This window comes from Mesoplodon bidens (assembly GCF_964165515.1).
Source record: "Mesoplodon bidens genome assembly, chromosome: 7".
Lineage (NCBI taxonomy): Eukaryota > Metazoa > Chordata > Mammalia > Artiodactyla > Ziphiidae > Mesoplodon > Mesoplodon bidens.
In genome coordinates, this window is record NC_138164.1 from 86,077,021 (window position 1) to 86,149,109 (window position 72,089).

General features: G+C 41.3%; 1 protein-coding gene and 1 long non-coding RNA gene across 3 annotated transcripts in view; both read right to left on the reverse strand.

Moving 5' to 3' along the window:
• Positions 1-7,138: 7,138 nt before the first annotated feature.
• LOC308621142 lies at positions 7,139-38,675 on the reverse strand. Its single transcript, XR_014016414.1, has 3 exons — positions 38,472-38,675; positions 33,999-34,136; positions 7,139-7,273 (listed from the first exon to the last, which is right to left on the reverse strand). It is a non-coding gene; the product is annotated as an uncharacterized lncRNA (long non-coding RNA).
• A 32,594-nt stretch (positions 38,676-71,269) lies between these two features.
• KIF18A (kinesin family member 18A) overlaps positions 71,270-72,089 on the reverse strand; it is a gene marked incomplete at its 3' end in the record, with an annotated part of 105,028 nt that continues 104,208 nt past the window's right edge. The window contains exon 18 of one of the 2 annotated variants that reach the window (XM_081241333.1): positions 71,270-71,476. The remainder of the gene's footprint in view (positions 71,477-72,089) is intronic. The other variant, XM_081241335.1, reaches the window with a different exon arrangement.

The following is a 72,089-nucleotide window of genomic DNA, read 5'->3' on the forward strand; positions in this document are numbered from 1 at the left end:
TGGATGGCTAGTGGGAAGTTGCTGCATAGTACGGGGAGGTCAGCTTGATGCTTTGTGACGACCCAGAGGGGTGGGATAGGGAGGGTGGGAGGGAGGCTCAAGAGGGAGGGGATATGGGGATATATGTATACTTATAGCTGGTTCAGTCTGCTGTACAAGAGAAACTAACACAACATTTTAAAGCAATTATACTCCAATAAAGATATTAAAAAAAAAGAGAGAGAGAGAGAGCTCTTTTCAGGATATGAATGAGGAAACCATTTATCTGAGGTTTTATTACCTGAGATAAGAACTGTGAGTTTCTTTGGGATTTTTCCTGGAACAAACCAAGTTAAATTCCAAGAATATTTGTCACTCCATCCATGATTTGGCCCTCCACGTACCCACCTCATCTCCTAAACTCTCTGCTGTGATCTGACAATATCTCATGGTTTTAGTGCCTCACTGACAGTGGACTATTTTCCTGTACCATGCTGTTCTCATGTCATGATCTCACCCTGGAATTCCATTCCTACCTCAATTCACCTACTCCCATCTTACTCATCTTTGGTGTACTTTGAGACTGGACATTCTCCTCTCAGTGAGGTGTCCCTGAATGCTCTGCATTCATCTATCTAAGCAGGTAACACACTTTATTGGAGTGGCCTGTTAATATGCCCAACTTCTCAAGGAGGATTAACCCTCTGGGTGATGGGACAGCCTCTATGTATGTATGTATGTATGTATGTATGTATGTATGTATGTATGTGTGTATGTATGTATCTATCATCTATCTATCTATCTATTTATCTATCTCTTATTTATTTACTTATTTATTTAATTGGGGGTCTTATTTCTTTTTGAATCCTCAGCATTAAGTCAGACACTGATCAAGAAATGTTTGATGAGGTAAAACCAAGGAGGGTCAATAAAAATAAATGGAAAGTTTTTAGAGAATTCTTTCCCTGTTAACCAGCCCTTCTCACCAACAATTACTCCTTCTACCAATAAGAATCACAATAACAGCAAAAGCAAACACTACAAAGCATTTACGATGTGCCAAGAACTCTTCTAAGTGCAGTTCGTATGTAATACATACAATCCTCACAGCCTTACAAGTTGGAGATTATTATCATTCCCATTTTAGAGATGAGAAAATCGAGTTACTCATCCCAGAACCCATGGTCTGTATGGGGCAGAGCTGGAATCTGGATCTACAGTCTGGTTCTAAAGTGTGGGCTCTTACTTACCACTCAGCACAGCCTTCCTGGAACTGATCATCATGACTTGACCTCCCTGGGAAGGCTCAGGGTTAAGCGCCCCAGCTCTGCTCTACAGTGCTCTGTCTGGGGCAAGTTGCTAGTAACTGCAGCATTCCCACAGGGAGACGAGGTTTACTGAAAGAGGAAGAAAGGCAGATAAATAATTTACTACCTGAGCATTGAGAAGAGATTTCTTGGATTAAGAGTCAGGAAATTCAAAAGACACAATTGAGACAATAAGGTAATAAATGACACAGTTATTATCCAATTGGCTACAGGCTCATTCCAGCTCCGGAGGCTGCATTTCCCCTGACATGGCTCCCTGTTTCTGCCCCTCCAATATAATCCCTCCACAAACACAGGCAGATTTCCTCCCACCCACTTCTACCAAAATAAATTTGCTTGTAAAGCCTAAATTCTTTTTTTTTTTTTTTTTTTTTAAAGAGTGAATCTCCCAAGTTATTAAGTGTGTGTGTTGAGCTATGGGACTGGGAAAGGAGTCAGAGAGAGAAAAAGAGATAAAAAGAGGGAGAAAGAACAGAAAGGCTTGAGGGGGTCAGCAGAAAGAGAGCGACAGAAAGAATCAGAGACAGAAAGAGACAGAGACACGGAGAGACATCACCCTGTTGTTTAATATAATCTCACACTGATCAGGGGACCCAGCTCAGTGGGGTTCCTTGGAAATGTGGTCAAGCCAGTAACAGATCCATTGAAGAAATCAGTCAACTGACCACCCAAATTCCAAAACAGAACAGAAACTTCATTTTTTTATCTGGGTGTTGTTCTTATTTTCTCTTTGCATGGGCTGTTGGGAGGCTGTATAGAGTAGTGAGTGAGAGGGTGGGTTCTGGGGCCAGATTGTCTGCCTTGGAATGCTGGCTGTACCACTCACTAGCTGTGGGAGCTGGGGCAGCTCTCTTTATCTCTTTGTGCTTCAGTTTTTTCATCTATAAGATGGGAGTCATAACAGCACCTACATTAGGATGGGAACAATGAATATGCATGAAAAACACTTAGAACAGTACCTGGCACACTGGAAGTACTGATACTTGATAAATATTAACTTTAACAGTCTTAGCAAAATATCTGAGACCCAAAGCTCATCCCTTCTCTGATGAGGGCTGTGGAGCCAACATTTTGCAGGTTACTTCTCTCTGTGGTCAGAGGGTAAAGGTCAGACAGAAGGGTCTCACTTGATGGGGTGGAGGTCAGGGGGAAAGAATTGTTAAGGCTGGAGAGTCTCACTTGGATCACTTCCCACCCATAGTTGTTCATTTATGAAACAAGTAGTTATTACATTCTTCTTCGGTCCTGTGCTAGAAGTTAAGGGTAGAGAAATGAGTAAGAAGGGCCTGTGCTCTTAAACATCACATTACAGGGAAGAAGACCGACAGGTGGAATTAACATGAATCCCATGGGTTCCCAAGAAGACCTGGGTTCAAATCCAATGATGGATGAGCTAAGTGACCTTAGGTTTATGTCTTCTCTGAACCTCAGATTCCTTTTCACTAAAATGCAAATAATAGAAACAATAACAACAACAATTATAATATCTAATTCAAAGGTTTTATGAAGTATAAATGAAAAAATTCACATAAGATATTTAGCACAGAGCTTAGCATATACTGCATATTCAATAATTATGGCTTTTTTAAAAAAGTGATATAATAGATAAAGGAAGAGTAATAGAAACATGATAGCTTTAAAAGAAACAGTGATATGATAAAGATCTCTGAGGAGCCAGAGGAGATTGGTATTAAACATGTTGTGCAGTGAGGGAAAGTGGGCCAAGTGGGAAAGGCTGTGGAGAGGGGGGGATATTGGAACTGTTTTTTTTAATGATTAGGAGTTTACTGGGGAGAAAGGAGGGGGCATTCCTGGCAGAGGAAATGACAGAAGCAAAGCACAGAGGAACGAAAGGAGATGGCACAGAAAACAGTATGACGGTTCCTGAAAAACCTAAAAATAGAGCTACCATATTATCCAGCAATTCCACTCTTGGGTATATATCTGGAAAAAACAAAAACTCTAATTCAAAAAGATACAGGCACCCCAGTGTTTATAGCAGCACTATTTATAATAGCCAAGACATGGAAGCAACCCAAGTACCCATCAATAGATGAATGGCTTAAGAAAATGTGGTGTGTGTGTATATATATATATATAATGGAATGTTACTCAGCCATAAAAAAGAATGAAATAATGCTATTTGCAGCAACATGGTTGAACCTAGAGAATATTATGCATAGTGAAATAAGGCAGACAGAGAAAGACACATACTATATGGTATCATTTATATGTGGGGTCTAAAAAATAATACATACAAAATAGAAACAGACTCACAGACATAGAAAACAAACTTATGGTTACCAAAGGGGAAAGGGAGACAGGGAGTAGGGGATTTAACAGATACAAGCTTCTATATATAAAATAGATAAGCAACAAGGATTTACTGTATAGCACAGGGAATTATACCCAATATCTTTTTTTTTTTTTTTTTTTTTTTGCGGTAGGCGGGCCTCTCACTGTTGTGGCCTCTCCCCTTGCAGAGCACAGGCTCCGGACACGCAGGCTCAGCAGCCATGGCTCACGGGCCTAGCCGCTCCGCGGCATGTGGGATCTTCCCAGACCGGGGCACGAACCCGTGTCCCCTGCATCGGCAGGCGGACTCTCAACCACTGCGCCACCAGGGAAGCCCAATACCCAATATCTTATAATAACCTATAATGGAATATAATCTGCAAAAAAATCTTGAATCACTATGCTGTACACCTGAAACTAACACTATCTGCACTAACACACACTGTCTGCACTCCGGTGAATTTGGGAAATGCTGGGTGAAACTAAGGTGAGCTCTTTGCTCTGAGGCTCCACAGCACCTCTTTTAAAATACATTTTTATTTTTTTACAAATTTTAAGGTTACACTCCATTTACAGTTATTAAAAATTATTGGCTATATTCCCTGTGTTGTACAATACGTCCCTGAGTCTGTCTTACACCCAGTAGTGTGTATCTCCCACTCCCCCACCCCTATACGAGGCCTCCCTCCCCAAGAAGAAGACACGCATACAGCATTTCCCAAAAAAGCTTGTCCCATATCCTGTAATGTTAGTTCTGAGAAATTTAATTAGGCAAATCCTACTCTAGGTATGACAGTAGAGGCTGCATCTTCAGATTGGCATTTAAGCAGGTTCATTAGACCATGGGAAGAATGGAAGTTTGTAGGATGGATTGAGGGTGAGGAGACGGAAGACAGGAGATCAGTACGGAGGCAGTGAATGGAGCGTGTGACAGATGGTGAGGGTCCAGGCAATGCCAGTGTGGAAAATGGGGGCCAGCTTAGAGTCGCAGTAAAGAGCATGGAGTCCCAGCTTTGGCTCTTAGTAGCTAGTGACCTTGGACCAACGATTTTGCCTCTCTATGCCTCAGTCTCCTCCTCTGTAAAATGAGAGTAATAATATCCTCATGGGGGTATTATGATTATTGAATGCGATAATATTTACAAAGCACTTAGAATAGTGCCTGGCATATATTAACACTGCAAGAGCATTTTGTTAATTAAATGGAGAAAACAGGATAGAATTCTCAAAGGAGTTTTGTCGGAGCAAATCAGAAAAGAGAGAGTGCGCTGTCCAAAGCACGTCTCTGTTTTCTTGTCCTGTGCTGGTTCCTTTGCTCTTTCTTACAGTTCCCGTGGTTCCCTTTCTCCCTTTCTTGTTTTGTTTTCAGACCAGATCTGCCATATTGCTTGACAAAGAACAAACTGGGAATTTATCTGAGCATTCGATGTCCATGAAGGCAAATAAAATGAAATAAAACAAAATTTAAAATAACAACATATTAAAATTGTATATTAATATAAAATATGTAATAAAAATGACACTCATACACAATTTAAGTGGTGCAGGCCATTCATCTTCTCATTCCACCCTCAGAGAGCTGTGACTGCTATTGGCCCAGGGGGTCTCCATCCCCGTGTGCTGCTCAGAGATGAAGTAACGTGCCAAGCTGGGGATGATTCCAGGATTTAAAGGTAGCTATTTTCTTATGACTTGTCTCTGAAATGCAAGCCATGTTGGTCTATTGCTCAACTGGAGAAACAGAGGTCTGTTTCTGGAAGAAATACTGGCTGTATTAGCCTTACTCGAGGCACCATTATAAAGACTTTGCAAGGTAATCCTGATGTTATTTTTGTCTAACACACTTTAGAGCATCCCTGAAACTCTCTTGAAATTTAAAACTGCGATTATGACCTGGGTCTTCCTGACTCCAAAGTCCTTGCTTTTTCCATCACATAGACCCTTGTAGACAAGTGCTAGTGAGTCATCTGCTTGTTAATTCAACACCTCTTTACTAGGTGTCTGCGACATGCCGGGAAGTGTGTCAGATGCTTGGGGGTGGAGTGCAGAACAAGTCAGACACAGTCCCTGTTCTCATGGGGCTTCCAGGCTCTGGAGAAGGTGCTGAGCAAGAAATGAACTGCTGCAAGGCAGAGGAGGAGAGGTGGGGGGGAGAGATTGACCTATTCACATGCGAGTACAGCACTAGCTTCACTCACTTGGTAAGCCTAACTTAAGTTAGGGTCATGATCAAATCCAATCAAAACCAGGGCTAACTTTTGGAATGTGGGGTCTCAGAGAGTGTGGCTTAGCCCAGTTATCTTTCACCTTGGCCACCCTTTAGAATCATCTGGGAAGTATATATGCTCAGGCCTTATCCCAGATAAATGTGATAAAAATCTCTGTTTAAGTTAAAGACTAAGACATGACCCAAAGCTTGAGAAGATGCTCTCTCCACACATTGGCCCATGTGTGGAGAAAATGCCCTCGATCTTAGAAATATTGATAGAAAGGTATATGGGATGGCCTTAAACACATCAGCTCTGGAGATAGACCATCAAAGTTGGAATTCTAGCTCCACAGCTTTCTAGCTATGTGGCTTATGTTATTTGACTTCATAGGGCTCCAGTTTTCAATTAAGAGGATTAAATGAGTTAGTAAGTTTAAACCTCTTAAAAGAGAAAATGCATAGCAAATACTTAGTAAATGTTGGCTTTCATTGTTTTTCTCATTATGAGAAAATCTCACAGACAAATGTGAAGCTCAGAGGAGTAGCCCTTAAGCTCTTTCCTTGGACTCTTGCTGTGTCCCTTCTTCTGTGTTCAGGTCTTCTCATATCGTATGGGTCTTCTATTGTCCTGAGTTTCTAAATAACCACATTCTGTACCCCAATGTCCATTTTAATTGATGCTTTACTTGTTCTTTGGCTTTGGGTATTGTGGTAAATTAAAAATGGCTTCAAACTCTTTGCTACTCATCTTATTGAGACAGAGAGTCTAATTTCTATTCCCTTGAATCTGGGCTGAGCTTAGTGTTTTGCTTGATCAATAGAATGCGGTGGCAATGATGTTCTGCAATTCTGAGACCAAGTGATAAGAAGACATGGAGCTTCAGCCTGGAAGTCTTGGAGCACTCACCCTGCGAAACAAATTGCCATGAAAGATGTCTAACAACTGTGAGCCTACCGGGCTAGAAAGAGCACAGGCAGAGGCCACACAGAGTGGCCCTGAGATGCAGGAGGAGGGAGATGTCCCCGCAGCCAGTCTCACCAGATGCCCCAGGCTTCACATGGAATAAGGTGAGTTGTCCCTGCTGAGCCTGGCCTCAGTTGTAGATTCATGACCACGAGAGATTAGTAAGGTTTAGGGTGGTTTGATTTGTAGTGATAGATAAGGGGAACAGAAATTTATAAACTCAGGGCAGCAGCTCCTTCTCTGGGAGAATGGAGCTATGCCTATAGCATGTCATGGATGTCCTGATTGAAGAAATAAAACACATTTTGTGAAGCTGGGTGACACTGGCCTCAGTAATTCTGAGGCCCACTTACATGTTGCTGATTTAACTAGAGTTGAATGGGAAGAGTCCTCCCATTGCTGGAAAGTTTGCTCTTATGCTCTCTACAGTTAAAAACATATTCCAGAAGAAGGGTGCTGAGGATAACTGAGAGGCAGAGCTGATTCACAAAGCTGAGGCTAAAAAAGGAAATGATTCATATGTTAACAGTGTGAAATTCCATTCAACAAAACTTTATTGTACATCCAGGATGTGCCAGCCTAGGTACTAGAGACATACAGATAAAATCCCCATGGGTGCCTGGCCCACCAAGCTGAGGTGTCAGCACAGCCATTTCTCACTAGGCACTCTAATCTGGAGTTCTGGGTGTAAGGCCTCGGCATGAAGCACCCTGTGAATAAGCATGAAGCACAAAGGAAAAGGAAAAAAAAAAAAAAGCAAGCTGCAAACCCTCTGAAAAAAGTGCCTCTGCACCTCTAGCTCTTGCTGAGGTTGGGATCTTCAGTGGAGTCTCCTATTGCAGGGGGACCTTCAAGATGGAGGAGGAGTAAGACGTGGAGATCACCTTCCTCCCCACAAATACATCAAAAATACATCTACATGTGGAACAACTCCTACAGAAACACCTACTGAATGCTGGCAGAAGACCTCAGAAAGGCAAGAAAATCCCCACGTACCTGGCCATATGGCTGACAGGGTCTTGGTACTCCAGTCTGGTGTCGGGCCTGAGCCTCCGAGGTGGGAGAGCCAAGTTCAGGACATTGGAACACCAGAGACCTCCCAGCCCCACATATCAATCAGTGAGAGCTCTCCCAGAGATCTCTGTCTCAACACTAAACCCCAGCTCCACCCAATGGCCAGCAGGCTCCAGTGCTGGATGGCCCATGACAAATAACTAGCAAGACAGGAACACAACCCTATCCATTAGCAGAGAGGCTGCCTAAAATCATACTAAGTTCACAGACACCCCAAAACACACTGCCTGATGCAGCCCTGCTGACAAGAAAGACAAGATCCAGCCCCACCCACTAGAACACAGACACCAGTCCCCTCCACCAGGAAGCCTACAAAAGCCACTAAACCAACCTCACCCACTGGGGGCAGACACCAAAAACAACGGGAACTACAAACCTGCAGCCTGCGAAAAGGAGACCCCAAACACAGTAAGTTAAACAAAATGAGAAGACAGGGAAATATGCAGCAGATGAAGGAGCAAGGTAAAGACCCACCAGACCAAACAAATGAAGAGGAACTAGGCAGTCTACCTGAAAAATAATTCAGAGTAATGATAGCAAAGATGATCCAAAATCTTAGAAACAGAATGGAGAAAATACAAGAAACCTTTAACAAGGACCTAGAAGAACTAAAGAGCAAAAAAACAATGATGAACAACACAATAAATGAAATTTAAAATTCTCTAGAAGTAATCAATAGCAGAATAACTGAGGCAGAAGAACAGATAAGTGACCTGGAATATAAAATAGTTGCAATAACAACTGCAGAGCAGAATAAAGAAAAAACGATGAAAAGAATTGAGGACAGTCTCAGAGATCTCTGGGACAACATTAAATGCACCAACATTCGAATTATAGGGGTCCCAGAAGAGGAAGAGAAAAAGAAAAGGTCTGAGAAAATATTTGAAGAGATTATCGTCGAAAACTTCCCTAACATGGGAAAGAAAATAGTCAATCAAGTCCAAGTAGCGCAGAGAGTCCCACAGAGGATAAATCCAAGGAGAAACACACCAAGACACATATTAATCAAACTATCAAAAATTAAATACAAAGAAAAAATATTAAAAGCAGCAAGGGAAAAGCAACAAATAACATACAAGGGAATCCCCATAAGGTTAAGAGCTGATCTTTCAGCAGAAACTCTGCAAGCCAGAAGGGACTGGCAGGACATATTTAAAGTGATGAAAGGCAAAAACCTACAACCGCGACTACTCTACCCAGCAAGGATCTCATTCAGATTTGATGGAGAAATTAAAACCTTTACAGACAAGCAAAAGCTAAGAGAATTCAACACCACCAAACCAGCTTTACAACAAATGCTAAAGGAACTTCTCTAGGCAGGAAACACAAGAGAAGGAAAAGACCTACAAAAACAAACCCAAAACAATTAAGAAAATGGTAATAGGAACATAAATATCGATAATTACCTTAAATGTAAATGGACTAAATGCTCCAACCAAAAGACATAGACTGGCTGACTGGATATGAAAACAAGACCCATATATATGCTGTCTACAAGAGACCCACTTCAGACATAGGGACACATACAGACTGAAAGTGAGGGGATGGAAAAAGATAGTACATGCAAATGGAAATCAAAAGAAATCTGGAGGAGCAATTCTCATATCAGATAAAATAGACTTTAAAATAAAGACTATTACAAGAGACAAAGAAGGACACTACATAATGATCAAGGGATCAATCCAAGAAGAAGATATAACAATTGTAAATATTTATGCACCCAACATAGGGGCACCTCAATGCATAAGGCAAGTGCTAACAGCCATAAAAGGGGTAACTGACAGTAACACAATAATCGTAGGAGACTTTAACACCTCACTTTCACCAATGGACAGATCAACCAAAATGAAAATAAATAAGGAAACACAAGCTTTAAATGACACATTAAATAAGATGGACTTAATTGATATTTGTAGGACATCCCATCCAAAAACAACAGACTACACTTTCTTCTCAAGTGCTCATGGAACATTCTTGAGGATAGATCATATCTTGGGTCACAAATCAAGCTTTGGTAAATTTAAGAGAATTGAAATCACATCATGTGTCTTTTCTGACCACAACACTATGAGACTAAACTGTAAAAAATACAAACAAATGGAGGCCAAAAAATATGCTACTAAATAACCAAGAGATCACTGAAGAAATCAAAGAGGAAATAAAAAAATACCTAAAAACAAATGACAATGAAAACACAATGACCCAAAACCTATGGGATGCAGCAAAAGCGCTTCTAAGACAGAAGTATATAGTGATAAAATCCAACCTCAAGAAACAAGAAAAATCTCAAATAAACAACCTAAACTTACACCTAAAGAAATTAGAGAAAGAAGAAGAACAAAAAAGGCCCCAAACTTAGCCGAAGGAAAGAAATCATAAAGATCAGATCAGGAATAAATGAAAAAGAAATGAAGGAAACAGTAGAAAAGATCAATAAAACTAAAAGCTGATTCTTTGAGAAAATAAACAGAACTGATAAACCATTAGCCAGACTCATCAAGAAAAAAAGGGAAAAGACTCAAAACAACAGAATTAGACATGAAAAAGGAGAAGTAACAACTGACACTGCAGAAATAAAAAGGATCATGAGACATTACTACAAACAACTATATGCCAATAAAACGGACAACCTGGAAGAAATGGACAAATTCTTAGAAAAGCACAAGCTTCCAAGACTGAACCAGGAAGAAATAGAAAATATAAACAGACGAATGACAAGCACTGAAATTCAAACTGTGATTAAAAATCTCCCAACAAACAAAAGCCCAGGACCAGATGGCTTCACAGGTGAATTCTATCAAACATTTAGAGAAGAGCTAACACCTATCCTTCTCAAACTCTTCCAAAATATAGCAGAGGGAGGAACACTCCCAAACTCATTCTATGAGGCCTCATCACCCTGACACCAAAAGCAAAGATGTCACAAAAAAAGAAAACTATAGGCCAGTATCACTGATGAACACAGATGCAAAACTCCTCAACAAAATACTAGCAAAGACACCAACAGTACATTAAAAGGATCATACACCATGATCAAGTGGGGTTTATCCCAGGAAAGTAACGATTCTTCAATATAAACAAATCAACCAACGTGATATACCATATTAATAAACTGAAGGATAAAAATCACACGATAATCTCAATAGATGCAGAAAAATCTTTTGACAAAATTTAACACTGACTTATGATAAAAACTCCCCCAAAGTAGGCATAGAGGGAACCTACCTCAACATAATAAAGGCCATATATGACAAACCCACAGCCAACATTGTTCTCAGTGGTGAAAAACTGAAAGCATTTCCTCTAACATCAGGAAAAAGACAAGGTTGCCCACTCTCACCACTCTCACACTATGTTGAATAATATAGTTTTGGGAAGTTTTAGCCACGGCAAACAGAGAAGAAAAAGAAATAAATGGAATCCAAATTGGAAAAGAAGAAGTAAAACTGTCACTGTTTGCAGATGACATGATACTATACAAGAAAATCCTAAAGATGTTACCAGAAAACTACTAGAGCTAATCAATGAATCTGGTAAAATAGCAGGATACAAAATTATTGCACAGAAATCTCTTGCATTCCTATACACTAATGATGAAAAATCTAAGAGAGAAATTAAGGAAACACTCCCACTTACCACTGCAACAAAAAGAATAAAATACCTAGGAGTAAACCTACCTAAGGGGACAAAAGACCTGTATGCAGAAAATTGTAAGATACTGATGAAAGAAATTAAAGATGATACAAACAGATGGAGAGATATATCATGTTCTTGGATTGGAAGAATCAACACTGAAAATGACTATACTACTGAAAGCAATCTACAGATTCAATGCAATCCCTATCAAATTACCAATGGCATTTTTCACAGAACTAGAACAAAAAATTTCACAATGTGTATGGAATCACAAAAGACCCCAAATAGCCAAAGCAATCTTGAGAAAGAAAAGGGGAGCTGGAGGAATCAGGATCCCTGTCTATACTACAAAGCTACAGTAATCAAGACAGCATGATACTAGTACAAAAACAGAAATATAGATCAATGGAACAAGATAGAAAACGCAGAGATAAACCCATGCACATATGGTCACCTTATCTTTGATAAAGGAGGCAATGGAGATAAAACAGCATCTTCAATAAGTGGTGCTGGGAAAACTGGACAGCTACATGTAAAAGAATGAAATTACAACAACTTCCTAACATCACACACAAAAATAAACTCAAAATGGATTAAAGACCTAAATGTAAGGCTAGACACTATCAAACTCTTAGAGGAAAACATAGGCAGAACACTATATGACATAAATCGCAGCAAGATCCTTTTTGACCCACCTCCTAGAGAAATGGAAATAAGAACAAAAATAAACAAACGGGACCTAATGATACTTAAAAGCTTTGCACAGCAAAGGAAACCATAAACAAGACGAAAAGACAACCCTCAGAACAGGAGAAAATATTTGCAAATGAAGCAGCTGACAAAAGATTAATCTCCAAAATACACAAGCATCTCATGCAGCTCAATATCAATAAAACAAACAACCTAATCCAAAAATGGGTAGAAGACCTAAATAGACATTTCTCCAAAGAAGATATACAGATTGCCAACAAACACATGAAAGAATGCTCAACATCACTAATCATTAGAGAAATGCAAATCAAAACTACAATGAGGTATCACCTCACACCTGTCAGAATGGCCATCATCAAGAAATCTAGAAACAATAAATGCTGGAGAGGGTGTGGAGAAAAGGGAACCCTCTTGCACTGCTGGTGGGAATGTGAATTGATACAGCCACTATGGAGAAGAGTATGGAGGTTCCTTAAAAAACTACAAATAGAACTACCATATGACCCAGCAATCCCACTACTGGGCATATACCCTGAGAAAACCATAATTCAAAAAGAGTCATGTACCAAAATGTTCATTGCAGCTCTATTTACAATAGCCAGGACATGGAAGCAACCTCAGTATCCATCATCAGATGAATGGATAAAGAAGATGTGGCACATATATACAATGGAATATTACTCAGCCATAAAAAGAAACAAAACTGAGTTATTTGTAGTGAGGTGGATGGACCTAAAGTCTGTCATACAGAGTGAAGTAAGTCAGAAAGAGAAAGACAAATACCATATGCTAACACATATACATGGAATCTAAAAAAAAAAAAAAAGATTCTGATGAGCCTAGTGGCAGGACAGGAATAAAGATGCGGAGGCAGAGAATGGTCTTGAGGACACGGGGAGGGGGAACGGTAAGCTGCGATGTAGTGAGAGAGTGGCATTGACATATATACACTACCTAATGTAAAATAGATAGCTAGTGGGAAGCAGCTGCATAGCAGAGGGAGATCAGCTCGGTGCTTTGTGTCCACCTAGAGGGGTGGGATAGGGAGAGTGGGAGGGAGACGCAAGAGGAAGGGGATATGAGGATATATGTATACATATAGCTGATTCACTTTGTTATACAGCAGAAACTAACACAATATTGTAAAGCAATTATACTCCAATAAAGATATTTAAAAAAAAATCCCCATGGGTGCATGGGTGGGGCATGGGACCAATCATTGTCTCCAATTATGTTGAGAGCTATCGCAGAGGTTATGTGCAGGGTTCAGTGGGGCACGAGAGGGTATGCTCAACTTTTCCTGAAGAGGTCGGGAGAGACATCAGGGAGTAGGTGGTGCATCAGTGGAGTACTGAAGACTGAGTAGGGGTTCACCAGGAAGCCATGGGAGAGACAGCTGTAGCTCAGGTGTTACATACATGCAGTCTGGAAGCAAAGTGCCTGTAGTCCATTCCTAGTTCTATCACCATGAGCTTTGTAGGCTAGGATAAGTTACCTAACCTCTCTGATCCTCAGTTTCATTTTCTATAATAGGAGCAGCAATTGTGGTGCTTGATAGGATTGTTCTGATGGCTAAAAGTGTTAAAACACGTAAATCTCTTAAAATAGTGTCTAGTACATTGCAAGCATGCAGTAAATGTTGGCTCCAACAGAGAAAATTGTCCCTGCAAAGGTATAAAGGGGAGAAACAGCACGGTAGAGTGGGTGAGCTGCTGGCAGTTCACAATGACTAGCACAGAGAGTTGATGGGGATGCAAGGGATGCAGTGAGCTGGCAAGCAGTGGGAGATGAAGCCACAGATGACAGCAGGAACCCGATCGTGAAAAAGCTTGTATGCAATGCATGGATTTTCTCTCCTAGGGTAGTTATTCTTCACCATGATGTGTCTCTGGAAGGAAATATCAGAATCACTGGGTAGGCAGTATATTTTGTTCAAAGCCTATTCAACATTATACATCCCCACTGTTTTGATAATGCACACTAGCAAACTCAAGGACAGGCAGACTCTTCTTGACACACAACGCACTCTGTCTTCAGAGTGTGGGGGATCTTCCACTTCAGAGAAAGGCGAGGCAATGGGGCAGATCCAAAGCTCAGCAAGAATGAGATTTTTTTAAACTCTGGGGATGTGAGGGGCTGAGAACATTCAAGTGGGAAATAGGGAGGCACTGAAGGGTTGCAATCAGGTGAGAGTCATGATGAGCCTTGCATTTTGGAAAGAGGACTTTGGTGTCAGTCTGAAGGATGCACTGGATGGTAGAAGAAGCTGGTGAGTGCTGGAAGCAGATGAATAGGAGAATTCTGCAATGGTCCAGGCTAGCGATTATTAGGGCTTTAATTAAGGGAGTGGTCATGGAGATGGAGAGGAGGGGGCACAGCCTTTATGGTGGAATAGATGGATGAGGGATGTCATAAAAGCACCCAAATAGCTGAGTGCTCTTGGATTCCTCTACCCATGACAGGGCCCTTGGCCCTCATTGTAAGCATCTCCCTGTCTTGTCTCTCAGATAAGACTGAACAGATCCATCCTTTGAACTCAAATTTGTGAGTTCCTACACTGTGGCAGGCCCTGTGCTAGGCAATAAAAGTGAAGATCGCAACTGTTCTCTCCTGGGATTATCTCATTGTATATAGTCAAAAGACCACAAATAATCTTGACCCAGTAACATGTGGGTTTTTTCAGCTGAGAGCCAGAACCACAGGAAGGTCATTTCTTAAAACCCATAATCACGCAGATTTCCTCCAGGCTGGTTTTAAAACCAGGTGCAGACCTCATTTCGGAATCCTGCCTGACTCAAGAACACTGCCTTTGCTGTAGAGACGTGAGGGGAGAAGAGGGCAGCCAAAATCATTCTGTTTTCACACCCAAATCCCTGGGGATTAGGCTCATCATCATACGGTGACTGGGAGGCTTCTGACAGGAAAAGCCAAGACATAAATCCTGTCCCTTGTAAAACCATGCGGGAAGTAGGCCAGCCCATGTTTGAGCGCCTCGTTCACAAAATCCCTCTGATTGCCAGGAGCATCACTCAGCATCCGAATGCCTGTGGTTCCCCACCTATAAAGCGATGGGGACAGCCTGCTGGCTGTTGCTGTCTTCTTCCCAGGGGAGGAGGGAGATACATGCCTGTGTGGATGCTTCCACAGTCTCTAGCTCTGAGCTTGTTAGCAGCGGTGCTTCTTGGAAATGTGATGTCTTCTCGTGCAAAAACAATGTTTCTTTTCAAACTTTATTTTTACAGTGATTAGCTGACCATGTAATTAAACCTGCACACAGGCCAAAGGATGTTGGGCAAAGAATGCAAAAAGCAAAACACAGCAAAGATGCTGAATCTCCCTTGGTGAAAAGGGGAGACTCAGGGTCTTGGCTCCTGGCAGGGTCTGGGAATCTGAGGCAAGGGGGTTGGAGTGAGAGGGGTGTTTCGGGGGCTGGTGGGGGACTTCATTTGCCTATTGCCTCCCTCCAGTTCATGGAACAGAGTGGCTATCTAAGGAGAGACATCTTGGGGTCAAACCAAAATCCATACAATGCCAGACTGACTTTCCAAGGTCTTTTGGAAAAGAGTAGAGAAAGAGAGAGACTCTATATGGTAAGCCCTGGGATGGAGACTAAGAAACTGGTTAGGAGTTTTAAAAAAATTGACAGAGAGGATAGGAAGCCTGGATAAGCTTTCTGACCTAAATAAAGAACAAGGGGATGAAGGCTTTCAGTACGTCCAGTAAAGCAGCTATAGAAGTACTGACCTGACTCGCCAAGATACCAGGATCTGATTCTGGATGCCCCACCCACCTGGGGAATCAAGGAACTGGAGAGCAGGATTTAGCTCCCCATTTTACAGATAAGGAAACTGAGGCTGAGGGAAGTGAAGCAAATCACCCAAGGTTATACATCTAGTGAATAACAGAGCCAGGATTAAATCCAGGACATGTGACTCTAAATATCATATCCTTTGCATTATACAAAATGTTTTACAAATGTCTGAAGAGGGGCGAGAATTCTGGGTTCCCAAATTACAAGACAGCTGTGAATCAACTGAACAAATAAGACTGATAGGGGGTGCCAATAACTGGAAATGAGCAGGGTGGGTACCGAGGATGCAGAACGGGAGTACAGAAAGGCAGGCACCTCCAAGGCATGCAGATGGCGTTGGGGACTGGATTCGGAGGTGGGGTCCACCGCAGAGAGATGTCACAGGACTATCAAGACAGACACACACTCGTCTGTCAGCCGAGGGATACAGGTTGTTCTCTGAAAGACATTTACTACCTCAGCTTCTTAAGGGGAACACACAGGGATGACTACATAATTAGAGGGTCTCAGTGCAAAAGGAAAATGTGGGCCACTTGTCCAAAAAGCAGAAAAAAGGTGTTAAAGGTATTAGAATAGAACACTTTTCCCCGCCTTTGGCTCTCTTTCTCAATCTGCCCTTGTTTTTTTTTTGTTGCAGTAGGCGGGCCTCTGACTGTTGTGGCCTCTCCCGCCGCGGAGCACAGGCTCTGGACGCACAGGCTCAGCGGTCATGGCTCACGGGCCCAGCCGCTCAACGGTATGTGGGATCTTCCCGGACTGGGGCACGAACCCGTGTCCCCTGCATCGGCAGGCGGACTCTCAACCACTGCGCCACCAGGGAAGCCCCTGTCCTTGTATTTTTATTTGCTATTTAATGTTGCACTCCCTCAGGCATGGGGATTCTCACCAGGTGAGTGCAGCCCTCACAGACATCTGAGGTTCCACTCTGGCTCTGCAATTTGTCACGTGTGCAAGCAGCCCACCAGCTGCAGGGCGCCCCCTCCTGCCACCAAGCACAGTGTCCAGGCTGGGGGGCGAGGAAGTCATCCTCCCCTTCCCACAGGCCCACGGTCCCAACTCACTCACAGTGCACGGCTGATGTCCAAGGAATGGCAACCTCTGTTGCAGGACGCGTGCGGTACTGGGATGGGGGCAGTCAAGGTAATGCCAGCCCCATCAGGAATGGCTGCCACCATGCTGCCATGCTCACCTCAGCTTCGATCCCGCTCTGTTTGCACCCGGGCCCCCGCCAGAGGCAGAGGGCAGGGGTGGGGAGGTCAAGCAGGCTGGTACTTGGGGGCAGGGGATTGGGCTACTGAGAACCCACCCTGGGGAGGCAGGAAGGCAGCAGGAGGAAGAACGAATGTGAGCTGAGCCTCCAAGTCCCTGGAACATACTCTATTTTCGTAAGTCGAAATATGACTTATGGGGCTTCCCTGGTGGCGCAGTGGTTGAGAGTCCGCCTGCCGATGCAGGGGACACGGGTTCGTGCCCCGGTCCGGGAAGATCCCACATGCCGCGAGGCGGCTGGGCCAGTGAGCCATGGCTGCTGAGCCTGCGCGTCCGGAGCCTGTGCTCCACAACGGGAGAGGCCACAACAGTGAGAGGCCCACATACCGCAAAAAAAAAAAAAAAAAAAAGAAAAAAAAGACTTATGAAATACAGTATCAAAGACAACATTATTAAGAATTTCAAGGTGGTGACCACAGAACATTAAACCCCCAAAGCAGGGTTCTTTTAAGGGCAGGGTCCTGGTTGCACACTCATGAAACCAGCCCTGAGAATATGCAAATCCCAGTAGCAATGGCTTTAAACAGATTACCACCCAGTAATCTGAGGAATGCTAAGGTCCCCATCCAACCCCCCACCAAGCCTTCTAACTTCCTACGGCTAATGTCCAGATGGCTTCGGTGATCTCCCTGGAAGTCAGGAGAATTTCCTCTGTGGTCCCTGGTGCTGTACTCCATTCTGCAGCCTCTAGTGCTGCTGCAACTACTGTTGCTGTCTCCCTGACCCAGACAGGTAAGAAGGGCTCTCTTCCTACAGGTGATTATGTATTACTTATTATGTTCTAGAAGGTGTGGCCTTTGCATTTCTCCTACACCCTGAATCGTAGAATTTGGGGAAAGTCTGTTAGCACTACTGTGACTATATAATTACCTTATCATCTGCACTGAACAGGAAAGGGGGGTTAAATTAATAATTACACTAGGACAATTGGAGTAAATGGAACAGTCTCAGACAAACCAGGACCCAAGGTCATCCCACTTGAGATTGAATAAGACATTTGGTTGGTCTTATGCAGTGTCATACACTTAAAACTTCTAATACTGCCACCTCAAACCAGTTCCTTAATATGAATCCCATGTATCTCCATTCTCTCCCTCCTTACGGTAGCTTCCCAGCACCTCCAAGAGAAAGGTCAGCCCTTCCCTGCTCTAGCTCTGTTTCCCAAATAATATTCCTAATCTCAGTGTCTGTGAACCCAAATAACAGTTGTGAAGTTCCTCATACTCTTTCTCTGCTATGAAGCCTAGGTGGTCATTATTCAAATTTGATTTTTAGTGAGCTGTCTTGGACTCCAAGGTTTGGAGTGGGAATGGGAACAGTGATGAAGGTGTCTCTGGTATCCTTGCTGTGTCTGTAAGTGGATTGATTTTTCTTCACTTTCCAACAGCTATGGGGAAGCACTGTACACCTACCCCCGCACTTCCATGTGTGCTAATGCTCTTTCAAAGGTGCCAGAGGATTGGTGTCACTAGCTGAGAAATCTTAATTGGCCTTAAATAACATATTTCAGAGTTCAGAAGGGATTTTATTAATGATTTCATTCTAAAGGTAGAGTTCACTATTGTTTAACCTTTGCTGTAAAGGTAATTGCTCAGCCCAAACTATTCTTCTAAGAGGGTGAAATCATTCTTACCTTTTTTGAAGAGACTATCAATAAAAGAGAGATTTCCTTTATCCTGCTATGAGCTACCCCACCCCCACCATTTTTTTTCCCCTCAGATGCTCTCCCTCTTCCCTCCATGGGAATGTGGTCACAGAAAATCAACTCACTGGGTTTCCCATTTGACATCTGAAATGATTTTTATCTTCCTATTATTTTTCTTGAACAAGAACCACCTTTTTGAAGAGTTCTATTTATGCCAGGAAACACAAGTATAACCTTTTTGGTTCCTTCTGAAAAAAAACAACTTCAAGGGGGTATAACTTCAGTAGTGTCAGCCCTAAGCACTTGGGAAATTTATGGCTCAGCAAGGGTGTCCTCCAAATCTTCCCTTACAATAGGACAATAGTGGGAAGCCTAATCTTAAGCTTTCAAAATTTTATCACTTAATAATTTTGTTTGAAAGTTAGCATTCAAGCAACTATCTTCCCACTCTTCTCTCCCTCTATACCAGTCTTCCTTACTTTATTTTTCTTTTTTTTTAATTGGGCTAGGATCCACAAAGTGGACACAAAGTTTTTTGATCAATCATTTTTTGAGAGTCCTGTAGCATTCCAATTCAGCATCACCAATATTATAATCACCATAAATTTATTACATAAAAATATATGTTTGGCCGAATAAATGTGATAGGCTGAATTGTGTCCCCTCAAAATTCATGTCTAAGTCCTAACCTCCAGTATCTCAGAATGTGACTACATTTGGAAATAGGGCCTTTGAAGAGGTGACTAAATTAAATGAGATCATTAAGGTGGGTTCTAATCCAATATGATTTAGTGTCCTGATGAGGAGAACAGATTAGGACACAGACACACACAGAAGGAACATACTGTGAAACATACTGGAAACAATCTCTTGCCTGATATATGTATTGAGATTTTTTATCACTCTATGGATTACCTTTTCATTTTCTTGATGGTATCTTTTGACAAGCAGAAGATTTTAACTTTAATGATGTCCATATTTACCCATTTTTCCTTTTAATAATTGTTGATTTTTGTGTTCAAATATATCCAAAAGTTACAAAAATATTTCTCCTATGTTTTCTTCTAAAAGCTTTGTAGTCTAGTTTTTACTTTTAAGTATATGATTAATTTTAAGATTTCCTTTTGTATGTATATGGTATAAGGTAAGGGTCAGTGTTGTTTTTATGTACTCATGTGGCTGTTCAATTGTCCTAGCACTGTTAGTTGTAAAGACTCTTCTTTTCCCATTGAATTACCTTGGCATCTTTGTCAACAGTATATTGACCATATTTCTGTGAGTCTATTTCTGGACTCGCTATTGTCCAATTGCTCTGTATGTCTGTTCTTATGTCAATACCACATCCTCTTAATTACTGTAGCTTTATAGTAAGACTTCAGGTCCAACTTTGTTCCTCTATTTCAAAATTGTTTTGGCTATTCTAAGTCCTTTACATTTCTGTATAAATTTTAGTATCAGTTTATCAATTTCTCCAGAATCTGCCAGGATTTTAATTGGGCTTGTGTTAAATCTATGGGTCAATTTCAGAAGAATGAGCATTTTAATAATGAATCTTCTTATGCATGAACATATGTTTTCTTTCCAATTTTTTAGGTCTTCAATGTCTCAGCAATGTATTTTGGTTTTCACTGTCCAGGTCTTGTATACATTTTGTTAAATTTATCCCTAAGTATTCAATATTTGTTGATGTTGGTAAATGAGATTTTAAAAATATTATTTCTTAATTGTTTGTTCCTAGTACATAGAATTACAATTGTTTTATATATTGACATTGTTTCCTGAGGCCTTGTTAAAACCCCTACTAGTTCCAATAGTTCTATTGTAGATTCTCACCCTGTGGCTTCCCCAACCAGGGATCGAACTTGGGCCATGGCAGTGAAAGCGCTGAGTCCTAACCACTGGACCACCAGGGAATTCCCCATATGATATATTTACGAATAAACCCAAAATACTTTTACTTGTATGGTTTCATGCTCTACATCATTCCTTAAAGGATTTGAGGCACTACATGATTATAATTTTTTTAATGCTGTTCTACAAATAGAAAAAAACTAGAACCAAAAGCGAAAAATAAAACTTGGAGGAAAAGGAAATGGTGTAGAACGGTCAGAGGGCAAAGTTTGTACATAGAAAAGTAGAAATGCAAACATGATGACCACATCTGGGTTAGTGAACTCTGAACTTCTTTGTGAAAAATATAAAAAGGGAAACCTGATTAGTTATAAGATACACACAAATGAGCAGATCAAACCATCACTATTTTTCAGAAGCTCAGCTTTTCCTGGTTCTGAGATAGGGTTCAGGATATATTTCATTCACTGTTTACATTCCAGAGCAGTGCCTGGTACTTAGTAAACACTCATTAAATATTTGTTGGGAAAATGGATGCATGAAATCAGTGTTTGCTTTCTCTAATAAGTTGAAAATTATTTAAAGGCCTGTCCTGTGCCTCATTCATCTTTATATTCCCCAAAATGCTTACTATGGTTCATTCTTTCATTCAGCAAGCAGTTATTGAGGGCTTACTATGCGCCAGGCATTATTCTAGGCTCTAGGAATGCGACAGTGAACAAAACATTCTAATGAAGAAACAAACAATAAATGAGATAATTTGTATATAGATGTATATATTTATATTTATATAGTATGTCAGATAGTGAGTGATCCTTTAATATAGTGAGCACATATTTGAATTCCGTATGAATTCCAAGAGGAGCCCCTCCCCCAGAAAACCCTGGAGGGTCTTCTAACCAAGGCCTCACAATTGTGATATGACAACAGGATCTGGGGAATGGCTTCACTGGAGGCCTTAGAATGGTCCCTGGATTTTGTGCCTTCTGATAGTGGCTGGGATGTCTTTTGAAAATCCTAAATCAGAAGACTGTGGGGTGGGAGACCCTGGAGCCCAGAAGCTGTCTTGGGAAAACCCGTCCTTCTCAAATTAAGCAGTGGGAGCCTGAACTGAGGCCATCTTTAGAAACAGAATTTCCTCAGGGCCCAGTTATAGCTCTGAGCCATTCTGCTTCCTACTAAGGGAACGCCCAGGATGGGGTTACCCCACTCAGCCAAATGCCCCCGGTCAAACACGGTCATTGGTCCCTGAAGAATGTTCCCCTGGCTTCTCCTTTGGCTCTCCTTCTGCATACAGGGACTGTTCCAGCACCCCTGTTATCTGTGGCGCCAAGAAGACTAAGAGTCCCGTGACAGCAAGGGCTGGTAGGCATGCTCTGGAGGCTGCCTGACGGCCAGGGACCATTAACCTCCTTTTCCAGCTCATTGTTTTACAAGTGGTCATCGCCACCTCACGCCCACTCAGAAGCTAGTAGCAGCTTTATAGCCTACTTACAGAAAATGGCTCAGCACTTAGGCATTTTCTGGTGTCCCAGGGTTCAAAGTGAAATTAATTTCCATTACCTCCCATAATAAATCACCTCACCCAACACATGTATGAAATTCCATTCAGGAGACTCAAGTCATTCTGGGGCGCCACAGAAAAGCATACAGCCTTCAGCTTCCACTTAATTTCTCTGCTTGGGGTACAGCTGATGGGACCCTACAAAACAATTAGGTTCCAAGAGAGCCAATGGAATGTGAAGCAGCCCTAAAACGCAGATGGGAAGCTGGCCTGATGATCCTGGGTTTATGTAGAGGAGAAGGGGGAATTCTTTCTCTCCTGGAATGCTTTTTGGTCCCTGTCTTCTCTCTCTCTGGCCTTTTTTTTTTTTAATCACAAGCACAGATGATGCATGGAAGCTAATAAAGTGATCAGGACAATTGAAGCCTCCTCTGTTTGACATCATAATCTGGATCTGGTTGGAAACACTTTGCGGCCTTTGGGGGGATGTGTGTGGCTAGTCATTCTAATTCTCAATCTTTTGATAAAAGAAACTGCTGAATGATCACAAGACCAACATACAGCTGGATAATGAAAAAAAGTAAATAGCAAGGTACGGCATCACTGAGACAAATCCATGGAGGCTGAAGGGATGGTGAGCATGACTCACACTCAGGGAATCATGTCTGAGGAATTTAAGGCAGAAAGGCAAAGGGAGAGGGAAGGAGAGAGGCCCAGAATCTATGAGCTGGAGGGGTTTTACAAAGCCCTGAGTCCAATCAATTGGACAGGACATTATAATAGTAACTAATGCTATTTGTTTGGGCCCCCACTGTGACTAAGGGACTAATCTGCAACGTTTGTACCAATTACACCCCACAGAAACCCTATTATCTTGGTGCTCTTTCCATCAGAATCACAGGTAGAAGAGAAGGAGATGCAGATCCCCAAAGCAAGGAGCTGGGGGTTGGACATGGTGACTAGAAGAAAGGGGAAGGGTACTGGTCAGAAAAAAATAGCCCATCTTCATGCCAGGCTCTCTCCACATAACACTTTGCATTGGTAGAACTGTCTGTAGTTCTACAAATTGAAAAATTTTGTTCTTAAAAATTAAAAGAGGGCTTCCCTGGTGGCGCAGTGGTTGAGAGTCCGCCTGCCGATGCAGGGGACACTGGTTCGTGCCCCGGTCTGGGAGGATCCCACATGCCGTGGAGCAGCTGGGCCCGTGAGCCATGGCCGCTGGGCCTGCGCGTCCGGAGCCGGTGCTCCGCAACGGGAGAGGCCGCAACAGTGAGAGGCCCGCGTATCGCAAAAAAAAAAAAAAAAAAAAAAAAAAATTAAAAGAAAAAAAAAAGAAAACCTTCCTCATAGGGTTTCTATTTTTATCCTCGTTTGCAAAGGAGAAAACAAAGACTCAGTTGAATAAGGAAAATTACCCTAAATCATGTCACCAAGAAGTGATGGAGTCAGGTTTGGAACCCAGGTCTTCCTGAACCCAGAAATTAAGTTCTTAATATCATGCTGTTTCTCTGTAACTCAATGAGTTGGAAGCCCAACTGGGACTTAAATCTGCAGCCCAAACTAATGTTTCTTTCATAGAGATGGATGGATGAATGGATGGATGAATGAACTGATAGGGAGGTAGGTAAGTTGACAGATGATAGATAGATACATAGCTAGATAGATAGAATCTTTATAAGTGCTTTCTGATGATATAAGTAACACAGTCTCACTATACATACTCAAGCACTATAGATATAGGAAATGAGGGTGCCTTGTAAGCAAGCCCTCTGAAATAATTGCTACTGTTGGATAGAGAGTCCTTTAATTTTTTCCATTTATGACATAAATTATGCCAACATAATTTTTTTGAAAACAGAAACACCTTTCCCTCAATTTTGCTGTGAACCTAAAACTGCTCTAAAAAATCAAGTCTGTTTTTAAAAATGAATGCATCTTATACATATTGTCCTGCAACTTTTTTCTTAATATATCACACAATTTCATGAACTATATACATTTTTAGCTTGAAATCAAATTTTTACACAATTAATTGTTTCCTTGCAATGAACATCAGTTTTCTCAATTTATTGCTGGTGCTCTTTCCATTAACATGGTGGGTCTAAAACTTCAGCAGGCATGAGCATCACTTGGGGAGCTTATGAAAATGCATATTCATAGACACCAAGGCTAGAGATTCGTTTTCAAAAGGTCCGGGGTAGAACTTGGGAATTTAGATTTTTTTAATGAACACAACTTCTTGCTCCAGGGATCTATAGATGCAAGTGATTTTGAGAACATACTTTGCAAAAAAAAGTTTAGTCTTCGTCTTTGTATCTTGGCAGTATAGTCCTTCCATTCTGACATTCAAACTTAAGAAACACCAATTAATTGGCTAGAGTGATATAAATCTGAATATGCGAATTTGAAATATAAATGCTGTTTGAGATCTAAATGGGCTTGCTTCTGTCTTTCTCATCCCTAGACTTGGCTCCAGTCTTTCATTATTTAAAATATGCCAGCTCTAGGAAAGCACATGGTGCAGAGAAAAGATTTCCCAGCTCTTCCTCTAACTTGCTGGCAACCTGGGGCAAATCACCTCAATTTCCAGGCCTCGGGTGCGTTCGTAAAGCCCAGTGATCTCTAAGACCCCTTCAGGCAGCATGTTTCCCCGTGCCCCATCCCCACCTAGATGAGGGAGAATTCTGGAACTAGAGAAGAGGAAACTTCCCTTGTGAGAAGCCTTTGTGCACTTCATTCATTCAGCATCCCATTTTTCAAAAGGCCTCATCTACTCAGAAGTCAGTGTTTCTCAGCCTATTAATCTGACCCTCACTCAGGAAAATGATCACTGCCAATGTGGACATGCACCTGCTGCAGGTGGAAACCAGGCACTCTAACAGTCTGTTAGACTGAAGCAGTCAGTGATTACTGCCTTTCTATTTGCACAGCACTCTGTCTTTTACACACACACGCAGTCTGCCAAACAAGACAACCATTTTATGAGGGAAAAAGTTGAAGAGCACATCCTAATTTTGCAGATGAGAAAACTGAGGCACAGGAAGGTTATGTGGCTGGCACATGATCCCTAAGTCAGGCACTGTTGGGATCCAGGTCTGTTGAGCCCTGGTCTGATGCTCTTTGTACCAGTGCTAACAAGCACATAGGGTGCACCACATTCAAATATATTTCAGATGTATTATACCACTCAGTCTTCACAATGGCCTTAAGAAAAAGGTACAGGTATTCCCGCGACCCATTTTTTGTAAGTTCACTTTACGCCACTTCACTTTTACCAAAGACTTATATTAGTATCTGTTTTTGCTAACTGAAAGAAATCAGTAGAGGATTTTTTGCTTTTAGGGTAAAAGGAGAAAAGCGAAAATTGTGGTCAGCATTTGTTCTGCAGCGAGCTGTTTTAGAGGCGTCACGCGCCCCGAGCCGGGGGAGTGACACTGCCCAGCACCTTCCCCAGGAACCACACTCAGCATCAAGCCGACATACCTTTGAACCACGTCTGTGAGCACCTGTGCCTATTTATTTTGTGCATCCGTTAGCAAGATGTGTACTAAGGTAATTGCTTCTTCGCTTTACTCCATTTCTACTTATGAAAGGTTTCATAGGAAAGCTTTACTTTCGGATCGCCGGGAAACCTGTATTATCACCTATTTTACAAACAAACCCAGAGCCCTACTAGACTTAAAATTTCCCCAAGGCAGGGTTTACATCACACGTGTCAGTGAATTCACCCAAAGTTACCTAGACTGAACGTGGCAGGGTCGGGACCACAGGCAGAACATTTCTTTGTTCAGCACAGACTTACAGGGAGGCTCTACCTGTGGTGCAAAGCCAACAGCTACCTGTGCAGTGAGCTCTGGGAAGGGGAGGGGCTGCAGAGCGAGAAGCAGACAAAGACCTGGATTCACTGATCACCTCCTCTATGCAGGGGCTTTACTTCCATTACTGCATAAACTCCGTCAGAATCCATCCCCCGGAGCTCCTGAAATAATGGATTCATCCAGTTTTTATATTTTAATTTTTGCATTGAGAGGACTCATACTCTCTTCTTGTCAAGATCTGTGGTTAGGACAGCATATCAAGGATAATTATTGGGAAAAAGCAGCATTAACATCTCATATGAATTCCAAGATCCAGGCTGGATGGAAAAATTTCTTGAGACTGGCTGGAGGTGGGCCTCAGTTCAGACTGAATGCCCTTCAACTCAACAAGTCTCCACACAGTGCCATTCCCGTGGCAGGTGTGCATTAAGCACTGACAACCCGAAACTGAGGAAGACCATCCTGCTCTCAGTCTGAAAGGGGAGATGGGTGGGAAGAGATGGAGGCAACATAACCTGTGGGTTCTGGAGTCAGACAGCCTGGGTGGAATCCCTGCTCCAGACTTTACTGTGTGACCTGGGGCAAACTTCTGAACCTCTCTGTGCCTTAGTTGTTTCACCGGTAAGGGGAGAGATATGATATTAGTCCTACCTTATGTATTATTGTTGCAAGGATCAAGTGACTTAATACATGTGAAGCGCTTAGGAGAATCCCTAGCATGAGGTAAGTATTACCATGAAACCATTAGAAGACAGGGTGAGAAGTACAGTAAAAGAGATAAATCCAAGGCATGGAGGAGGGAATGGTGATTTCTTTCCAGAGCAGAGGGGGTCAGAGATGGCATCCTAGGATTTTCCCTAAGAGATGGCAGAGGGAGGGTAGGTGGTACTATTACTTCTACTAAGGAAACAACTACTATCTATTGAGTGCTTGCTGTTTGCAGGCCCTGTGCTAGTGTGCTTGTTATGCGCTATCTCACTTAATCCTTCCAATACTGATTCCATGAAATTGGCACCATATTACTATCATTGGACAGATGAGAAAATAGAGACCTGGAGAGGTTCAGTAACTCACCCAAGGCCACACAGCTAGTGCATGACAAAAGTAAGACTTGAACTAATGATATTTGATGTTGGAATAAACTTTTTAAACCATCAAGCTACATTTTAGTGGTTCTCTGTCCCACCCACAATCATTGAAAGCCACTTTCCTCACTTCAGCGTTTGACCCTTTAGAACCATCCATTTGTAGAGCTTGCCCATCAGTCTGTCTCTCCTGGCCCAGCCTGTCACATCGGCTGCCAGCCACTGTGCCGGGGCTGGAGGGGCCACCTACTGAAAGGGGGAGCTTTCAGAGGCCAAGACAGAGAAGAATAGAAAGGGGGCTGCCAGGGGAGCCTTCCAACTTCTCTCTCAGCCCCTGCCACAGGCATCACCCTCCCTCCACCTTTTCTCTGAATGACCCTGTGACGCCTGATGAAATTAAACCTGCCTCAACAGGAGCAAGCTATGGGTGCCTGGTTCCCTGGCACTTTTAGTCTAATTGCTGCCCAATGAATACAATAGCTCCTCGACAGTATTTTCAACAACACAGGTCTCTGAAGTCATTCAGAAAGGGCTGAATACCAATACCACTCACCCTCCTGTCTGAGGGCTGAAATCCAATATCAGCCGGGCTGTCCTAGTTTACTACTTGGTTTTCATCTCAACAAGCTCCCTCAGTCTCAGGTTTACTGTCCAGTTGCTAGACAGGAGCAATCTGTGACATCCCCCTAACCTCTCCCCTGCTTCTCACGTCCCAGGGCTGCTAAACTCAGGATAGGATCACAGGATTACTTTTCAGGTGAAGAATAGGAGCGGCAAACTCCAGCTGAAACCCATTTTGTTGAGCCGCTACCTACTGACCTTGAAGAGACAACTGGTTCAAATTGTTCTGGGTTCGAGTTTGGAAGACAGACAGATCCTTGGCAAATTAGTCAGACCTGCTATTGCAGTTGGCAAGTGTGGATGCAACATTGGAACATGCCTGCCTGTAACACTTGTCTTCACCCTTGGTCAGGCATGGAGCCTAGAGAAAAACCCAGCTCCTGATAACTAAATCTTAGGTACCTCAGTGTTTCGGTTGTCAGCTGCAGGGGAACAAACCAGTCCACCCCCAAACTGTGTGGCTTAAAACAACAGCTATTTCGTTATCTTTTTAATTTCTATGGATCCACTGGGGTCAGCACTGTAGTTCATCTGATGTCTTGCTTGGAGTCTCTACTGCAGCTGTTGGCTGGGGCTGAAGTCATCTGGAATATCTGAGATAACTCATTCCCATGTCTGTCACCTTGGGGCTGGGGCAGCTGGAAGATTGAGTTCCACTGGGACATAAGGCAGTCTCAGGGCCTCTTCCTTTCTACATGGAGCCTCCATATGATCTCTTTAACTGGGAAGCTGGACTTCTTATGTGGTGGCCCAGAGCTCCCCAAAGTAGAAGCTGTCAGTGTTTAAAGCTTAGGCTCAGAACTGGCACTGTGTCACTTCTGCATTCACTGGTTAAAGTCACAGGGCTAACCCATATTCAGGGAGGGACTCCACAAGAATGTGAATACTGCTCAGTGGAAGCCATCTTTGGAGGGAGAGTAGCTATTACACTCAATTATGCATTCACTGCTCTACACAAGCATGAATCACGTTCTCTTATGTAAGCATACTTTTGTCTTACAGAAGTATCACTTGTTTTGTGCTTCTCTTAGGTGAGGCACTATGGTAAGCGGGTTATGTCATTGCCTTTTTTAGGCCTACAAAAACTGAGAGAGCTAGGTATTGGTACCACCAAATGAACAAACTAAAGTTCAGAGAGGTTGAGTAAACCTGCTTAAATCATCCAGCTAGTGAGTGATTTGGAGCTAGGAGTAAATCTAATACCTGTGTGCCTGCAAAAATCTGTTCCTTTTTATAGATATGCAGACAAAAGTCACAGCATCATCACTTCTTGTCATTCTGGTACATGAGAAGCTAGCCACAGTTGGCCAAGCTGAGGCTGTCGGTATTTTGCCTGAGAGCCCAAGGATGCTGAGAATCAATGTGGCTATAAACTCAGAAGCTCTTTGCCCCAGCATAGTTGGGCATCCCACCCTGGGTCCCTGCCAGTCTCTGCTATATGCTTTAGGTAAGCTCAGGCCCTGGTCAGGAAGTCTTTGGTTCTACTCAGCTCATTCTCATTGCTGGAGACCTGGACCTAGGAACTCAGCTCTCTGGCTAGATCCTTACCACTAATTGTCCAGCCTTCTGCCTCAGTCTTTGATCCTTTTGCCTGGATCCCTGCTACTGGCCCTCCAGGAGTCTGGGACTCTCCTGCCCAGGCCTGACCTATCTGCTGACACTACCCTTCCCTGCTTTACCTGACCTTGATGAACTTGATCCTTGCCCATCTAACTAGACAGTCCCCTGTTGCTGGTCTATTTTGATCTGTTCTTTTGTTCATTCATTCATTCATTCAGTAGGTCAATCAGTAGTAGCTGTTTATTGAGGGCATTTCACACCTGAGGCCCTGTTCCAGGCACTGGGAATGGGACAGGGTCTGAAACTGACATGTTTCCTGCCCTCATGGACTTTCAACTGGAGGACAATGAAAAAATAAGCAAGTCACCAAAGTTACGATTGCTTGTGATAAGGAAATAAGGAAATACACATGTTTGGTAACTAACCTGTCCCAGTTCTGCCATTTGTCATCTCTGGATTTATAAATCAGTTTTCATGAAATGAACCATGTCATTTGTGTGTGTCCTCAAGGTTTTTAGCAAAGCTGTCTCTCAGACGAGCTGGCAACTAGTTTCTCTACTTTGTTTTTTGCTCTTTCTAATTCTTGGGAAGGCGCTGAGATTTTGCCAGGTCATACAGCCTGAGAGTCACCATTTATTCTTCCTGAACTCCCCAATGAAGAGGACTTTCATGCAAGGTCCACGCTCTGCCCATCACTCCTGGAACCAGTCTGTGGTAGTTCCCCACTTGCTGAATAGTAGTAGATTTTAATCTTCCCTCTGGGTCTTTCTGTCTGTATTGGGACTTCCTAACTCTTGGCAAAGGCAGAAGTTTCATGGAGAGGACAGAAGGAGAATCTGATTCTGGTCAATTTGGTTTTGGTTAACTGGATGGGTGAAGATCTAGTTCAAATACAAGATCAAAGTGAGGCTTTGTATTAGCTAAGAATTTCACATCATTGCTGTTTCTTCATAAACCCAAACCCTCAGAGATGTTTACGTGAAACATAAAAGTCAACTCAACAGACACTTATTGAGCACATTTTGTCTCTGTACTGAGGATATGTTAACATGATAAACCTAACCCATACCCCAGTTAGTAAAAAGGTAGTAACTACAAAGAAAGGGAAAACTCCACAATACTATGGAGGGATATAGGATGAGCACGTAACCCTGTGAATCAGGGCTGCAAATTTCAATGGCTTAAGACCACAAGTGTTTGTTTCTCACTCATGCTAGTGTTCACTGCAGGTTGGCAGGGGATCCAAGCTAATGGAGCAACCAGCAGTGACAGAGGGATTCTAGTTCAGGAGGGTCTTCAACTACCTATGAAATGCTATAGCCTGGCAGTGACACATGTTATTTCTGGTCACAACTCATTAGCCAAATCCAATCACAGCTCCTCACAAACAGAAGGGATGCAGGACATTCAGTCCTCCAACTGCATAGGACAGGTTGTTTAAGGGTGAGAAGTAGAGAAGTGGAAAGTGAAGCATGAGTATCTGGGCACAGTAAAGAGCAGGAATAAAAGCTTCAGGGCAAAGGAGAGAATATTATTTAGGAAGACATAAGCTTGGAGAATGAAATGTGGGGAAGAAAAATAGAATCCTTGGTCACCACATCCTATAGACATTTCCCATATGAAAGAAGCAGCCATTCAATTTGTGGCCACAGATGGGTCCAGAAATAAGAAAAGCTGCAATTCTCTCATTGTCTAACTGTAATATTCAAAATATCCAGCTAAAAGGACAAAGTTAAAAAAAAAAAAAAGAAAATGGCATATTTCATTCCAGAATTGTCTCCTTTGAAGTACAAACGAAGTATTCCAATGCATGGGGGAAATATCTCTCTTTGTGCTATTTAAAGTAAAAGGTAAAGTAACACAGAGTTACTATTTTACCTCCATTAAATTAGCAAGAAGAAAACATCAGTGATAACATCTAGGGCTATTGAGATTGTGGGAATATGCAACGCTTATAGGATATAGTAGAAAAGCAGTTTGGTAGAATCTTTGGTAAGCACTGTGACATTACATATTTTGGTAGACTGAATGACTGTTCCCAATTCTTTACGCCTCCCCTTTGCTCCTCTCTCTAGAGGTAGAGTGCATTTCCCTGACCTTGACTTTTAGGCTCAGCCATGTGAATTGTTTTGACTAATGGGGTGTTAGTAAGCATGATACAAATAGGGGTTAGAAATGTGCTTGTGTGGTTGGGTGTGCCCTCTAATGCTTTTATCATCTACAGAAGAACATGCCTAGGTTAACCTGCTGCTGTTGGGAGGAGGATGAGAGATACAGAGAGTCAGCCCAGCTGGGCCCACCTTAGATGTGCTGATCAGCAGATCCTTGAGACTGAATATTAAATTACTGGGTTTAGAGTGTTTTTACACAGTATGTTTGAAGTGCTAACCAACCAATACACATATCAAGAATCATTAACAATGTTAATATTCTTCAATCCTCCAAATACACTTTGAGAGCTTATTCAGGTGAATTCACACGTGTATCAGTCAGCATAGGCTAGATTATTCTGATGTAACATGTGAAGCTTAACTCAACAACAATGTATTTCTCACTTATGCAAACCAAATATAGGAAAACATTAACAATGTGTATTCAGTGGTAGATGTTTTGAACCTGAGTAATGTCTACCCATAGCACACAAATGGAGCAGTGAGAGAGAAATGAAACAAGTGCCTAGACAGCCAGATGAGCAGAACATCGCCAGTAATCAGAGGGCTATGAAGTTTCAAATCAATCTCATTTGACATAGCTATTTCTCTTCTGTATGTTTAGCTTTTGTAACTAATTTAACAGAATAATTTTTTTTAACTTTGAATTAACATGCTCTTTCTACTTTCACCTGTAGTAGCAGAAGAATTAGAAACAACATAACTGTCCAACACAGGGGGAACGGGTAAGTAAATTAAGGTAAATATAAGATCATAAAAGGTATTTACAGCATAATATTATGGAAAAAAGAGAAATAAAATTTCTAACAGTATGATTTTTAGTTATGTAAAATACTCATGTAAATGAACAAATTTTAGAAGGAAATACAACCTACTAAAAACTGTAGAGTGGAGATTATCAGTGGGATATTTTTTCTTTAAAGACCCTTTAACCACACTTTTATGTTGTTGTCAAAATAAAAATAAAATGATTCATTAAATATCCTTCTGATGCTGCTTATCTGGGAAGCAACAAGTTAGAAACTACATTTGCTATGGAATGCTAGCCCCCTGGAGAAATGAGATACGGCCTATTTAAACATCTTAAGGGTATCAGATGCTAAGGTGTAGTAACTTGCAATCAATACCTGTAATTTGATGAACTCGTAACCAGATCCATCCACCTGAATCCAATCTTTTATTTTTTCTCATCATAGACAAGACTAAAAACAAATAGCAAGGCTTTAAGCTATCAATTCAGGCGAAACACAGAATTTGATCTTTAGTAAACCTTAAAACGTTATCTGCACAAAAGGGAGATAGTTTGAGGGCCCGGAAAGAGGGGTGGCCCAACTGTTGAGACAGGACACTTCCCTTGGGACACAGCCAACAAGCACAACGACATTCTTACACACTGAACAATGTTCAGCTCTCCTCCCCTGGGGAGCCACGGCCTCAGAGCAAGGCCTAAGTCTCTGCCTCCCAGATGTCACATCAACAAACACATTTCTGATACAGGTCAGGGTCAAAGTTTTGGAGACAATTTCAGAAAGACTCAGGACCTCTGGATGTTATCTGGACATAGCTCTTTGACTCCCAAAGCAGTAAAAAATTCAACATACATTTTGGGAACTGTAAATAGGTAAATTCTCAACTGTTATAGTTCCAAGAGAAATCTTGATTTCTCAGTACACTTTTTTCAAAATAAAATTTCCATTCATCATAAAGAAATCCACATTGAGTGTCTATTTCGAGCTTGAAGCAGGAGATAGGATAAGAAATAAGAAAGACAAAGGTCCTTGCCCTTGTGAAACTTACATTCTAACAGGGAAATTATAGATTAGCTCTGTTCTTCCTTCAATTCTTGGCTAGCAAAATATTAAGAGGTGAACATCCAAAGTAAAGATTCGTATTGGCTCTAAAGAATGATAATTAAACTATATATTAGCTAACCCAAATGAACTTCCTGACTCTAGCACCCAGAAAGACATTTATCACTTAGTCTCAAACACCCTGAGTATAGGTTAATTATACCAACACACTTTGTCTATGGGAGAGACAAAATACTAAATACTAAATCAAGTGCTAAATACTAATTCAAATAGCAAAATCTTAGGATTTTTCTGAAAAACTGATTTTGTTTGGACTACAGGAAATTTTGGATCTAATATCTCCTCTTCCTAACATTTGTGCCAGGTGCCTGTGATAAATTCCTCTCCATGCCCTGTTTGGTTCAGTCCTTACAACTATCCCCTCAGGTAGGTAGCTATTTTTATCCCATTGTACAGAAGAAAAACAGGAGTGCAGATGACTTCTCCAAGGAGGGAAAATCAAAATTGGTAAATTTAAAAATTCAGATTCTATTTCCTGCCAAAGGCTGTGCTCTTCCCACAGCTTGATGCTCATAGACTTTGTGGTCAAAAGAAGTGAGGGAACTTATGGGATGAATGAAACAGATGATAAGAGGTGATTATGAAAACCTTCATACCTTATAGGCATCCTTGGATTTATGTGGTTGGGTTGGCTGGGCATTTTCTGATTGTGTGGCTGGATACATGGAAGAGTGAGGCTTTGAAGTCAGGCTGATCCATATCAGAATCCTAGCTCTTCAAGTTCTTAGTATTACCTGAGGCCATAGAGAAGTTACCATATGACAGTGTCCATTTCCCTTTATCCAATGGTGATGATCATACTTAACCTCACAGGGTTTTTGTGAGGATTAAGTGAAGGAGTGTTTGTAAAGCAACTATTGGAGTCCTTGCCATATAATAATTTCTCAAATAATTAATTTATTTAGCAAATACCCTCCTAATTCTCCTTTGTAAATCTGTCTTTTTCAGGTATCAATAGATTAGGTCCAAATAAAAAGCCAAAAATTAAAGTTTCTTTTGGTGGGGCCCACAACAGCGTTTCCTGATAATAAATAGCTTATCCCATTAACATGAAGTTAACCTTCCGAGGTTTTCTGTTTATTTGATGTTTCTTTTTTTAATCGGATTGTGATCTGGATCTCAAGTGATAACATTTCTCTGTTTATCTAAAATAATATCCCTAAGCAATGTCTTGACACCCCTGCCCCTCCAGTCTAAACGCATGAAGGGTCTCAAATGTACGAAGGGGACAAAGGCTTTCAAATCAGTACACTGGCCAGTTACTGTGCCAGACCAGCAGCTACACTCAATATCTCATTTCATCCTCTAAGTAACACAAGGAGATAGGTTCGTTTTAAAAATTGCCCAGATGAGAAAACTTCCCATGGCTAATAAAGTAATACATGGCAAAACTGAAAAATACAGGCTAACTCCAGACCCAAGCTCTTTACCTCAACATGCTTGGTACCACCAGCTCACGTATCCCACACACCAAGTATTCTACCTTTGCCCCTCCAGAACCACTCTCTAGCCTCCACCACTCAGCTCTATGCTCAGGGAGGCTGGCTTTCACGAACTGTGTCAACAGGGTCCCCCACGCCCTAGTTTCCATTTGGGTGTGGCCAGTGGGAGATGCTCACAGGAGACTTTTAGAGGTAGGATAGGAGAGAGAAGAGTGAGGTTGGGATGTTCATTCTCCCAGTCCCATTCCATCAGATCACTGGTTGGCAGTGGCCATGGTTCTCTACCAAAGCCATGACTTTTACCCTTTGACCCTCTCATGGAGTTATATCTTTCTCCAGGTTCCAGTAACCACCCCATTTCCTGTCCCTTTGGACCTAGGGGTGGTAATGACTCCTGACCCCAGGCTGTTACTAGAAGTAAAGTGCTTCACCATCTCTTGTTGGCTTTCATTAACCCTGTCCAAACCTTTGTAATAATCCCCTCGTTAAATCCTCCTGAATTGTCCCATTCCAGGGGCCATCTGTTTTGTATTGGACTCTGATTGCTACAGCCTGGGAAATAGAACCTAAGAACTAGGTAGGAAAAGTTAATTCCCCTAAAACAAAATTAATGTACATGGCACAGACCAACCCTAAAAGGAGGCTTTCATATACTCAGTGCAGAAAAATCTCTTTAATTTTTCTCTTTTTATCTCTCCCTGAAGATAGAGTGTATGTCCCATTCTCTTCCTGAATTGCCAAGGAGACAAGGTTATTTTATTCATTCAGGGTACTTCCACTTGAAGTTTGTTATTTCTTCATCTGAAAGTTTGGAAAGTTCAATAAAGCCTGAGACCATAACAGATGTTAACACTTTAATATAACCCCTTTTTATATTACTAATGATGCTTTACTGCTTTAAGTTTCATAGTAAAATAAAATCAGTGTGACTTTATTTTAGAATGATGAAACATATTGAAGTCACATACTATTATTTCAAAAGAGGCTACCAGAAGGAGAGACACAGAAGTTAGTAAGATGGGATCTATTACCACTGCTCTCCCTAGTCAACTATCTTAATAATAAAAATTATTGGTCTATTCAGGAAGCCAATTAAAGCCTCCTATATTCTCCTTCATTGACCAGAATGATAATGGTTTTAAAAGTGGTCCAGTTGGGAAAAGGAAATGTTTCCCACAGAAATAATATACCAGAATTTCTCTGTATTACAGAGGCACAATTCAAATCCAGCATTAGTCTTTGAGATGTTTATCTGGTCTTCCCTGACTCCACCCCTCCCCACTGCCACTGCCCTAGTTCAAGAGCTCCCTAATGAGTCTCTCTGCCTCTGGTATATTCCTCTTCCATTCAGCCCTCCATGCTCCAACCCTCCATGCTCCTCCAACCCTCCATGCTCCAACCAGAAAGTTCTTCCTACAAAGTGAGTCTGATCATGTTTCTCCCCTGTGTCAAACCTTTGGATGGCATCCCATGGTTTACAGAATAAAGCGAACTCCTGAGAAATGCAAACCAGCCATGGGTATCTTTCTGGTTGTACCTACTGCCTTCCATGACCCCAGGATATATGCTTTAGATAGCTGTGGTACCCCACCATTTTACTTCCTGGATGTAGCCTGCTCTGGCTCTCTTTCAGGGTCTTGCCCGTGTTGTCCCTCTGCTTAGAAGATTCATTGCCATCACCCACCGTAAGCCTCCTGAGTGTCCCCTCATGGTCAAGAGACCAAGTTAAATGTCACCTCTTGGCTAAAGCTTTCCCTAACTGCCTCCCCACAATAGCCTTCTGCCACCTTTCGTTTCCTTCTCAGAGTTTTGTTTTGTTTTAATCTACTAAATCTCTTTTTCTCTCTTTGTTCAAAATCATATCCTTTCAGAATAGGGAAAATTACTAAATACTAATTCTCTTTCATAATGCCATGCCCTTCTGAATCAATGAATCTTAATGAAATATTTGGAAAGGAAATGTTTATCAAGCACCCACTGATGTACTACATGCATTTTTTACATACATAGCTTTATTTACTCCTCACAACAGCATTATAAAAACACTATTATCCCATTTTGTTGATGAGGAAACTGAGTCTCAAAACAGAGAAACATTGCTCAAGGCTGGTGGTGGGGAATCCAGAATTTGAGCTCATGCTCTTTCTGACTCAAAATCTATGATTTGTCCATTATATCACCATTTTCTCTTATAAAAGTTGATTCACAGACTTTTAAGACACCATCTTGTTTACATAGCCTGTTACAGATTTCAAAGTACTTTCAGAGCATTATCCGATTTGATCACCAGTAAACCCGTTAAGGCAGGGTGAGGGACCTCACTTGACAGATCGGAGAGTCAGAAAGGAGAAAGATTTGCCCAAGGTCATTAAACCCAAAACTGGAGGCATCAAGACTAGAACTCCTGTCTCCTAAGCCAGTGCTCTTTCTATACAACAATACTGTCTCCAGCACAAATATTACATTTTCCTCCTGGAAGGAAAGAAGGCTTGGATCTTCTAGACAATTTAACTGTCTGCAGAAGCTCCAAATGAACCTCCCACTCATCTTGCTCTTTTGTCCTGTCTTAGCGATGGAGGACTTAAATCTCTGCACTGATTGGTCAGATCAGCTAAGCTCTAAAATGGAGGTTCCAACGTGGCAAGCCAGCAGCCAACTTTAACCTCAGATATAAGATTTAATTTTTGTTTTTTGCCCTATGCTGTATTTTTTAAATGTAATTAGTTCCTAATTTTTAAAAATCTGGTGTCTAGCTTCTCTTGGAAAAAAGAAAGCCAATACTGCTAAAATCACAGGATGTGATGAGGAGATGAGACAAGCACTCTCCATTTCCTTCTTTTATGGACTTGCTGGCTCTGTAGGTTCCTGAGTTTCCAGCCCAGGTCCCACCATGAACACTCGCTGTTGACCATGACACAATGCAAAAGAGCTTGAAGGAGCACCTGCCACAAATTTGCTTTCTTCTCTAATTTTCTTCTCAAAGTTTAGCTCAAGGCTCTGCCTTCCTGGAATGATTCCTAACTCTTAAGCACTGAAGAGCATCCTCAACCCCTTCATGCAGGAATAAAGATATCAAGCATCACCTGCTCCTGCTAGTATCCCTTTATGAAGGCTCATTCCATCTGTGCTGGTGATTACTCTTCCCTAAATGCTCCAAAGGAAAAGGGCACTGGTGAGTGGGAAAGAATTGCTCATTGCAGGGGATGAGAACTTACTTCTGTCTATTAGGATTTTGTTCTGGTCTCTGTCTAACCTTTCCTGGTTTCTGAATGACACTGCAGAGACATTACCATAATGTAAATGACAAAAATATTCCTCATTAATCACTCTGGGCCTCAGTTTCCTCATCTGTAAATGAGGGTGGTGAATCCTTTGCTCTCTAAAGGCCATTCAAGATCTAACATTCTCTGATGCTATGAGGGACCATCTTTAATATAAATCCAATTCTTGTCTTAACAGGGTTTAACTTCCTCAACTGAAATTCAAAATGTGTCCTGATTTTCAGGTAGGAGAACAGTGTTTTAGCTTCCCACAAAGCAAGAATACTTCCTGGGTATATATGAGGCCCTATGGAATTGTTGAAAGAGCCTTAGGATAATAACCACAAAACCTGGATGTGCCACTTACCTACTATATGGTCCGGGCAAATCACTTTCCTTTTCTGGGCCTTGGTTTCCCCATCATAAAATGTGAGCAATGGATTAAATTCAAACAATCTGTGAAAAATCTGAAAGAGAAATTAAGGAAACACTCCCATTTACCATTGCAACAAAAAGAATAAAATACCTAGGAATAAACCTACCTAAGGAGACAAAAGACCTGTATGCAGAAAATTATAAGACACTGATGAAAGAAATTAAAGATGATACAAACAAATGGAGAGATATACCATGTTCTTGGATTGGAAGAATCAACACTGTGAAAATGACTATACTACCCAAAGCAATCTACAGATTCAATGCAATCCCTGTCAAACCACCAATGGCATTTTTCACAGAACTAGAACAAAAAATTTCACAATGTGTATGGCAGCACAGAGGACCCTGAGTAGCCAAAGCAATCTTAAGAAAGAAAAATGGAGCTGGAGGAATCAGGCTCCCTGACTTTAGACTATATTACAAAGCTACAGTAATCAAGACAGTATGGTACTGGCACAAAAACAGAAATATAGATCAGTGGAACACGATAGAAAGCCCAGAGATAAACCCACACACATATGATCACCTTATCTTTGATAAAGGAGGCAAGAATATACAATGGGGAAAAGACAGCCTCTTCAATAAGTGGTGCTGGGAAAACTGGACAGGTACATGTAAAAGAAAGAAATTAGAACACTCCCTAAGACCGTACACAAAAATAAACTCAAAATGGATTAAAGACCTAAATGTAAGGCCAGACACTTTTAAATTCTTAGAGGAAAACATAGGCAGAACACTCTATGACATACATCACAGCAAGATCCTTTTTGACCCACCTCCTAGAGAAATGGAAATAAAAACAAAAATAAACAAATGGGACCTAATGAAACCTAAAAGCTTTTTCACAGCAAAGGAAACCATAAACAAGATGAAAAGACAACCCTCAGAATGGGAGAAAATATTTGCAAATGAAGCAAAGGACAAAGGATTAATCTCCAAAATATACAAGCAGCTCATGCAACTCAATATCATAAAAACAAACTACCCAATCCAAAAATGGATGGAAGACCTAAATAGACATTTCTCCAAAGAAGATATACAGATTGCCAACAAACACATGAAAGGAAGCCCAACATCACTAATCATTAGAGAAATGCAAATCAAAACTACAAGGAGTTATCACCTTACACCAGTCAGAATGGCCATCATCAAAAAATCTACAAACAATAAATGCTGGAGAGGGTGTGGAGAAAAGGGAACACTCTTGCACTGTTGGTGGGAATGTAAATTGATACAGCCACTATGGAGAAGAGTATGGAGGTTCCTTAAAAAACTAAAAATAGAACTACCATAAGACCCAGCAATCCCACTAATGGGCATATACCCTGAGAAAACCATAATTCAAAAAGAGTCATGTACCAAAATGTTCATTGCAGCTCTATTTACAATAGCCAGGACATGGAAGCAACCTAAGTGTCCATCATCGGATGAATGGATAAAGAAGATGTGGCACATATATGCAATGGAATATTACTCTGCCATAAAAAGAAACAAAATTGAGTTATTTGTAGTGAGGTGGATGGACCTAGAGACTGTCATACAGAGTGAAGTAAGCCAGAAAGAAAAACAAATACCGTATGCTAACACATATATATGGAATCTAAAAAAAAAAAAAAAAAAAAAGGTCATGAAGAACCTAGGGGTAAGATGGGAATAAAGACACAGACCTATTAGAGAATGGACTTGAGGATATGGGGAGGGGGAAGGGTAAGCTGTGACAAAGTGAGAGTAGCACGGACATATATACATTACCAAATGTAAAATAGATAGCTAGTTGGAAGCAGCTGCATAGCACAGGGAGATCAGCTCAGTGTTTTGTGTCCACCTAGAGGGGTGGATAGGGAGGGTGGGAGGGAGAAACAAGAGGGAGGAGATATGGGGATATATGTTTATGTATGGCTGATTCACTTTGTTATACAGCAGAAACTAACACACCATTGTAAAGCAATTATACTCCAATAAAGATGTTAAAAAAAATCTGTGATTGTGGATGCAAGAAATACACATCCGTGAGCTTGAGTAGCAGTGGTCATGGAAAAAACACTGGACAGAAAGTTGGGAGACCTGGGTGCTATTAATTGTTCTGCTACTCACTAGGCTTGTGACTTTGGGAAGTCACACATGGATTTTCAGGGCCTTCATCCCCATTAGCATTTGTCACTTTTGTGCTATGTGTGTTTATGTGTTTGTTTTAAATCTGGTCAGCATCATTCATCTTCATAATCACTTGGACCCTGCAGGCATCTGAGTTTATTTCTCACCCTTTCCCCAGAAGTTTCATTCATTCAGCTACTATCTACTGAGCACCTATTGGAGTGCCAGGACTTTTCTGAGAGTTGGTGATATAGACAGAAGCATGCTGCCCCAGTGAAGCTGAATTTTTAGTGAAGTTTATGGCTCTATCTGGTACATAGAGCACGAGGTCTGGTTTTCTTCATCCCTCACTACCTTCCCCTTCAACATTTTATCCTCATCCTTTCCTCACTAGCACCCTCATGTCCTTTCAGTGGTGTGTGCCCTGCCCCTACTCACCCCTGTCCTTATTAATCCCCACCAACACTGCAAGCAGTCAGTGAAAGCAAGAGTGTGAGTAAATATTAAAAGTAGATGCACACTAATGGATAACCCTTCACCCCAAGGGAGTGGTGTGCACAGGGTTCTGGGCTCAAGATAATGTGGGTTCAAATGGCTGTGAAGCTACTTAATGGCTGTGGGACTTGGGTCAACTTGCTCAACTCTTTGGAGCCTCAGCTTTCTCATCTGTAAAATGGGGATAACAATAGTACCTACCCTTCGGGGGAGTTTTAAGGTTCAGTACGATAATGTATGTCAACATTCAGCATAGTTCCTGGCTTGGCAGATTTTAAATGCTGAACACATGATCGCTATTATGACCAGTATGAGGCCCAGACAGGGCATTTGTGGGTAGGTTGATCTCAGAGATGTTCTGAGAGAGGAGAGACCTTCCCACCACCCTCAGTCATGCTAATTAGCCTATGTGAAGGATGGCAGATATAACACCTCAGTTCAGAATCACCCTCAGAGAGATACTTCAGGTAGGGAATCAGCCACGGGACTGCAATTCGACCCTCTTGCTGCTCAGTATAGGAAGGAAAATCTTTGCCAGTTCCAGAGACAATATAGCATTCCCCTGGCACGTGGTTTTGACTTCCAGTGCCAAAACACAAGGCTTTTTACAAAGCCCTTGTTTTTCTGCAAATGTGTTTGTCAGGGTCCTTGTTTTACAGATAATGGATTTACAAAGAGGCCTGTTCTTCCTTTCTGGCACCTTGAAAGGAAAAAATTCCTGAATAGGAAGAAGGATCAAGTGGCTGCTTTGCATGTACGGGAGTCTCTTGCCTACAGATTGTGCCACAGTGTTAGAGGCTAGGTTTCAAAATTACACAGTGCTGACAATTACCCACAATTAGGCTAATTATATAATTACACTATGATCATCTGAAAGATAACGTTAATTGTTCACAAAGAGGATGGATGGCCCTGAGGTAAAACGGGGGTGGGGGGAGGGGAATCGAAGGGCAATCAAAGGCGGTTCCCTGGGATCCCAGCACTTGCGCTCTCGGCCAGGCACCAGCTTCCAGACTCCTGCCCAGCCTCCCCTCCTCTCTCCTCTGGAACAAGTCCCTTCCACAGCCTCAGTGGGCTGGTTGCCTTTCAGGTGACCCCAAAATATTCCCTTTACCACCTCTGTCTGTTAAAACAACAAATTATAAAGGACAATTGGGTTGGAAACCATATTTAAATTTCAAGCCAACACCTCAGCCACGCTGCTGACATTTAAAGGCAAGCTGTGGGTGCATTCTATATTTCCACATGTCACTTATGGGCTTGTAATTCTCAGATGGCCAGGCCAGAGCAATTAAGCAAAGGTTTACACTGGCATAAAAATTACCACTCTCTGATGGAGGGCCAACTCCAGAACCTCTGGTCTGCTCTGAATACTGGCTGCCAACTTCACATTTTGATAAATGCATGTTGAGCTCTGGAGGAAAACAGGCAGCTTCACAAATACACACAAGTAATATTTGGGGTTACTATTCCTGGTCTCTTTCCTGGACTCTCCTGGACCAGGATTCTCAATATTCATTCAACAAAGAGTTACTGAATACTAATTTTTTTTTCTTTTCTTTTCCAATCTCCAAATTTGATGTTGGAAGCAGAGCAAGGAACAAAACAATCACGGTTCTTGCCCACCAGGAGTTTATAGGCTGGCCGAGGGGATGCATTTTTCTTTCAAGTGGGTTGGTCCTTGCTATGACTATGGGGAATTGCTTTACTGTTCCAAGTTGCTCACTCTTCCCTCTAGCCATGCTGTTTGCCATGTGACTTGGCAGTTCCTCTCCCTAGAAGATGGAGTTATTTTCCTACCCAACTTTTGGTGGGATTGGCCATGTGACTTGCTTTGACCAATGGAATTTGGCTCAGAGTGACAGTGAGTCCACTGGAAGCTTTGTCCTCAATAGACATCACATGTTTCCACTCATCTCTCAGGGAACCTCCAATCTCTACCATAAAAAGAAAATGCTCCATGTGCCCTGATGGTCCCAGAAGAAAGAGGAACACATGCTGGAGAACTGAACTGAACTTGGAGACAAATCTTAGCGGGGGAGCAGAACTGAACTATGCTTTCTGCCTGGAGCCAAGCCAAGCAACCCACCTAACATCAGCAAAGCCACCCAGATGACCCTCTGATGTATGAGTGAGAAATAAATACTAATGGTTGTTTGCCATTGAGACTTGGTGCCCGTTCTGTTACACAGCATTTTTATGGCAGTAACAGACTGATACAAAGACTTTTTGAAGGTCCTCATAGGATGTTGTATAGGATGTGTTTAGTACAGGGTGTGTTTCACCTAAAAAATGTGGTGAAGAAAAAATTCTGGGAGGATACAAAGCAAACCATTAGAAAGAAGTTTGGAGAACGGGAGTCAGGTTGGAGGATGAAAAGGGACCATTTGTTTTTCATTCTATATTGTTTGACTTAAAAAAAAATTCAGTAACAAGCATTATTACCTCTGCAATTTTTAAAATAAGTACATAAAAAAAAACATGTCAATTGAAAAATCCAAAAAAAAGGAAATTGAGGGAGATGACAGGCATTTATCAAACTCACTGTGTCCTAGGAACTGTGTTACGACTTCTTATACATTATCTTACTTAATTTTTACAACAATCCTGCAAGGTGGGTGATACTATCCGTCTTAAAGGCAAGGAAACTGAACTGAGAAAGTTCTGATAGCTTGACCAAAACCAAACAGCTAGTACACTTAGAAGAGAATATTTGAAGTCAAGGCTGCCAACCTCAATGTTCTCTCCTTCATATTATATGATTGTTGCATGCTGTTACAGATGAATGAACGCTCAGGACCTCAGTTTCCTCATCTGGAAGAAAGAGGTTTGGAAAGCATTTTCTGTAATGTTCCTGGTAGTCTAAGATTCCATGAGTGAAAAGTTACATTATGCAATAAAGATTCTTTTTTTTTTTTTACATCTTTATTGGAGTATAATTGCTTAACAATGGTGTGTTAGTTTCTGCTTTATAACAAAATGGATCAGTTATACATATGTTCCCATATCCCCTCCCTCTTGCATCTCCCTCCCACCCTCCCTATCCCACCCCTCCAGGCGGTCACAAAGCACAGAGCTGATCTCCCTGTGCTATGCGGCTGCTTCCCACTAGCTATTTACCTTACGTTTGGTAGTGTATATATGTCCATGCCTCTCTTTCGCTTTGTGACAGCTTACCCTTCCCCCTCCCCATATCCTCAAGTCCATTCTCTAGTAGGTCTGTGTCGTTATTCCTGTCTTACCCCTAGGTTCTTCATGACCATTTTTTTCTTCTTAAATTCCATATATATGTGTTAGCATATGGTATTTGTCTTTCTCTTTCTGACTTACTTCACTCTGTATGACAGACTCTAGGTCTATCCACCTCATTACAAGTAGCTCAATTTCGTTTCTTTTTATGGCTGAGTAATATTCCATTGTATATATGTGCCACATCTTCTTTATCCATTCATCCGATGATGGACACTTAGGTTGTTTCCATCTCCAGGCTATTTTAGATAGGGCTGCTATGAACATTTTGGTACATGACTCTTTTTGAATTATGGTTTTCTCAGGGTATATGCCCATTAGTGGGATTGCTGGGTCATATGGTAGTTCTATTTGTAGTTTTTTAAGGAACCGCCATACTGTTCTCCAGAGTGGCTGTACCAATTCACATTCCCACCAGCAGTGCAAGAGTGTTCCCTTTTCTCCACACCCTCTCCAGCATTTATTGTTTCTAGATTTTTTGATGATGGCCATTCTGACTGGTGTGAGAGAATATCTCATTGTAATTTTGATTTGCATTTCTCTAATGATTAAAGATGTTGAGCATTCTTTCATGTGTTTGTTGGCAGTCTGTATATCTTCTGTGGAGAAATGTCTATTTAGGTCTTCTGCCCATTTTTGGATTGGGTTGTTTGTTTTTTTGTTATTGAGCTACATGAGCTGCTTATAAATTTTGGAGATTAATCCTTTGTCAGTTGCTTCATTAGCAAATATTTTCTCCCATTCTGAGGGTTGTCTTTTGCTCTTGTTTATGGTTTCCTTTGCTGTGCAAAAGCTTTTAAGTTTCATTAGGTCCCATGTGTTTATTTTTATCTTTATTTCCATTTCTCTAGGAGGTGGGTCAAAAAGGATCTTGCTGTGATGTATGTCATAGAGTGTTCTGCCTATGTTTTCCTCTAAGAGGTTGATAGTTTCTGGCCTTACATTTAGGTCTTTAATCCATTTTGAGCTTAGTTTTGTGAATGGTGTTAGGGAGTGATCTAACCTCATACTTTTACATGTACCTGTCCAGTTTTCCCAGCACCATTTATTGAAGAGGCTGTCCTTTCTCCACTGTACATTCCTGCCTCCTTTATCAAAGATAAGGTGACCATATGTGCATGGGTTTATCTTTGGGCTTTCTATCCTGTTCCATTGATCTATCTTTCTGTTTTTATGCCAGTACCATAATGTCTTGATTACTGTAGCTTTGTATTATAGTCTGAAGTCAGGGATCCTGATTCCTCCAGCTCCATAATTCGTTCTCAAGATTGCTTTGTCTATTCGGGGTCTTTTGTGTTTCCATACAAATTGTGAAATTTTGTGTTCTAGTTCTGTGAAAAATGCCAGTGGTAGTTTGACAGGGATTGCATTGAATCTGTAGATTGCTTTGGGTAGTAGAGTCATTTTCACAATGTTGATTCTTCCAATCCAAGAACAAGGTATATCTCTGCATTTATTTGTATCATCTTTAATTTCTTTCATCAGTGTCTTATAATTTTCTGCATACAGGTCTTTTGTCTCCTTAGGTAGGTTTATTCCTAGATATTTTATTCTTTTTGTTGCAGTGGTAACTGGGAGTGTTTTCTTGATTTCACTTTCAGATTTTTCATCATTAGTATATAGGAATGCCAGACATTTCTGTGCATTAATTTTGTATCCTGCTACTTTACCAAATTCAATGACTAGCTCAAGTAGTTTTCTAGTAGCATCTTTAGGATTCTCTATGTATAGTATCATGTCATCTGCAAACAGTGACAGCTTTACTTCTTTTCCAATTTGGATTTCTTTTATTTCCCTTTCTTCTCTGATTGCTGTGGCTAAAACTTCCAAAACTATGTTGAATAAGTGTGGGAAGAGTGGGCAACCTTGTCTTGTTCCTGATCTTAGTGGAAATGGTTTCAGTTTTTCACCATTGAGGATGATGCTGGCTGTGGGTTTGTCATATATGGCCTTTATTATGTTGAAGAAAGTTCCCTCTATGCTTACTTTCTTCAGGGTTTTTATCATAAATGGGTGTTGAATTTTATCGAAAGCTTTCTCTGCATCTATTGAGATGATCATATGGTTTTTCTCCTTCAATTTGTTAATATGGTGTATCACGTTGATTGATTTGCATATATTGAAGAATCCTTGCATTCCTGGGATAAACCCCACTTGATCATGGTGTATGATCCTTTTAATGTGCTGTTGGATTGTGTTTGCTAGTATTTTGTTGAGGATTTTTGCATCTATGTTCATCAGTGATATTGGCCTGTAGTTTTCTTTCTTTGTGACATCCTTGTCTGGTTTTGGTATCAAGGTGATGGTGGCCATGTAGAATGAGTTTGGGAGTGTTCCTCCCTCTGCTATATTTTGGAAGAGTTTGAGAAGAATAGGTGTTAGCTCTTCTCTAAATGTTTGATAGAATTCGCCTGTGAAGCCATTTGGTCCTGGGCTTTTGTTTGTTGGAAGATTTTTAATCACAGTTTCAATTTCAGTGCTTCTGTTTGGTCTATTCATGTCTTCTATTTCTTCCTGATTCATTCTTGGTAGGTTGTGCATTTCTAAGAATTTGTCCATTTCTTCCAGGTTGTCCATTTTATTGGCATAGAGTTGCTTGTAGTAATCTCTCATGATCTTCTGTATTTCTGCAGTGTCAGTTGCTACTTCTCCTTTTTCATTTCTAATTCTATTGATTTGAGTCTTCTCCCTTGTTTTCTTGATGAGTCTGGCTAATGGTTTATCAATTTTGTTTATCTTCTCAAAGAAACAGCTTTTAGTTTTATTGATCTTTGCTATTGTTTCCTTCATTTCTTTTTCATTTATTTCTGATCAGATTTTTATGATTTCTTTCCTTCTGCTAACTTTGGGGTGTTTTTGTTCTTCTTTCTTTAATTGCTTTAGGTGCAAGGTTAGGTTGTTTATTTGAGATGTTTCCTGTTTCTTAAGGTGGGATTGTATTGCTATACACTTCCCTCTTAGAACTGCTTTTGCTGCATCCCATAGGTTTTGGGTCATCATGTCTCCATTGTCATTTGTTTCTAGGTATTTTTTTATTTCCTCTTTGATTTCTTCAGTGATCACTTCATTATTAAGTAGTGTATTGTTTAGCCTCCATGTGTTTGTATTTTTTACAGATCTTTTCCTGTAATTGATATCTAGTCTCATAGCATTGTGGTTGGAAAAGATACTTGATACAATTTCAATTTTCTTAAATTTACCAAGGCTTGATTTGTGACCCAAGATAGGATCTATCCAGGAGAATGTTCCATGAACACTTGAGAAAAATGTGTATTCTGTTGTTTTTGGATGGAATGTCCTATAAATATCAATTAAGTCCATCTTGTTTAATATACCATTTAAAGCTTCTGTTTCCTTATTTATTTTCATTTTGGATGATCTGTCCATTGGTGAAAGTGGGGTGTTAAAGTCCCCTACTATGATTGTGTTACTATCGATGTTCCCTTTTATGGCTGTTAGTATTTGCCTTATGTATTGAGGTACTCCTATGTTGGGTGCATAAATATTTACAATTGTTATATCTTCTTCTTGGATCGATCCCTTTATCATTATGTAGTGTCCTTCTTTGTCTCTTCTAATAGTCTTTATTTTAAAGTCTATTTTGTTTGATATGAGAATTGCGACTCCAGCTTTCTTTTGGTTTCCATTTGCATGGAATATCTTTTTCCATCCCCTTACTTTCAGTCTGTATGTGTCTCTAGGTCTGAAGTGGGTCTCTTGTAGGCAGCATATATATGTGTCTTGTTTTTTTATCCATTCAGCCAATCTGTGTCTTTTGGTGGGAGAATTTAATCCATTTACATTTAAGGTAATTATCGATATGTATGTTTCTATTCCCATTTTCTGAATTGTTTTGGGTTCGTTATTGTAGGTCTTTTCTTTCTGTTGTGTTTCTTGCCTAGAGAAGTTCCTTTAGCATTTCTTGTAAAGCTAGTTTGGTGGTGCTGAACTCTCTCAGCTTTTGCTTGTCTGTAAACGTTTTAATTTCTCCATCAAATCTGAATGAGATCCTTGCTGGGTAGAGTAATCTTGGTTGCAGGTTTTTCTCCTTCATCACTTTAAATATGTCCTGCCAGGCCCTTCTGGCTTGCAGAGTTTCTGCTGAAAGTTCAGTTTTTAACCTTATGGGGATTCCCTTGTGTGTTATTTGTTGTTTTCCCTTGCTGCTTTTAATCTGTTTTCTTTGTATTTAATTTTTGACAGTTTGATTAATATGTGTCTTGGCGTATTTCTCCTTGGATTTATCTTGTATGGGACTCTCTGTGCCTCCTGGACTTGATTAACTATTTCCTTTCCCATATTAGGGAAGTTTTCAACTATAGTCTCTTCAAATATTTTCTCAGTCCCTTTCTTTTTCTCTTCTTCTGGAACCCCTATAATTCGAATGTTGTTGTGTTTAATGTTGTCCCAGAGGTCTCTGAGACTGTCCTCAGTTCTTTTCATTCTTTTTTCTTTCTTCTGCTCTGCAGTAGTTATTTCCACTATTTTATCTTCCATGTCACTTATCCGTTCTTCTGCCTCTGTTATTCTGCTATTGATCCCATCTAGAGTACTTTTAATTTCATTATTGTGTTTCTAATCGTTGCTCGATTCATTTTTAGTTCTTCTAGGTCCTTGTTAAATGTTTCTTGCATTTTGTCTATTCTATTTCCAAGATTTTGGATCATCTTTACTATCATTATTCTGAATTCTTTTTCAGGTAGACTGCCTATTTCCTCTTCATTTGTTAGGTCTGGTGGGTTTTTATCTTGCTCCTTCTCCTTCTGTGAGTTTTTTGTCTTCTCATTTTGCTTATCTTACTGTGTTTGGGGTCTTCTTTTTGCAGGCTGCAGATTCGTAGTTCCCGCTGTTTTTGGTGTCTGTCCCCAGTGGCTAAGGTTGTTTCAGTGGGTTGTGTAGGCTTTCTGGTGGAGGGGACTAGTGCCTGTGTTCTTGTGGATGAGGCTGGATCTTGTCTTTCTGGTGGGCAGGTCCACGTCTGGTGGTGTGTTTTGGGGTGTCTGTGGACTTTTTATGATTTTAGGCAGCCTCTCTGCTAATGGGTGGGGTTGTGTTCCTGTCTTGCTAGTTGTTTGGCATAGGGTGTCCAGCACTGTAGCTTGCTGGTCGTTGAGTGAAGCTGGATGCTGGTGTTCAGATGGAGATCTCTGGAAGATTTTCACTGTTTGATTTTATGTGGAGCTGGGAAGTCTCCTGTGGACCAGTGTCCTGAAGGTGGCTCTCCCACCTCAGAGGCACAGCACTGACTCCCGGCTGAAGCACCAAGAACCTTTCATCCACACGGCTCCTCAATTTGGGATGATTCGTTGTCTATTCATGTATTCCACAGATGCAGGGTACATCAAGTTGACTGTGGAACTTTAATCTGCTGCTCGTGAAGCTGCTGGGAGAGATTTCCCTTTCTCTTCTTTATTCTCACAGCTCCCGGGTCTCAGCTTTGGATTTCGCCCCGCCTCTGCGTGTACGTTGCCGGAGGGCGTCTGTTCTTCACTCACAAAGGACGGGGTTAAAGGAGCTGTTGATTCGGGGGCTCTGGCTCACTCAGGACAGGGGGAGGGAGGGGTACGGAGTGCGGGGCGATCCTGTGGCGGCAGAGGCCGCCGTGACGTTGCACCAGCCCGAGGCGCGCTGTGCGCTCTTCGGGGGAAGCCGTCCCTGTATTCCGGGACCCCGGGAGTGACGGGCTGCACAGGCTCCCCGGAAGGGGGGCGTGCACAGTGACCTGCGCTCGCACACAGGCCTCTTGGCGGGGGCAGCAGAAGCCCCAGCGTCCCACGCCTGTCTCTGGGGTCCGCGCTTTCAGCTGTGGCTCGCGCCCGTCTCTGGAGCTCCTTTAAGCAGCACTCTTAATCCCCTCTCCTAGCGCACCAGGAAACAAAGAGGGAAGAACAAGTCTCTTGCGTCTTCGGCAGGTCCAGACTTTTTCCCGGACTCCCTCCTGGATAGCTGTGGTGCATTAGCCCCTTCAGGCTGTGTTCATGCCGCCAGCCCCAGTCCTCTCCCTGAGCTCCGACCAAAGCCCGAGCCTCAGCTCCCAGCCCGCCCGCCCCGGCGGGTGAGCAGACAAGCCTCTCGGGCTGGTGAGTGCCAGTCGGCACCGATTCTCTCTGCCGGAATCTCTCCGCTTTGCCCTCTGCACCCCTGTGGCTGTGCTCTCCTCCGCGACTCGCAAGCTTTCCCCCTCTGACACCCGCAGTCTCTGCCCGCAAAGGGGCTCCTAGTGTGTGGAAACCTTTCCTCCTTCACGGCGCCCTCCCACTGGTGCAGGTCCCGTCCCTATCCTTTTGTCTCTGTTTATTCTTTTTTCTTTTGCCCTACCTAGGTACGTGGGGAGTTTCTTGCCTTTTGGGAGGTCTGAGGTCTTCTGTCAGCGTTCAGTAGGTGTTCTGTAGGAGTTGTTCCACGTGTAGCTGTATTTCTGGTGTATCTGTGGGGAGGAAGGTGATCTCTGTGTCTTACTCTTCTGCCATCTTCCCCAGAAGTTGCAATAAAGATTCTTTACTTTCAGAGGAATACAGTCAATTTTCCTTTAAGTAGAGTGCTCCCCTAGCTCATGTAAGGGCTCATTATTTCTGGATCATTACTGTTTGACATAGAGATTTGGCTGAGAAACTTGAAGCTCAAGGGCGAGAGGCCTCTGCCTACTGAAGACCAGTCAAATGTGGATAATGGCGTCTGTTACTATAATGCGAGTCTACAGGAAAATATTATTCAATTTATAAAAATTCTATCAAATGCAGCTTTCCGGGAATTCATCTGTTGGGTACAACAAGGTACATCTGGGCTATATTATCCGAATAAGTTCCACCTAGCAGGCAGATAATGGTAAAGTTTAAGAAGGAAAAAAAAAGTTAAAAAAGAATGGAGTTTTTAGAAAGTACTTCCATCTCATCCCACTCTATTTTAACTTGTTCTTGTCTATCACACCCTTATTTCTAGGTAATGCAGAGACGTTAAATTTGACCAAGCAATGGATGATGCACTTTCTTTCATTAACAGATAGATAGAAGAGGATTGGTCATGAGAAAATCCTTTCCAATGTCATTCCACAGGATGGAAAATTGGGAAGGGGGAAAAAATGGAGGGAAAAAAGCAAGAGCCCATTCTTTGTCCAACTGGCTTTGCTTATGATGAAATTCATAAAATGGTTATGGACACTGTGTAATGTGAACCCTCAGCGGCTTGCTCTAGCTTCTGCTAAAAGCGAGGGTCCTAAGAATGCCAAAGGAAAATGAGCCATTAAGAAAACTTGCAATCATTTGGGGGCATTAAGAAGATCAAGGCAGGTTATTTGGATGTCTGGGAAAGTCGGATTTGATGACTACTCTCCAGTTCTATATTATTTAACACACAGGATTCTTATTATAGTCAGTATTCTGCCTTAGGTGAATGGCCCCTCTCCCCATCCCTGCTCATTTTTCCTCTGAGTCTCTGTGGCTTCACCCAAGACAATGTCATCCATTCTTATTGGGGCCTTTGTAAACTGAAATACCTCCAGACTAAGAAGGTGGCTTCGAGACCCAGACATCTATTTCATTATGAATATCTGTCTAGACATAAAAGGGATCACTCAACACTTCCTGCCATGATTCTGGGAGCACCACAACAAGAGCAGACCAACACAAGACAGACACCCCACCCACCAGGGCTCTGACTAACCTTAATAGGTTAGACTTTCAATAGAAGGAAATAGGGAGGCTTCTCAGTTGGTAGAAGTAATCACGCTGTGTGCAAAGACTGATTTTATCTGCTGAGTTTGTGGTTTTCCCTTCTAAAGGCAGGGGTGGTTTTCTGGTTTTCAGGGAAGTACAACAGGTTCAGCCTTACTAGCCCTTGGATTCCTCACCAAGCCAAAAGGAACAAGAAGATGGTGGTGGATTGGTTATTTTGTCCACAACTGGAAATCTTGTACAGAATGGTTGACCTATAGTCAATAGGTGAAGTGTGGAATGCAACTTGCTTAGGAATCATGTTAACTTATACATTTCTCCCACTCACCATCCTTTCTGCAAAATGGTGATACTGAATGTAGACCATTTAGGGCTGATGAATTCACAATGGGGTTGGGGTAGGGGATCAAGTCTTTTGCCTCAAGACAGAGTTTTTTCCAAGAGAATTCTCCAGCTAGATTGTTATTTGAAATCTCAACAACCTCTGTCTTTTAATGTACACATTCTCAGAAACAGCCTCCTTAAAGTATATTCTTCCCGTGTTTTCCATGAGGAGACCGAGGCGCCAATATAAGCATCCAACTAGATTTTGCATGTGATAAAACAAAACAAGACTTGAGAAAAATACAAAAATAACCAAAATAACATTGCTTCCCTCAAAATTATGTCATTAGGAGGCCACATGTTTATTCTATCAAGGCTTCTTTTGCACCTAACCTTCTCTTACCTCCTTGGGAGTAGCTCTGAGTCACTTCAGGCACATGGAAAATTTAATCCAAATACCTCAGAATTATTTCTTTTTTTAACCAAAGAAAATTGACATTCCCTACGTTGTTCTACTCTTTTTATGCAATTCGGTACCTAAAGATTTTTAGTATTTCCAAATGTCAAATCCCTCATCAAAGGATTATTTGCAGCTATTAAGGGCATTCCAAAGAATGCAACACAGACTTTTAAGGTAATTTTAAAGTTTTAAACAATGATTTTGGATTGAACCTTTCTAAGGAGGTGGCTACTTTGAGGAATACTCTGCCTTTTGCATACATACATTTAGGTCTCCTTTTTGCACAAACTACAGAGGGTACCAGTCTCATTGTATTCTATGTAAATAGAACTTCTTGGGATTTGGAAACAGGAGGACTCTATGTATATCCTACACTGTTTGGGAAAACGTAATACTATAACTCAAGAGTCACTCTCCTAGTCTTCATAGCAAGCATCCTTTTCACCAGTCTAAGTCCAAATTTCAGACATTTTTTTTAAAGTATATTTTTATCCTGAGAAATCACTGGGTGATGGCCCTATTTTATTGTTAAATTCTTTGTCATACTTATGAGCCTTTCAAAGCAATAGGAACTATTGGAGATGTTTAGGTCTGTATATTTTCACATCACACTGTAATTTTTATAGGACAAAAGTGGCAAAGTTAGAAACATTTCTATCTTGAAGTTAATGAGCTGTTCAGGGTTAGTCAGAAGGCTCAGAATTTTTTTTTTTTTTTTTTTTTTTGTGGTGCGCGGGCCTCTCAGTGTTGTGGCCTCTCCTGTTGCAGAGCACAGGCTCTGGACGCGCAGGCTCAGCGGCCACGGCTCACGGGCCCAGCCGCTCCGTGGCATGTGGGATCTTCCCGGACCGGGGCGTGAACCCGGGTTCCCTGCATCGGCAGGCAGACTCTCAACCACTGCGCCACCAGGGAAGCCCCAAGGCTCAGAATTTAAGCCTCAGATGTGGTTGAGAACTTTACTGCTGGTATTATCTTCATTTAATATTTTCATAAACCAAAAAGAAAAAAAAACCCCAAAAAACTCACATAATTAAGAGAGAGATTGGGAAAAATGATAGACACTCTTTTAAAAATCCAAGAATAGGAACTGGTCTTTGGCCCCCTTTAACTGGTTAGGTTTATAGGTCACATTAATCAATATTTGGTTTCATAGCAGATGTGGAGGAAGTGAAAAGTCTGGATTCCAAAGGAACCCAAGAATACTGAAAAGTATCACATTTCACACACATGGAAAAAAAATGGAAAGGGAAAAAAGATTTATGTATATCTGAAAGCAATAGGGATGGAAAAAAACACAGCTCAAGTCATCAAAATCACTGTTGAGAAACCAGATTTGAATGCTATTTAGAGTTTTCTTAATTAAATTTCAACATCAGAAAGCCATGAATAACGAGTATACATCTTAGTGCACCACAGTGTGATCTGGTGTCCACCTTGTGGGGAGAACTTTAAAATCTGACATATAAATATCCACACACAAAGGCACGCAACCCATCTTTCTCTCTCTCAGTCTCTCTTACAAACATTCAAAGTTTAGTTTCTTGTATCTTTTGCAGGAGATCCTCTGTGTCTTTTGTTCATTCCGCAAACATTTACTAAATTCTCTAGGAGTGCCAGCCTTTCCACTAGATGTGGTGAGAAATACAAAGAAAAGTTTGGCAATGAGAGCAAAGAAAAGCCAAATCATGAAAATTACTAAAGTCATAGGAAGAGACTTGAAAAAAAAATTGGAGCAAGATTGAATTTGGAGAAGGGGAACACTCGCTCCCTTACTGGCCTCCACTCAACCCAGGTGCACTTCTTAATTCCTACTGTGTGCTTGGTGTTTACCAGGTACTCCAGAGAACACGACCAGATCAAGACAGAGCTTTCCGTTCTCACCAATCCTGAACACATCTTTTCAAGTTTTATGACACCCTTCTTTCCAAGCCTTCCTAAACCTAGTCTTCACTTGCATTTACCAAATCACACAGCTGGATGCTAGAAGTCATGCCTGCCCATTTCCAGCTGGGTTGACTGTGTAACACAGCTACAGATCTCCTACAAATAATTTGAATCTGTTGTTCATCAGTACAGTTATTTTAAGGCCAGTGTGTGACTGCTGCTGGCAGGTTGGTGAGCAGAGGAAAACAGGAAATTAACTAAATCATTTATTAACATTGAAAATAACAAATTGAAAGGTGTTGGGTCCTGGGGTGAATAGCACTTGGCTGCTGCAAATAAGGGAGTTGGAATTTTCCAAAGAGAAGGCTTACCTGAAAGAATTTTCCAAAATTTGGTTTTGGTGTCATGGAAAAACACTCATTTCCAACCAATGTTATTGATTGCTGAATGTATCCTCAAGAAGACACCTGCTTGCTAAGAACTATAACATGAACAGTGTCATTCAATGATCGTGCCTTGAGTAGATCCTGAGAATAAAAGAGAATTAAAAAGGAAAGGAAATTTTTATTGTGCACCCACCATATGCCAGGCCCAGTAATAGATGTTTTCACAAGCACCATGTTATCTACGCGTCACAACAAGCCTTCATGTTAGAATCGTCAATTTACAAAAGGAAAATAATAGAGGCTTGGAGAGACTAAATAACATGACTGAGGTCACACAGTTTATAGATAGTGTGTGACTGAAACCAGGATTCATGTCCTTCCATGAAACTGCAAGGCTACCCTCATTCAAAGGACTCTCTCCAATGAGCGGATTTATGTTAGCTTTGGGAAGAAATGCAACTTTAAAAACCAATTTCTAATTAAATAATCTTTTAAGAGATGGTAACCTCTTAAATCACAGTCTGATAAATTATATATTAATCATATTTTTCATGAAGTATATATAAGTCTAGAGTATTGTTGAGAATAGAAAAACATTTTGCTTGGACATGACCTGCTACGCTGTCCTTTCCTTTACCCTGGGACTCTTTACTGCCTTGGGAATGAGCAGTGACCCAGGAAGTCAGCACTTGGGGAGGAAGGTGGGTATGGAGGGTGTCATTAATAGGGCCAAAGGATTTTATCATACAGAAATAATCAAGTAAGTGACAACTTATGGGTAAATATGTTCATTGCAGTATTATTTATAGTGACAAAATTTGGCAATGCCCAAATGTCCAACACAGGAGCCTGGATAAATAAATGAAGCTCCTTTGGGCAATAAAACTTTTTCATTGGTTAGAAATAGTGGTGTGCTGATGGGTGATGGTTATCTGGGAGTTCATTAGACTATCTTTGTGTGTGTGTTTGAAATTTCCCATAATAAAAGATTTTTAAAATACTGATATACATGTATTGACCATTGTAGAAATACTTTTGTGATAATCTTTTTATGTGGAAAAAGCAGATTATTGAATGTAGTAGAAATTTCCATTGTTCATCTGCATCCAGTTTTCTTCCTCTTTCAAGTACATATGAGGATTATACTTCCCTGCCCCCTTGCATTTGGACAAGGCCATATGAGTGGTCAATAGATGTAGGCAGGATTGATGTGTGTCACTTCTGGGCTGGAGCAATTAGTTGCCAGTGTGTGACTCTCCACCCCTCTTTATTGCCTACCTCCGTAACTCATGACATTTCAAGCGGTAGAGCCTTTGACCCCGAGTGAGGACAACATTAAACAGCTCCCTGATGAAGTAGAATGGGCATTTAGTATAAGCAAGAAGTAAACCTTTGATGTCTGGAGGCACTGAGATGTTTGCTGCCACAGCATTGCTTAGCATATAGTGATTGGTAAAAAAACAAAACAAAACAATGTAATTTGACAAGAATACTCAGCTTGCTCCCTCCTTTCTGGCAGGTCTTTGTCCAAATCTCATATTCTGGGCATCTTCACTTAAGCTTATATTAAAAAAAAAAAAAAAAAAGCCAGAGCCCATAGGATTTGGCAGATCATCTATTCCAGTTATGAGCACCAGGCCCACAGAGGTCCTAGTGATGGCCTAGGACACAAGGATTCAGGGCTAGTGCCTAACATCATGAGCTTCCTCATCTAGTGCTTTATCCATCAACAATAACTACAAAAAAACCTCCTCCTCACTCAGTAGAGCCTCATATTTATACTAGTTTGTGTTCAGCTCTTGGGCTAGCATGGGCCAAGAAAAACGTGACAAGTATTGTTTCTAGTATCTACCATAAAACTCAATCAGGGGGCTTCCCTGGTGGCACAGTGGTTGAGAATCTGCCTGCCAATGCAGGGGATACGGGTTCGAGCCCTGGTCTGGGAAGATCCCACATGCCATGGAGCAACTAGGCCCGTGAGCCACAACTACTGAGCCTGCGCGTCTGGAGCCCGTGCTCCGCAACAAGAGAGGCCGCGACAGTGAGAGGCCCGCGCACCGCGATGAAGAGCGGCCCCCGCTCACCACAACTAGAGAAAGCCCTCACACAGAAATGAAGACCTGACACAGCCCAAAATAAATAAATAATTAATTAAAAAAAAAAAAACTCAATTAAAGCTTGTATTTTTCAGGCCTAATGGTATTTAATGCTCATTAACATATTTTCAGTCAATTTACAGAGTCATAGAGTCTCAAAAAGACTTTAAAGGTCAACTGGTCCAATTATACAAGTTTTAGAATTCTACATGGCTTTGTGTAAGGCACAAGAATTTGAACCAATTGTTGTCTTGGGTCACAGAATAATAAAATGTATTAGTTATATCATTCATTCACTCAACAAAGGCGGGAAGGGGGGGACAAAATAGACCCAGTCCTCAAGATGCACATAGCCCAGTAAAATACCTGTGTGTCTCCTTAATTCTTTCTTCTACAGCCCTCCCCATCCTTCTTATTGATTTGACCTGTTTGGCCATTTTAGCACTTTGTTCCTGAGTTTATTCAACATCCTGAATTTGACTTTAGAAGGAAGTAAACTGTACTCTATAAGACATACAGAGACCCCTCTTAGCTGTCTTTCATCCACTTCAGACTGCAACTCACTCAGTGCAGTCTGCTGGAGCCCGAGTTCTCACTCTGTTTTCTATGTTCACCACAGTGACATCCCCCAGCCAGGACCAGTCATCACTGACAGGCACTGTGGAGACCCTTGTGGGGGTCTGGAAATAAATTGCCTTGGTGAAAAACACACCAAACTTTAGCCATAAATTACCCTGACAGTAGTAACTGGAGAAAACCTGGTTCAAATAAAGATCTGTTTGCTCTGTGTTGCAGTTTCACCTCTTCCTTGGGGTAAACCCCTTGAGCGAGCCCATCACCCTTGTCAAAGAAGAACTTTTGCTTATTGAGTACCGATTCACTCCTCAAGTACGTCCTGGCGGGAGTGATGTGTACACTCCAAAGATAGAGCCAGCAGTTGTAATGAGTAATAAGCTTGGGCAAAACACTTTTTGGTGCACAAAGTTCTTTCTTATTTACATAGGGGAGTAGGAGATAGATTGCAGTTGAGGATGGGATATAATCAAAGTTCTTCTACCTCCCTTGTATCATATATGACCAAATTCCAATTTCATAGTCCAAGTTTTGTGGATCATTAAGTGCACCAAACAGTTGTGTATGAAGTTAGCTGACCTAGAGAAATACAGGCATCTTGGGCTCTGTCTGTAGTTCTAGAGCTGTGCACAGTAGCCACTAGCCACATGAAGAACTTGAAATGGGCTCCTCTGAACTGAGATTTGCTGGAGGTGTAAAATACACACAGCAGATTTTGAAGACTTAGTAGAAAAAAAGCATTTAAAATATCTCTTTGCAACCTCCATATTGATTGCATATTGAAATAATATTTTAGATATATTGAGTGGAAGAAAATATATTATTGAAATGAATTTCACCTGTTTCTCCTTACATTTTAAAATGCAGCTACTAGCCTATTTAAAGTTACACATGTGGCTCACATTATATTTCTACCAGACAGTGTTGCTCTAAAGGCCTGTCTGGGGATGAGCTAGTTTGAACCTCCTTAACCCCTCTTTGTTAAGAGAGCAGGCCTCTCCCCAGTATGACAGTGCTGAGAATCACTTTAAAAGAATCCAGGAAACAGACTGGATTTGTCCAGAGAACTGTCTTACTTCTCCCTTTCCCTCACCCCAGGGCCAAATGAAGGAGGCCACAGAAGAGATTTTAAAAACTACCATGTCTTGAAACAAAGTGAAAATACGGCAGCCACATATGACCACAGGACTGAGGCCCAGTGGACAGGGAAGGCAGCCAGCACCACAGTCATCAGAACAGCCAGGAATTGCTCTCTAGTCTAATTTAGCCATCTAAGAAGCATGCAACCAGGAAAACTAAGAAAGAGATTTCCTTTCGTCCCCTTCAGGCTGTGACAGCTTCTTTGGCCAGCTCAGATAAGGTCATTCACAAAGCAGTCCTTGGCACTTGACCTTGTTTGATTCCATGACTCCATGGGAAACTGGGCGTCCTACTTCTATCCTTGCCCCAGCCAGAGAATCCCTTTTGAAACCCAAGTCAGGGCAAGTCATTCCTCTACTCAGAACTTTCCTGTGGCTTCCAAAGCTCCAACCGTAACCTGTGAGACCCCCAACACCTCCCCTAACCTCATCTCCTCCTCCTTTGCCCCAGCTCACTCAACTCCTGGTGGTGCTGTGGCTCTGGCCTTTCCCTCTGATTGACGAGAGCTTTCTTTCATATATCTCCATGGCTGACTGCCTCGTCTCCTTTAAGCTTTGCTCCGATTTCACTTCTGTAGCAAGGCCTCCCTGACCACTCATTTCAAGTTACAACCTGCTCTCCTGCATTCCCAATCTCCCTTATGCTCCTCTATTTTTTTCTTTTTTCATAACACTTATTGTCTTCTAATACACTATAAAACTTACTTTTATTCATCTAATTGTTTACTGTCTGTCTCTCTCCATTGGAATATAAATATAAGGTAGAGTCTTTGTGTGCATGCACTTATTTTGTTTACTGATGCAAGAAACTAGAACATTGGTAGATAGATACCCATTAAGTATTTTTTTAAAATAAATAAAGGAAGTTATATAATGTCCACCATCCTTTATTTTATTTTTTATTTTTATTGGGGTATAGTTGATTTACAATGTTGTGTTCGTTTCAAGTGTACAGCAAAGTGAATCAGTTATACATATACATATACCCACTCTTTTTTAGATTCTTTTCCCATATAGGCCATTACAGAGTATTTAGAGTTCCTTGTGTTCCTTATTAGTTATCTATTTTATATATAGTAGTGTGTATGTGTCAATCCCAATCTTCCAATTTATCCCTTCCCCCCTTAAACTCCAGTAACCATACATTTATTCATTACCTTTCCAGGATAATCCCATATCACCTGGTGCTGAGAAGACCCCAGTAGCGAACCAGCTCATTACTCTGCCATGGTCCAGTCCAGCTGAGCCTCTTTCTACTCCTTCCTTAACAAATCCACTAGATACTTGTCAACAGGCAAAGTCAGTAATATACAAACCTTTGGCAAATGCTGGAGTACGAAGAGTTTATGATGGGATTCTCTAACAAGTCTCTGATGTACAGCTCTTTTACTGTAGAATATTTAGTCTTAAAAACCTGTAGGTAATAGAGAATCATTGAAGCCTTTTTAGCAAGAGAGAGGTGTGATAAAAGTGGTGCTTAACTATTCATTCTTTTCGATTCTTCATGGCAATTTTCTCAGAATCAATTCAGAGTCATAAAACAAGCCAGTTGGTTCACATTATCTCCTGCAGGAATGCCTTCATTGAGTTACAATTTGATTGTAAACATGAAGACCTTTTATAAAGAGCTGTGCAAGGGGCTTCCCTGGTGGTGCAGTGGTTGGGAGTCCATCTGCCGATGCAGGGGACACGGGTTCGTGCCCCGGTCCGGGAAGATCCCACATACTGTGGAGCGGCTGGGCCCGTGAGCCAGGGCTGCTGAGCCTGTGCATCCAGAGCCTGTGCTCCGCAGCGGGAGAGGCCACAACAGTGAGAGGCCCACGTAACACACACACACACACACACACACACACACACACAAAGAGTTGTGCAAGGATCATCTATCTGGACCGTCTCTCTGTGCCTTTTAGAAAGTTTCTTGTTTGGTCACCAGTGGGATAATAAAAGGCCTACATGATTGTTACTACCTTAAAGGTAGTAACAGAAAAAATAATTGTTTTTGCTTCTGCAAATGAATGATGTGGTTTTCTTTTGTCAGGGAATGGCAACAATGAAATCTAATATATTTCTCTTCTTGCTTTAATTGTCAGACAGCTTAATTCAGTGCCCTATTATGATATTCAACTTAACAACCCATATCTTGTAACTTTGGGGGAGTGAGGAATTAAGCTCTACCACCTAGAAGGAGGAGTATCAAAAAATCTGTGGACATGTGTTAAAACAATACAGTAATTACTAAGTGTTTGGGAGGGAGTTCCTCTGAGGTTACCAAGCATTCTTTTAACTCTAAATCAAGTCCTTTCCTGCTCCAGACAGATTTTCTAAATAATAAGTGTTTTCGTACTCAGGGTTCCTTACACACAGTGTATATCAGCACATATCAACCTGTGTTCACTATGCTCTACCTGGAAGATGCATTCTCTTTTATGTCATATTCCAATGGCTATACTCAGAATTTTGCCCAGACTTCTAGCTAAAACTCTACTGCTTCCCCCGTGTAGTACTTTTAACTCTTGCATTCTATTTAGGTATAAGAGTTGTCATGGATGGTGGAGTCCACTAGACTTGCAACTGAATCTCAGGCCTGCCAAATATAGCTATGAGATATTGGGTAAGTCACTTTATCTTTCCAAACCTCATATACTTAGCCATCAAATAGGAATGCTTGTAACTACATAGCCAGCTTGTTGTGAGGATTAAATTAATTGATAGAGGCAAAACCACAGTAAGAGTGCCCAGCACACAGAGGGGGCCTGTTAACTGTGGTTTCCTCATCACGACCAACCACACTCATAATCACAAATCCATCTATGCTTTCATGCATCTTCTGGACCTCTTGGTTTTCACACTGTAGTTTATGGAATCCTTTGGGGCCACCTGGGAAAAACTTACAGATGGATCTCCAGGCCTTTACCTCTGTGTCCTCCAGAACAATCTGCTTTGATCTATTTTATATATTAATTTTAGTATAAGATTTTAGTTTAGAAAAAGTGAGTTCTAGAACTTATTTCTCTTAAACTTACACTATAAGTTTCTTCAGAGGAGAGGAAATATATATTTGTCATTCCTTAATGTAGACCATGAGGTTGTACATACAGTTGATGTTCAATAAACGTCCAATCAATGATGCAACTAACAGCTCCTGGAGCTCTTTGTTGTGTAGCAGAGCCTGGGGCATTTGACCACTGATTTTGGTTATCCCAAACTACACATGACCTGCCCACAGATCACCACCTGGTCTCCTTATAAAAGATCAACATTATAAATGGCTTTTCTCAGAGACCCCATAAATATGGGGCTGTTGGCATTCACTAAAATATATTATTGACTTTCTGAGTATATTCCAACTGGAAAGAAGTTGTGCTCCTGAAACTGAGGGTTTATAAAAGTTCATAAAAATTCTCACAATTCTTTGCAAAGTTGATTTGGAAGTTGTATTTCTCTCTCTCACATACACAGACACATATGCACTCATGTACGTGCACCAAGATACATCCAAAAGCAAATACAAAACTGCTAATAGTATTTCTTTTTCAGTGGTGAGATTATGTGTGTTTCTTATTTTCTTCTTTATGCTTATCTTCATTTGATAATTTTCCATAAAAGTTTAATAAAATACATTTTACTGAGAAAGTGTATGAGAAAGAGGAGAGAGACAGAAACACAGAGAGAGAATTAAAAGAACTGAACATGGAAATCTGCATTCAAATTTCTTTATCTAATAGATTTTGGCTACAGTCCTTCTTGAAATGTCATTACCTGAAAATGTGCCTTGGTTTACTGGTGACAATGCCATTTGCAGCTTCTCTGTACCTCTGGTGAGCAGGCATCGTAGGTCAATGTCCATAGCATGCCTTAAGAATGACAAAAGCCATCATCCAAAGATAGTCATGTCTTCAATGAACAAGGCCTGAAAAGAAGCAAACCTGAAGACTGAGGGTTTTGCATATCATTTGGATGTTGCCTTTCTTTCTTTCTTTTTTAAAAATCTTTTAAGTTTTTATTGGAGTATAGTCTTTTGTTGTTGTTTTTCTTTGTTTGTTTTTTTAAGACAGGGGAGCCATAGAACTCAAGAGCAGAGATTCAGAAAAGATAATATCTATTCCATCCCTCACCCTGAGACAACTGAAACTCAGAGAGGGGATGTGATTTGCCCAAGACAATCCCCTCCTTCCTGTGAGAGCTCCTTCTCCACATTTTCCTGGCTTCCTTGCTTAACCATCACAGCTCTGTCTAATCAGTTTTCTCAGTCAGTTTTTATTTATTTATTTATTTATTTATTTTTTTTTTTTTGCGGTACGCGGGCCTCTCACTGTTGTGGCCTCTCCCGTTGCGGAGCACAGGCTCCGGACGCGCAGGCCCAGCGGCCATGGCTCACGGGCCCAGCCGCTCCGCGGCACATGGGATCCTCCCAGACCGGGGCACGAACCCGTATCCCCTGCATCGGCAGGCGGACTCCCAACCACTGCGCCACCAGGGAGGCCCTAGTCAGTTTTTAGAAGTTGTACTTTAACTACATTTTCCAGGTAAATAAGAGCAAAAGCAAAAATACCTTGGAAACGAAGCTGCATCTCATTTCTTCTGGCTACTTTGCTTAATGACCTAAATGAACCATCCCTTTGGTCAGGATATTGATTTATCAAGGAAGAGGGTGTTATTGAAAAGGAGTGAGTCAGGACATCCACGCAGGGAGATGTTGCTCTCAGCACACTACCAGCGAGATATTGGGGGGTGGGGAGGGTGGAGTGGCAAACTGAGAGTTAGGGAAAAACAAAGACTTTTTTTATATTTAAGATACTGAAAGGGAAAATTACAGTCTCCAATCTGCTCACTACACCCAGACTTGAAAGTAGGCCAAAGCTAAGAGGTCCCCACTGGGCCTTGTCCTTTTAAAACAAATCCCAACCACACTCTTGACCAGTCCAGGCCAGAGGTGCCAGACTTGAGCTGATTTTGATGAAGGTGAGTATCCTCCTTTCCTATGGCTGCCTTAACAAATTACCACAAGCTCAGTAGCTTACAATAACAGAAATGTATTCTCTCATCGTTTTGGAGGCTACAAGTTCGAAATCAAGGTGTTGGCAGCATTGGTTCCTTCTGGAGGCACTGAGAGAGAGACTGTCCCTTGCCTCTCTCCTAGCTTCTGGCTATTGTCAGCAATCATTGGCATTCCTTGGCTTCTAGATAGATCACTCCAATCTCTGCCCCTGTAGTCTCATGGAGTTCTCTCTAGGTGTCTCTGTGTCTCTTCTCCTCTTCTTATAAGGATAGCAGTCATATTGGATTAAGGGCCCATCCTACTCCATTATGACCTAATATTAATAATTACATTTGCAATGACTCTATTGCCAAATCAGGTCACATTCGGAAGTGCTGGGGCTTAGGACTTCCACTTTTTTTCTTGGAGTACACAATTCAACCCGTGATAGGGCATAATAGGCTTAATGGAGCAAAGGGCTTGATACCTTAATGGAGAAAAGGGCAGCGTCCATTTGGAATGATCAAATGTGGCAGTGATGGCATTGATGTATGAACCAGTGCTACCTGAGGAATGAGGAGAGGGCAGTAAAGGGAACACTAGGGGGCATTTATGAGAAAGTAAGAGTAAATCAATAGTGTTTCAGCTGCAAGCTTGGGGCAAAGCCAATGGAGTGAGCAGGGGAGCTGCCACTGGCTCAGAGGAACATCAAGAGGTGTTGGAAGTCCAAGTGTGCCATGGAATGGAAGAACTTAAGCTCACCAGTGGAAATTCTGAAATGGTTGAGATCAACCACATCCATGGTTGGTAACTCTAGCTTATGCCTGCATGTTTGCCATTCTATGTCTTTTGAGTATCTTGTAGATACATTTAAAAGCCATCATGCTACTCTTTTCCCATAAATCATTAGAGTGAGGGTTGCAAATGAAGAAAACTACAGGGGCCCTGAGATAAGAGAAATGAGTGAAGTGGGCTGGGTACAGAATTCTGAAAGTCCATAGATTTTAGGTTGTTTAATTGGCACTGGGCCTCAGAGTTAGGGAGGATTAAGGGAATGTTAAGGATTGTATCACCCAGAGAGGATGTTCTGCATCTGGAGGAAGAACTGCTCCACCAGGACTGCCACGTACAACTGTGCACGAGGGTGCAGGCTACAATGGTAAGTGAGTGAAATCCAGCCTGTTCTCTCCTCACCAAGCTGTGAGCCCAGCAGCCTCCATCAGCCCAGTGGGACACCTTTTCTAGTTTGTGCAAAGGTTCAGTATAGACAGGGAGCAGCCCTGGCTCCAACTTGTTGTTGCCAGGCTAGAATGTAGGCTCAGTGTTTCCAGGTCCTTGGATTTTTGAAGAGAAGCTGGAAATCTGAATCTTTATGCATAACCTCTTAATTTTTAAATGGTGATTCCAATGTTGAAAAACCCTACATAGGCTAGTGAATCCATGTCAGCAGGTTTTGTACCCACAATGTGTGAGTCTCATGTGATGGAAATAGGGGAGGTGGCATAGCACCAAGGTACAAGCTTGCAGTTGGGGGGTCACAGGTGACGGTATGTATAACCCCTGCCTCCTAGACAGTTTCAGGACTAGTCACATTAGCCCAGTATCTCAGTGGAGAGGTGCTGGGCTATCTGTGGCCCTATCATCAAGGCAACCCCTTTTGAATGAGTGTGAATTATTGGTGTAAATGGCTGTGAATTACTAGCTATGTTACCCTGGGAAGTCATTTGATTTTTCTAGACATTTGTTTCAGCATATGAGACAGCTCTCTCAGAGGTTCTTACAATGATTAAATGAGATAAAGTTTGTGAAGTCCGTGGCACATGACTGTCACTCAGCATGTGGCAGCAGCTATTAGTTTCAAGACTTGGCTGTGAGTGCATGCTGGTACCCCCTCCACAAGGAAGTGTTGTATCTTTATTTCTGTTACAATCAAATTACCCCTTTGAGAAACAATGCCTAATAACTCTACCCATAATCATTACAGCATACAACGGCGGGGATCAAAACCATCATCACCTGCTATTTAGAAGCATAATATAAATAATTATATTTAATCACATGAAAGGAACTTAGAGATGATTTAAGACACTGCTTCAATTTCCTCATTTGTCAGGTGACAAAACAAAGGCAGAGAGAGTGGGAGTGAGAGAGAGAGAGAGACAGGGAGAGAGAAATATTCATCTATAGTCACAGAGAAATATTAACAGAGCATGAAATGCAGTTTATATTTGTGTTATTGTTTTGACTTTGAGGTTGAAAATATTTTATGCTTTTAATTGAAACTTTGAACATTGTAGATATTATTTCAAACAATGTTAAGTAATAAATGTGTTCTTGATTGATTTGGCAATGAAATACCAATTTTCCAGTCTGAACTAAAATGTAAAAATAAAAATACATTGCTCAAATCACCCCCCACCATTCCCCACCACATCTTTGAAGGGAATAGATTGTATCAGAAACATCTTGCACTGAGAGGCAACAAAAGCTGTATTTAATGTTTTGAAGTGTAGGGTTTGCATTGATGTCTTTGGAGGGGAGCCTGGGGAGAATGTGCTGGTACTTTCCATACAGAGATGTGAGGATGAAATGACAGTGCTTGGTGCCTCACCAGTGCTCAGTAAATGGTAGTTTTTCTTTTTTTTAAATTAAATTAACTTTAATTTTTTATATAGCAGGCTCTTATTAGTTATCCCTTTTATACATATCAGTGTGTACATGTCAATCCCAATCTCCCAGTTCATCCCACCACCACCCCACCAACCGCTTTCTCCCCTTGGTGTCCATACGTGTGTTCTCTACATCTGGGTCTCTATTTCTGCCCTGTAGACTGGTTCATTTGTACCATAGTAAATGGCAGCTTTGAGTCTCCTGCTCCTTTTCATTCCCACATACTATACCCTATGCCCCATTCCTGGCCAGAAAAGACACATGGACTCAAAGCTTCTACACTGCACTATGAGCATTTTGGGGCCACATCAGTGTGTTTTACTTTGTAAAGAACTGGAAACTAGTACAGGACTTGTCACCATGAACATACTCAGTAAAATGTTGAATTTAACTGACATTGTGCTGCACTCAGTTGCAAGACTTTAGATTGTGCTCAGAGCACACATTCTTTTACACATTTGCTCTTGCATGTTTACATCTACCATATGCTAAAAAGGACTGAAGACTATTCAAGCCAATAATATGAATATTATTCCACAAAGAAACTCAAGCTGTAGTTGTTGCTTAAATAGAAGACCAGAAAAAACTGTCCTGCATTTATTGGATAACTGCCTCCTTGAATTCTGAGGACTGGTGTATTTATTTGTCTTCTCTCAGATGGCAGCACACACATTGCACAGTAGTTTAAAAGAGGAAATCATGGCCTGGAATCAGTGGACTCAGGTCAACCATGAGAACGTCAAAGCTCTCTGGGTTTCCTTTGGTACAATGAGGGTGTGTGTCCACCAAATCTCTAAGGTCCTTGGAGGGGCAGAGATTTTTGTAGTGGCTTGTTTTAAATGTTGTCCCGTTTTCTTCTAGATAACAGAAATTTCAGGAGCAGCTTCAGTTTGACCAGGGTATATCCCTGGGCAGTCTCCACCACCCAGGCAATGAGGATGCATTTTTGTCAATGGGGCTTTCCAGTAGAGATTCCAGAAGGCAAGCTTCCCAGTGAAGCCAGGTGGAAGCATGATGATGGGTGACACATGTCTTATGGGTGGATGCCAGCAGGGACAGCTGATGACTGGACATGGACCAGGCATCACTTCTGATACTGTGACTCCCCATAAGCTCCCTCACAGATGCAACCACTGAACTGGCTGATTTACCCTGAATTGATGAAAACTAAGTTTTCTGCCACAAAGTTGAAATGAAGAATGCTGCATGTAGAATAAGTTCGATTATAGGAACGTTGCATTTCTGTGCTCCTGAGCTTGTGGACTGAAATTTATACTAGGTACATACATGTAGATAGGTATAACCTTATTTTTTTCTGTTTTTAAAATGATATATGCTCATTGTAAAAATGTTGCCTGGGCTTCCTGGTGGCGCAGTGGTTGAGACTCCGCCTGCCGATGCAGGGGACACGGGTTCATGCCCCGGTCCGGGAAGATCCCACATGCCGCGGAGCGGCTGGGCCCGTGAGCCATGGCCGCTGAGCCTGTGTGTCCAGAGCCTGTGCTCCGCAACGGGAGAGGCCACAACAGTGACAGACCCGCATACAGCAAAAAAAAAAAAAAAAAAAAAAAATGTTGCCTGCCTTCATTGTGATCATCTGTTTTTTGAAAAAAATTTACCTCACACTTATATAGAACTTTATCAGTTAAAAGGTATTTTTCACGTTGAAGATCTCATTTAGTTCTCATGACAACCTTGTTAGATAGAAATCTAGTCCCATTTTACAGAGGAGAAAACTGAGGCTTATGAAGCAACGTAAATTCCCTGGGATCACCAACTACAAATGGGCAGAGCTGGGAATCGAATCCCAATCTTCCAACTCCAGTGCTTCCTTCTTTTCTTTTCAATTTTTCTTTCCTTGGGCTGAGTTGTGTTCTTTACTCTAGCTTTTGTGTGTGTGTATGTATGTGAAATAGCCTCTTCTCTGTTTCATAGGGCAGATTATTTCTGTTTTAGTAAAAATAAGACAATAGATAGGAAAGAACCTTGAGACCAGTGAAAAGAATCCCAAACATCATCTTTTTTGCACTGATACTCCCGAAATTTGAAGAATTTTTTTCTCCTCTCAAACAACTTATACCTAACAATTCTTTAAGATTTAGTTCCATAATATTATTCCCCCTTCACTTCTTACTCATTTACTTCTGACACTTTGCCCATTTTTCCTTCTCAAGAGCCCATTTACTAAGGGGTATCAGGTAATAAGAGGATTGATGAGAAGACGAAAGGCCACTTCTGGGTCAACGAGCAGAGATCATGAGATATCATTTTTTCTAGACAGGAATTTTAAACTCATTCATGTTCCCAGTCCAAGTGGAAAAACCTCATGTTTATCACTGAGACTCAGATGAAATTTCATTCATTCATTTATTCATTCATGTATAATGTAAAATTCATTTATTGAACACTTATTTTTGCTAGGCACTGTTTTGATGTAGGGCATTTAAAGATGGATAGGGCATTAACCCTGTCTTTACAGAATTTATATTTAGTGGCAAAAAAAAAAAGATCAAAAGATAATTGCATTACAGGTGCGGTAATGGGAGTTGACTATCTGCACCATGGGTCTGCATTTGAATCTATGTCAACTATTTCCAACAATTTTGTGGTCATGAGCATCTTCAGTTGCATGAACAGAGAGTTAGTATTGACCTGAACAGATGGAAGGGTCTTCAGCAAGAAGGTACATTTGAACCAGGCCTTGAGTTTTTCAGGCAGGAGAAAGCATATTGCTTGACTTGCCTTTCTTGGTGGCAAACGTCAAGTGGTGACCCAGTGCTGCTTTCTTCAGAGTCTTTGTTTATGTGGTTAGTTAAGACCTGGCCTCCTGCTTTTGGAAGCAATGGATGTGGAATACGGAAGCAATGATCAAGACACCTGCAGTGGAATTTCCACTGATTGCTGAAACATTTATACAGTGAAATGCTAAATATCAAACATGTTTTAACCTCAGGACCCTTAATATCAGGGACATAGACCGACTGGGCAAAGCTTCTCAAAACTCCTGTGCAGTCTTCTCCTTAAGAATAATCAATTCAATCTGGTTGGTATTAAATGGTGGATTATATTTTTCAGGTCAGGGAACAACAATAAGTTGTAATCAGGTAAAATAAGTAGAGTGAACATCTGTGGACGTCACCCTTATCATTATTATGTCAGAGGGTACCATCTTCTGAATGTTTACCATGAGTCAAGTGTATACATAGACCCTGGTCTGTCTGTCGTCATCACCTACAGGCTTATCCCTGAGGCCTTGCCACTTTCACACACGTGAAGAGCAATGGTATTACCTGTTCACAGTCACTCATAATTGACCAAGACTAATGCCTGACATTTAGCCCGTGTTTACACAGAATCAATGTTACTCCAACTCTATGGCACACCTAGTGTATAGCAGTGGAGTGGCCTGACAACTGAGACCACAGGCCATGCTTTTTAAATTTTTATAATAGACTCTTGGCCTTATCATTCTCATGGATAGGACTATAAATAGATGAGCCTTCAGTCATCCCAAATTCCAGGTCCTGAGCATGTATCAGAGTTTAACTTTAAATTGTCTGCAACCTAATTTCCATCAAAATCTTAGCTGAGACTCCAAAGAAGATGGCCAACAAACACATGAAAAGATGCTCAACATCACTAATTATTAGAGAAATGCAAATCAAACTGGTTAGAATGGCCATCATCAAAAAATCTATAAACAATAAATGCTGTAGAGGATGTGGAGAAAAGGGAACCCTCCTACACTGTTGGTGGGAATGTAAATTGGTACAGCCACTATGCAGAACAGTATGGAGGTTTCTCAAAAAACTAAAAATAGAACTACCATATGACCCAGCAATCCCACTCCTGGGCATATACCTGGAGAAAGCCATAATTTAAAAAGATACATGCACCCCCAATGTTCATTGCAGCACTATTTACAATCACCAGGACATGGAAGCAACCTAAATATTCATCAACAGAGGAATGGATAAAGAAGATGTGGTACATACATACAATGGAATATTACTCAGCCATAAAAGGAACAAAATAGTGCCATTTGCAGAGATGTGGATAGACCTAGAGACTGTCATAAAGACTGAAGTAAGTCAGAAAGAGAAAAACAAATATAGTATAATGTCACTCATATGTGGAATCTAGAAAAATGATACAGATGATCTTATCTGCAAAGCAATAGAGACAAAGATGTAGAGAACAAACTTATGGATACCAAGGGGGAAGGGGAGGTGGGATGTAGTGGGATATTGGGATTGACATATATACACTACTATGTATGAAATAGATAACTAATGAGAACCTATAGTTGCTATAAAATGTATAGCACAGGGAACTCTACTCAGTGCTCTGTGGTGACCTAAATGGGAAGGAAAACTAAAAAGAGTATACGTATAACTGATTCATTTTGCTGTACAGCAGAAACTAACACAACATTGTAAAACAACTATACTCCAATAAAAATTTTAAAAAATCTTAGCTGAGAAAAATGGCATTCATGAAAGAAGTATAAGAGGCATAGCCTACATCTAACCCTCTAGGATCCACATACAAGATGTCAAAAATAGCATTCATAAATGTACCTATAAACGTCTTTGACAATTCAGCTCCATTTTCCCCTTCTAAGCTCTCCCCTGTAGTGAAGGGGTTGCAAGATTGCAAACTACATTTTTCAGAAATCTTTGCTAGCAGCTGACTAGCATAGATTCCACCAGAGCACTAGCATGCAAAGTTGGAAGGGGGAAGAAAAGCCAAACCTATGTTGCTGCTTCTCAGGCAGTGGCAGAGATCCATGGGCTTTAAGACTCATGAACTATTATAGTGGCTTCCAGGCATTTTGCTGTAAACTGTCCACCTTGGTACTGGAGATACTGCCAGAAATTTCCTATGATTCCTGTATCTTCCTGGATCCCTGAAAGCTAGAAGCAAACACAGGAATTAAAGCATTTGTTGTGCCTTCTTCTAGGAATGCTCTTTTCTCAGAGGCCCACATAGTTCACAGGTTCACTTCTTTAGGATCAAATGTCACTCATCAGCGAGGTCTTCTCTGACCATTCTCTATAAAAGTGTACCCTTCATGTTGCTCTGTATCCCCACACCCCTCTTTATTCTTCACAGTACATATTCAATTTCTATTTGTTTTACTATGTGTTTATTTATCCATTGATATTCTATCAGAAAGTCAGCCCCAGGAGAGCATAGACCTGGTTCCTCTTACTGCTGTATCCTCAGCACCTAGAATAGTGCCTGGTACATTAAAGACACTCAATAAATATTAGTTAAATGAGTGGGTAAATGTTGAATACATGAATATATAACAAAGTAGTTAATAATAATAGTCACAATAACAATGATAGCTGTCTTAGTCTGTTTGGGCATCTATAACAAAATACCACAGGTATCTTATAAAACTGGGTATCTTATAAAAACAGAAATTTATTGCTCATAGTTCTGGAGGCTGGAAAGGCCAATATCAAGGTACCAGCATGGTTGCCTTCTGGTGAGGGCCCTCTTTCTGGTTCACAGTTGGTG